General features: G+C 39.6%; 3 protein-coding genes across 5 annotated transcripts; 2 read left to right on the top strand and 1 right to left on the bottom strand.

Annotated features, from left to right (window-relative positions):
* The first annotated feature begins 24,449 nt into the window (after positions 1–24,449).
* On the top strand, positions 24,450–28,502 carry LOC111219720 (phosducin-like). Its single transcript, XM_022742499.1, has 4 exons — positions 24,450–24,552; positions 25,646–25,709; positions 26,519–26,667; positions 26,924–28,502. The coding sequence occupies exons 2-4, from the start codon at positions 25,664–25,666 to the stop codon at positions 27,437–27,439; spliced, it is 711 nt and encodes a 236-aa protein (XP_022598220.1). The 5' UTR covers positions 24,450–24,552; positions 25,646–25,663; the 3' UTR covers positions 27,440–28,502.
* Positions 28,503–33,545: 5,043 nt separating this feature from the next.
* On the top strand, positions 33,546–57,691 carry tpr (translocated promoter region, nuclear basket protein). Of its 2 annotated transcripts, none has more exons than XM_022741781.1 (51): positions 33,546–33,696; positions 34,901–35,005; positions 35,114–35,187; positions 35,416–35,512; positions 35,603–35,706; positions 35,855–36,019; positions 36,351–36,443; positions 36,590–36,670; positions 36,950–37,037; positions 37,220–37,360; positions 37,538–37,641; positions 37,982–38,179; positions 38,277–38,384; positions 38,501–38,727; positions 39,096–39,259; positions 39,433–39,575; positions 40,415–40,563; positions 40,715–40,877; positions 41,031–41,165; positions 42,209–42,349; positions 42,633–42,801; positions 43,615–43,781; positions 44,059–44,211; positions 44,418–44,534; positions 45,134–45,337; positions 45,564–45,751; positions 45,871–46,018; positions 46,386–46,523; positions 46,660–46,791; positions 46,987–47,117; positions 47,262–47,472; positions 47,639–47,785; positions 48,036–48,234; positions 48,339–48,532; positions 48,754–48,827; positions 49,031–49,227; positions 49,482–49,772; positions 49,862–50,016; positions 50,125–50,205; positions 50,800–50,991; positions 51,103–51,258; positions 53,125–53,218; positions 54,098–54,252; positions 54,756–54,824; positions 54,953–55,038; positions 55,323–55,432; positions 55,552–55,650; positions 55,848–56,004; positions 56,273–56,394; positions 56,511–56,606; positions 57,605–57,691. In XM_022741781.1, the coding sequence occupies exons 1-51, from the start codon at positions 33,546–33,548 to the stop codon at positions 57,652–57,654; spliced, it is 7,113 nt and encodes a 2,370-aa protein (XP_022597502.1). In that variant the 3' UTR covers positions 57,655–57,691. The 2 variants fall into 2 exon arrangements, with proteins under 2 accessions (XP_022597502.1, XP_022597422.1); XM_022741701.1 differs by having other exon boundaries at positions 54,950–55,038.
* A 44-nt stretch (positions 57,692–57,735) lies between these two features.
* LOC111219234 (proteoglycan 4-like) lies at positions 57,736–65,514 on the bottom strand. Of its 2 annotated transcripts, XM_022741887.1 has the most exons (15): positions 65,287–65,514; positions 65,096–65,180; positions 64,646–64,762; positions 64,258–64,380; positions 63,746–63,838; positions 63,577–63,624; positions 62,909–62,968; positions 62,511–62,804; positions 61,151–61,831; positions 60,617–60,703; positions 59,904–60,040; positions 59,532–59,688; positions 59,339–59,446; positions 58,803–58,928; positions 57,736–58,064 (listed from the first exon to the last, which is right to left on the bottom strand). In XM_022741887.1, exons 1-15 carry the CDS (start codon positions 65,488–65,490, stop codon positions 57,955–57,957), a joined length of 2,430 nt encoding a protein of 809 aa, XP_022597608.1. In that variant the 5' UTR covers positions 65,491–65,514; the 3' UTR covers positions 57,736–57,954. The 2 variants fall into 2 exon arrangements, with proteins under 2 accessions (XP_022597608.1, XP_022597683.1); XM_022741962.1 differs by lacking the exon at positions 63,746–63,838.
* Positions 65,515–71,689: the final 6,175 nt, after the last annotated feature.

The following is a 71,689-nucleotide window of genomic DNA, read 5'->3' as shown; positions in this document are numbered from 1 at the left end:
TCGTGGTTCTATAGATATTGTTTTATTTGATTTATCAGAGCCTTGCCAGATTGACACTAATAAATACTACCAGGAAATAATGCACATTTCTCAGAAATCCACTGGCGTTGTTGTCATTTTCAATGTGACTCTTATTATGCTCTTATACAAACTTATTGATGCCTCAAGAGGACTAAAACTTTTCCTTCCAACAGACACAATGTAATCCACATACTGGATAAGTTTAGAAGTTCAGATGTTATCAATGGACGAATGAATGCAAAAGATTATTCTTTTTTCTTTTGTTTTGTAAGAATTAATTTAAAACACAAAGGCAGACTGTTAGAGTATAGTCTGTTGTTACTCTGACAGTCAATAACACACTATGGTTAAGAACTCAGTTTTCTAAATGTGACACATCCCACAGATGTTTTAATGGAGGTGTGATATCATACTGCTATGGAAATCAATTTCAACTCTATGTATTGCTTGGTTATCAACCTATAAGGCTAAGGTAACTGCATTTCACAGAAGACCATGAAATTAGGTAAAAAGCTCTGGAAAAAGAGTGGATGAGTTAAGAGTATTTTGCCCACGTCTCTTCCCAAAGTCAAGAATGAACGTTCACACTCAAACTTTATAGCTGTAGTTGTGTACACTTACTATAAACATATTCTAGAACTCAAAAAGGTGATGGGGTGTTTCTGTAAACACACTATTGGTTTGATTATGCTGGGTCAAATATTTCATACTCATTACTACAGTTATGTCTCAACAGCAAGTGACAAATGTGTAATCAACAGGTGGGGACAAATATATAGTTGAATATTTACAAAATGCGGAGACCAATCACTCATTCCCTCACATTTTGTGCCTTGGGAATGAACTGTTGAGGTGCCAGGCTTTTACTATTATTTCAGGCCACGCGATTGAAACAGAATGTTTGCTGCGGGCTGTTGATGTTTGTTTCAAGGTTTTCCTCATGTTTGACATCGACCACACCTGGAAGTTTCTTCAGGATGCGGTGAATCATATTGATCGGCATGAGTCCTCATCTATGACAGTTTTGAGGACGTTTGTTCAGCCCACACTTAGGGAGTGTGAAAATGTTTTTTATATTATTATTATTATTATTATTATTATTATTATTATTATTCTACAGGGCAGTGAGACAGGAAATAACCCAATGTATGGGTATTATTTAACCAAGAGTTAATTTCACTCACTCCGTTGGATCAAATGAACAATCCAGCATCCTGGGGTAAATGGTAAAACCCAGCACTTGGCGCAAATCAACCCAGTGCGTGTCCTGTCCCATAGTTGCTCAGCAGTGGGGTTAAAGTTGTTGTTTTTTTATCTACAGGTGTGAAAAGTGCAAGTGAACGACAAACAACATTGCACAGAAATGAACAGCAGATCAATTATCTTAATGATAAGATGAATGTGATTAACGTAATAAATTACAAGTGACCTTCAACTTCTACGTAACTCCTCAAAGAGGGCTCGAAGGGTTGTTGTTTCATCTCAAACCACATTCCCTCAACACACACTCTACACCACTTTGTGCAGCTGAAGAGCTTTCACTTTTCAGCACATCAGATGAAACATGTAGACACTTGTCAGGCTCAAGGAGATTAAAGGAAAGAAATTTATTAGTCCATATTCCTGAGGCAAAGTAAGAGCGTTCTTGAGTAATAATACAGTATATTCCAAGCAACAGTTTCTGTGTATTGTTCTGTTTTGATATTACTGTACTTTGTGTACACACGCTACATGAATGGAAATGGGGAAATGGCTGCATACAGACGTTGGTATTATGCACATTCCTAAAACTAAAATTCCATTAGTGGATGTATGATTTGCCAGGAAAAGACGCAGAGGAATAAAATGGCTGTTTTACTGTATATGAGGTGTGAGGATAAGCGCCCAGTCCAGAGGCGTACAGGAAACCTTGCCTCAGCAGTATAGGCTGGCAGTTCAACAGAAGAATTGTGTTATTTTTCTAGGGTACTCATTCCAAAACAAACATGGTGGAAGGAATGTTGACGTGACTGGCGGCACAAAGTGGTGAGTCAGGTCGCCAGGCATCATCCAATCTAAACACAGACAATGACAAGCTAAATTTTCCCATCCATTCACACATTTCTCACAACTGATACAGAGAGAACATTTACTGTCTCTCCTCACACTGGATGATTAGAGTTTTAAACACAAAACCGAAACCACACACACACAACAAGCGAGGAAATTACATTAATTAAGTCATGTGCATCAGTTGTCATCTCAACTGAACCTGATGGACAGTTCCTCCTCCATCTCATAATCTTTGTCCTGCACTTCAAAGACCAGGCATGGGATTCCCCGTCAGAGGGACTTGGCCCATCACAGCATGAAAATGACCTAATTGTGTGTGCACATTATTTGTGTTCCCCACTGTCATTCACCCAAGGGTGAGTATTATTATGCCATTGTGCATCAGTGTGTGGCATGCTCAGGTCCTGATCTATGAGACTGAGCAGGGGAACACATCTTGCTTTGTGTGGGTGTAATGAGCATGAGCAGGCCGTGGGCCCTGGTGTGGGAGAAGATCAGGAGACTTCAGTGTGTGTTTTCCCTCTGACCGCCTCTGAACCTCTTTGGTAGCAGACTCTGTGTGGGGGCCGTGATCCAAGATCAGAATTACGTGACATTGTGCAGGTGGCAGGACCTGGGGTCAACTGAGAGCTGGCGCCCACCACCGCTGCACGTGAAGCACTGGCGCTGACCCACTAGATGCCATTGGCGCTTACATAGGTTCAAATGACATAATCAACAGTGTAGATTATGTAAGATCACACAGTTTTGCTCAGTTGCTTTGGCACAGTCATTGAAAAAAAATCATGATTCTGGAAACCGTGTTTTAAAGTGGATATAATAATAAATATGATATGAAAAGATATGCAAGCAATTCAACATAGTCATTCAATGTAGTGATTAACCTGCAGAGAATTATTACCCAAATCTGCAGCTCCCTTTTTTTCTGAGCTTTACATTGTTTAGCTTTACTGGTTCATCCTCACTGGTTTCATAGAGTGTTCAGCTGGCTGGCACACTACCTGCTCAGCAGCAAACAGCAGACACACACAGCTACTGAATACCTGGTGCACATGGTGGAGAATTTAGCATCTGAAGAGCCAGATATTTTCTTCAGTAGGTAGTTGGTGGAGACCAAAAACAGAGCTAAAAGCAGAGAGAATATTGGACTTAAATTTGGGTCTAGTCTGTATTTTCATTGTAGATCAATTTGCCAATGTGCTCTATGAAATGTCAGTTTACGATGATAAAAACAGAAATTCACATGATCCATACATTGGAAAATCTGGATCTAGTGAATGTTTGTTGCTTTAATTTGAAAAACTTATCGTCAAAATAGTTACCAATTAATTTTCCGTTGATCAACTAACAACTAAGTAATCATTTCAGCTCTGTATGAGTTAAATGTTTTGAGTGAGTTCTGCCTTCTGCAGGACAAATGAAATATTGTGCTGCGCTGTATTAAGTGACGTGGTGATTATGTGCTGAGAATTGCAACAGCGTTTCAGGAAATACACTTAAGCACTTGAAACAAACTGATAATTATCGCCTTTGCAACGGTGGCTGCAAGTCTGCCCAGACTGTATCCACCCATATGCTGTTGGCAGCTATTGTTATACCCTGACATCTAATGGAGGGACTCTGTTGTGATGATGTGAAGTGTTCTGCTGTTAGGGAAACTTAATTACAACGGGGAAGACCTGCATTTTTCATTGTCAATGATAATGCCCTCTAAATGATAGTTTCACTTCAGTCTTGACACACTCACACTAAATTTTTGTCATCCTTCACGATCACACAATGGATTAGGTAGTAGTGACTGTTGTGAGGAAGCGCCTGGAGCATATCAAATGCCTGCCAGGTATGATTCCAATAAAAAAACCTAGTTAGAAAAAAAGGAAGGAAGGGCAAGGAAGTTAAAGGTGCACTATGCCTTCCTGCATGACATCACTTCTGCTGACGTTCAAAGTAAATACCAAACAAAACAGAGCAAGCTCGCCCCCCCCCCCCATGTTTGCATCGGACTGGAAGCCCTTCTGCTGGCGTAGTTTTCACCACCTTTGAATCGATTCCCCAATATAAATGCGGGTCTTCGTTCGTTCCTTCTCCATCCTCCATCCCCCCCCCCAACTATCTTGTCTCAATGTTTTCCATTGAAAGAAATATTACTGTGAAGCTTTTGGTTAAAGGGAGTTCAGATTAATCATTACAATGCGGGGGAGCATTGATTTTTTATTTTAAACTGCTCATCTATCAATATTAGATAAGGAAGTCACTGATCAGTGTGTCACCTAAATAAGTAAATACAGGAGATGAGCACAGAAGAATGGAAGGAGGAAAAAATGGAAGGAAAAAAAAGCAGAAGGACTTAAAGAAATAGAAATTAGAGTATATCTAGTATAGTCCAAAGAAAGAGTGAAGGACAAAGATAGAATGAAAGGGAGAGCAAATCTGGCTCTGTCACTCTTGCCAAGGTCTGACCCTCATGCTCTGTACGTATCTGTGACTTTCAGCGAGGAGCAATACTTTGGCATCTGTTTGTTTCCATTTCCGTCCGACCCGCACTTTTTGTATGACGTGTACATTACAGGAGTGTCGCTTGGACAGAAACTACCTACAGTATCTGTAACAGAGCCTTTTAAGGTCATACGGTGGGTTGAGGAACTTTCTGCATCATCGGCACTATGTGAGAGGATGACAAAACAACAAAATAAAAACACAGAACAGCTGTTCAACTTTCAGGGATCACACAAGCATACAGTCATATCATATCATATGAACGTACTCCTGGCACCCACTTAGTCATCTATCAGACATACACACATCACCGTTATACATCGTACAAGACCATTTGAGGGCTTAAAGAAGCAGACGCAGAGCATGACATCACATACCAGAGATGTAAGAGATGGCCTCTGTTTATTCAACTTCATTCTCACGCCTGCGCTTAACCTGATAAGACTGAAATCTCTGAAACCTGAAACACTGGAGTTTCAAGTATTTTTCGCAATGCACCTCAAGCTGTAAGTTTAGAAACCTCCCCCCAACACACCTTTACGACATCAGATTGGGTGTTACGGCCGAGTGCAACACTAAGAATGTCTTCCAGGAAGAGATTGTCTGAACATGCATGATACTGTATCTCCCCCCTCTCTATAGCTTTTCCCCCCACCTTCCAGTGTGGCCATTTGGAACAACTGTAAAAACTATTGATTTCCAGTGTGATCGCACAACGCATCATATGAACAAGTTTGGTTCAAGTAAAGCACCAGCCTTAGTATATTTACTTTTACAACAGTAGAGATTCACTTATAGATAAAAATTCTACATGTTTGTTTTTCACCTGATCAGTACAAGTCTGAAAGTATAAGCCTACTGTCCTTGAACAGACTCACAACCTTTAACAATATCACTGAACATTCATAACTAGATGAAGTTGTTTTTGTGTGTTACAGTGTGTGTTTTAGGACATGTCAAACTACACTTTGACAGTCTAGTGATATCATGTTCTAGCTTTTTGTGGAAATTTGGTTGTTACAGTATTTTATATATATTTATGGTTACTCTCCATAGTTACAGTGCTTAGTTTCCCATGGCACCACATACTGACATTTTTAAATTTCTCTTCAACCTCATTGTTGTTTGTAGTGAGCTTTAGAGGTGCTGGGGGCATATTTTTTTTAACATTCACTGAAGAGTGATGGAACAAAAAATTTGGTCTGAAAACATGGTCAGGACTTGCTCTTGCGCTTTGTGAGATGAAGTAACACCGCGCACACAAGCAGATGCACGCACACACTTGCTCATGCACTCATTGCATGATACAACCCTTGTGATTTGCAGATGAGTGAAAACAAAACAGGAAATCAATCAGTACAACTATTCTTGAATGTGGAGATCTCTTTTGCTTAATAAAATAAATCCTTGTGTAAACTTAGTGTAGCTAGCACTTTGAAGAGGTTCATAGCGATCCAAATCAAAGCTAAAGAATCTCTTCCACATATACACAGACATCCAAGCACTCATCTAATTCATGCCACCAGGTGTCATTCATACTAACAGGGACAATTAACTGTGTCACACACAGACTGGTATCGATGTTGCTCAGGCCCTTTCTCACACATCTCTCTAGTGAGTAACAGCATGTTACAGTTGACCTTTTAAACACCAGTTATTTGAACTGGTGGCTCAAATGCTTTCCCATGTTAGTAATAGGGTGTCTCAAGCTCTCGCACTGACACACCTTGCAGGTTTGTCATGTGTTTGCCAGCCCCTTTCACTAGTTCTTCTCCACATTCCACATACCATATGTTGCTTTGGAAACATTTTTTGAATAACAGTTTACAGAAGTGGAAGGCACAAGTGGAGAGGCTAATAATTATAAAACCAGTAACACTGTAAATGATATAAAAATAAAGGCAAAGAATAAAGGTAAACAACATTGCCACAACAAAGCCATTTGTTATAGGATTTGTTACAAATCATTCTATATTCCTAGCTCCAAACATCTCTCAGTACTTTTCCCTTTCAAAGAATTAAACATGTGTTTCTCATTTAACATGTCCCTGGTCGACTAATGAAATGACGCATTTGTGTTTGTTGGAAAGCTCAATAAATTAGACTCCACAGGGTATTCAGGATTTGGCAGGACAGTAACGGGACACACAGAGACTTGGACTGGAAGCACATTCAGCAAAGCGATGCTTAATTGCAGTGCCCAGAATCAGCACGTAACTTTGATGTCTGCTTGTGTGTGTGTGTGTGTGTGTGTGTGTGTGTGTGTGTGTGTGTGTGTGTGTGTGTGTGTGTGTGTGTGTGTGTGTGTGTGTGTGTGTGTGTGGACATTAGCCCTTTACTTTTTTCATATACAGATTTAAATAACTAACTCTTCACCCATCTCAGACAAGTTCTTAAAAAGAAGCAACCTCATTAAACAAAGGCTGACAAAGTCCAATGGGAAGAAATATGTTAATGTGTTTTCTAAAACACATTCTGTAGGTGTGTGTGTATACACACGTTCACATCCTTTGCCACCTCACTAAGTAACACGTCTATTGTGTTACAGCATGATTCGGTAGATTTCAGTTATTGTCATTTATGTTATTCATTGAATTACGCAATGAAACTACTTAGAATTGTTATTTGCATGAAGAACCTCTCATAGTAGAACTAGTCATCAAAGTTCTTTGCTTCGTCATTAATGGAATTTAATTTACCATTTAAAGATGTTTTTGTGTGTGTGATTGTTGGTGAAGCTTATCTTGGTTCATCAGTTGCTGAGAAACTAGAAAAAAAAGGGTGTGCGGCACAGACGAAAGCATTCAACTACATGTGACCTAAGTTTCACAGAATTATGATGCTCTGTTTAGGCATGTTTGTGTTGTTATTTCATTCATTTCATGATGCAAATTATGAAGCAATCAAGAGTATGACAATAGCACTAGTAGTAATAGTGGTAGGCTAGTAGTAATTTATTTTGGTTCTTATTAAAAATTTTCCAAATGAATCCACAAAGAGAGGAATAAACAATAACAAGGCATTTATGATCAATTATCACACCCAGAAATGTATCTTCATACACTCTTTCTATTTCAACATCACTGATCAGACTTTTTTAACCAAATATTACATTGTTCTACTAAAATTTAATTATAACTTGTTAATATTAAACCATTCCTATAACCCCACAAGTAACCTTCAATAAATCTGATTCAACATCATTTGTTTGCACATATTTACATCTATCATCAAGGTAACTTCTTAGCCATGAGTATGCTGTCCCTCTAATATCATATCTCTCCAGTTTCCTCATCAATAAGCTATGATTATTAGTATTGAATACTTTTTTTTAAATCCATAAACGCCCCCACAGTGTATTGCTTGCTATTCAATGCAGTAGATAACTCCTCCACCAGTTCCCACACTGCCATTGAACTTAGAATACTTCTGCAAATTGGCACAAAAATGAGTATTGTTCTCGAGTGTGGCAATACATAACCAAGACTTCCCAAGAGGAACAACAGTAAGTACCCCAAAATGACGTATGTTTACATTCAAGTGCCAAAGCCCAACAGAAGCCATAGTAATTATGATGGGAGCAAGTTGTTTTTGTGCTTAAAGTTAACCAAACCATAACTATGGGCCGGTAATGTCATAAAACATGTATATGATTTGTAACTTGTCGTCTAATTTGGAGGACAAGTTGACTTTACTAGAAGAATGTATGGTAACACTTTATTTGAACAGTCCACATACGGAGAGTTTCAACAATTCAACTGTTTCACCAGCCCTACCCCTAACCATTAAATGGTTTACCTTGATTTGAACAGAAAGGAAAAACTGTTAATGTCATAATTAAAAAGTGGAACAGACTTAAAAGGCTTGGTAATTATGTTACATAAATATAAATATAAATATGTTAATTAAACAAATATGAAACTTCAAGGTGGAAAATTAAGTCTGACATCTCCAGATGGAATCACTTACCTTTTCTCAGTCTAACTTCAAGGATTGAATCAGTCAAAATGGTGATTTTGCCCCGCCTGTTGTATCTTTTCCTATCGCTACCAATTGAAATAAGTGATTGACAGTTCATTGAATGGCAGAAATTAATTTCTTGATATATCTGGATGGGTAAAAAACCAAGGGTAAAATTTAAAGTAATGCAACTATCAAAAGACAAGGGAGGAATGGCGCTGCCTAATTTAAAAGATTACTACTGTGCGGTTCAGATAAGAGGGTATCTCTGTGACTCACAGTTCAGGGCCAGGTGGAAGGAAATAGAAGAGGGAGGCTCTGTAGGTCCACCCTTACAGGCAGTAATGTCAGACAGAAAACTTATAGACAGTCTTGCAAATAAGAATAACCCCTGGATAAATGTAACACTAAAAACCTGGCACAAGGTAGTTAGGAAATACAACTTAAAGGGTGCAGAAAACATATTACGTTGGTGTGCTTATGACATGGATTTTATTCCAAATAGGACAGACAATAGATTTAAACTGTGGACAGAGAGGGGCCTTACGGCTTACTGTTGCTTTATACACAATGGGTCTGTGAGGGGTTTTGGCGATCTCAAAAGGGAATATGATTTAGAGAGGCAGGATTTTTTCAGATATCTCCAAGTAAGGAATCGATTACATACAATTTTGACAGAGGACCAGAGTAGTGATATCCTGAAGGTTTTCGTTTCAATTTATAAATCTGGGAGTGGAAAGAAATTAATATCTAGATTATACAAAGGTCTCCAAGACTCCCCGAATTCGAACAGCCTGCATATTAAATGTAAATGGGAAGGGGAGGGAGATTTGGTCATATCTGGGGATGAATGGGAAAACGTTTGTAAATTACAATGGAAAACCACAACTTCACACCAAATGGCGAGAGTTTGGATGGAAAAACATTGTGAGATTTTTTATAACACCTGCCCAGAAGAGACACCAAGGTAATGGAACAAGTTGTTGGAGGGTGTGTGGTGCAGATGTGGCCAACCATTATCATCTATTTTGGGATTGTCCAAAACTTTCATCTTTCTGGCATGACATTCTTGATTGTCTGGAATATATGTTTCAAATGACTATACAATTTGATGTCTGCTCAATGTGTTTTTGTGCCACAGTAATACATATGCAATCAATAGCAGACAAATATCTAATGAAGATATTATTGATTTGAGCAAAGAAAGCTATAACAAGGAAATGGCTACAACCCAACACACCGACACTGGAAGACTGGCGAGGGACTGTTCACGAAATCTACATCATGGAGAGACTGACATTTGCTCTAAAATTGAAATCGGAGAAGTTTAAGATTTGGTGGTCACAAAGGATCAGATATATAAGGTCACGGAGACCTGAACTGCTTTAAGTATCTCTATTACATGGCTTGAAGTACCAGTTTGCTAATCTTGATGGAAAAATGAGTAAATGTGACTTTCTTTGTTCAATTGTTCCTGTTTTATACATGGTGAAATGAAAGGGAGAGTAATAGCTTGGAGAATATGTTAGCACAATTGTCCAAACACATGTTTTTGTTTAGCTCTGTATGTGTGTAATGGTGCTGAAATGACTTTCTATGTTTCTCCCTGATAAAAAGTAAAATTAAAAAAAAAAAAAAAAAAGAAACTTCAAGGTTGTGTCATAAAAAAAGTCTAGACATGCCAGATTATTTTCATTCACACCCTAATTACTTGTTGTCACACAAGTTGACCGAGTTGATTAGTAAGAGATTTTTTACCTACTTTAAATGATAAATCAATCATCACGCCACATAAGTATAAACTTATTCAGTGCTCCATTCCTGGAAATTTCAATGATATGCTTTTCATTATATGTGACTTTTCTTCTGAAAACATTGTGAAATTTAATTGGTAACAATGGGATATTGTTCACAGCCATGTGGTATGTAAGTCATGTTTGTCACTGTTCAGCGTCTTACTCCAGAGATGTGGGTATTGGCTGTCACAAATACAGAGACTATATGTGACGTGGTGAAAACAGAAGCTGCTGCAAAAGTTTCCATGATGTGTAATCTTTGTACTGTGTTGTCACAACACAGGTAACAGGTAAAGTAGAACTCTGTGCTCGATGCATGTCATCCGTGCAAAAATACACTTTCTTGTGTCATTAGATTATAGAAAATAATAGCACAACAATGTCACATTGTATCATACCTGTAACAGAGCACAATGTTGTAAACAACAACAAATTGAAGAAGAAGATATTTTGGGAAAATATAATTCAAAGTTCAAATTTTGCAATGTAACCCATATCAAAAATTGTATATGTAATATTTAGCATTTTGTTTTTATATTTGCTGAAAAGTATATGATTAACATGATACTTTACATGATCATGTTGCAAAGTTTTATTATAGAGGTGGCTAAATCAGAAAGTTTAAATGCTAAGGCTGGCAATATTCTGTATTGTTGTTTTTGTCAACAAATCTCATGAAAAGACCAAAACCTAAAGTGTGTTTGTCAGTCTCAAAGGAATCTCTGACTTCACGACCCTGTCGGTGGCACTCAGCTTCAGCCCATTCCTTCCTAGTGAAGACATAAATCTTAAAAAAAAAAAAAAGAGTCACATGACCTCATGACTGGCTTAAGTATACTTTCATATTTTAAAAAAAAAGTTAAATAATGTCAGTGGCTAAACATAACCATAAAAAAGTGTGATAATTCTGCAGACATTACAAGTGGGTATTGTGCTGCAAGATCAGATATTTGAGTGGACAACAATTACGTTGTCTGCGAACATTTCACTGATATGTTCAGTATCAATGTGTTTGCAACTTATCAAATATGTAAATTAACAAGAGTTCTGATTTCAAAAGGAATTCCTTATGACAATGACATGATGCTTAAGAAAAACCTTTAGGAGAGCCCTCGTCAGTTGTTTGCATATTTACAGTGATGAATCATTGTAGGCTAAAGACAGCACGTGAGCACATTTGGCCTGAAGTGGAAGGCGGTTGGCAGGGTAAGGGAAGGCAGCGTGAGACAAGCGGAAGGGGAGTGATGGGAATGAAGCGTAAGGCTATGTGAGAAAGGGCAACTAGTTTCTGTCTGGGGTACAACATTAAGAACAATGAATCTGTGTGTTAAACACACTTGTATGCAAGTGCGTTTGGAAGAAATTCTACATTTCCATTTTTTTTTCAAGTTTCGACCAAGCTGAAAGCACTATCCACTTCCCAACAAAACGAACAATAAAACTCTGAAGTAGCTTGATTTGTTTCTCAGATATTTTTAATGTAATAAAGAGTAAAGCCAAATATTCTCAGAATCATCAAAAAACATGACACCAGCACTTAAAGAGTTACCAGTTTTTGTGTTGGATCTGGTGTTGGGGCTACCAGACTCTCAAAATTTCACTTCAGTGACGTGTGGTCCACTGTCACAGCCTTCAGGGGATCCATGAAAACCACATGACTGACAGAGATCCTGTCACTGAACCTGCAGCTGCTTTGAGCTGGTCTAAGCCAGTCTGATATGCTTCTTGTAGTCACACAGAAACTGGATGTAACCGGTAGGTTATGTCCTCCCCGCCACTTGGGGTTGCTGTGTAGCCACTGCAGCATCCCAGTTCCTTCCAGTCCCACACCTGCAGCAAGTTCCCCAATTAGCAGCACATAAACACAGGTGGTAGCACACTAGCCAGAGATCCTCTTGCTGCTGTTCCCTGTTTGGTGCCATTACACTTTGAGGAACCAACAAATGCTGTCTGTGTTCCCCCATGTCCGCCACATCATAAGCATTGATTGGGTATTATACAGCCAAGGTAATTGTATTAATCAATTGTAAGTTTCAGTAAATGTACAGAAGATAAGATTAACCTGTGTTCTGTCTTTGCAGCTGTGATTGCCACTGCTGCTTTGTAACCTTTTGAAACTCACTTGAATTTTTAATTTCTTTTATTGAGTTTTAAGTACTAGGTTTTCTTCAGTGATTTTAGTGTATTTATGTTTTTAGTATATCTGTAATTTGTTTTACATTTTGGTGTAGTGGTGAGGTTTATTTTATATAACGTGATTGTTTTAAAGTCATTTGATTCATACAGAGGTGATTTAGCGCTAACATTTAAAAGGTGGCCTTGTGACTTACTTATTTATTTATTTCTTGTGTGCTCTTTTTTATATTTTACGGTGATTTGTTTGTTCTATTTTAATGCCGGCCTAGAAATGTGACACCTTTTGTATGTTTCTGATTTAGTCCAGCTCTCCACCTCCCTATTGATTTTCTTATAGTTCTCTTCTTAGTTTAGTTTTTAATTATTGTAAGATCACTGAAGCCTAGATCCTGACCAATCTTCAGTTTGATGTTATTTTATTGCTACTGTATTGTATTAAGCGTTGCATCACTGAAGGAGATTAAATGGAAAAAGAAAATTCTTTTTATCTTGAAACCACGTCTCTGTTAAATCTTTGTGAAACTTACTTGTGCAGTCAATTTAGTATTCAATCATACTGTGTATTCCCTGGGGGGAATTCCCAGGGTGGTGTTGTCGGGTTTGTTTTTAATTTAACTTGAGTTTTAGCCAAGACCTGATCAGGTTACATGTAGGTTGTAGCTAGGGAAACTGTTGTCATTTGTAAACACTGTAATAACTTTATTTCCAAAGCACAGATGCAATGAGTTATGAAACCATATTTTGTATTTATTTATTTATTTATTTATTTATTTATTGTAATTCAAACTACTGTGATGCTTTTATATTTCATTATTTGATTCAGTGCACAGTACATTTTTATATTTGTAAATAGTGTATGTACCTTTTATTCAATTTTAATGTTTCATATTGTATGAACAATTAGCTCAACCCATCCATAAACATTAAAAAAAAAAAAAAAGGAAAATTGAAATCGAAATTGAAATGAAAATTGGTTGATCTGCAAAGCATTGATTGACATCTCTTTGGACAACTGACTACTTGTTTCATTAATTTTTAAAGCAAAAATACATTTATTAAGATGCTCTATGGTTCCACAAAATGAGCAAAATAAGCAGTTTCAAGATGATGCCTCAAACTCATAGTTTTTTTTCCCACAATTTTTTTTTTTTAAACTAATTTAGTAAGTTTTTCATAATAAAGATTTTTTTTTTTTGTGTAAGGCTTGGAGATTCAGTAACATCTTTTAAATCACTTCTTGAAATAAACAAAAAGAAAAAATCATTAATTTAAATGCTTGTTTCGACACTTTTTGTTATATTGTGTGTATATATACCGACAAGCCCGAAATTATTCATACCCCTGGCAAATTTTGACTTAAAGTTACTTTTATTCAACCAGCAAGGTTTTTTTTTTTTTTTTTTTTTTTTTTTTTAACCGGAAATGACACAGGCTTCTCCCAGAAGATAAGATGATGTACAAGAGGCATCGTTGTGTAAAAAAATATTTCTCAGCTTTTATTTACATTTGAACAAAAAGTGGCATGTCCAAAATTATTCCCTCGTCATGTTCTCATCACTGACACATAAGATAATATTTATGATTTTATTATATCACACATTTTTCTTTTAAAGGCCAAAAATTCCATCTAGCGACTACTGAAAATCCTCCCATCATCATCCTCTCATAGATCTGTCGCATTTTGCTCACTGACTGACTGTGCCTGCAGCATTTCCTCTGGTTTTCTCTGTTCTCCTGCAGCTCCTCCTAGTGGCTGGTCAGATAAACACAGTGTAATTGTGCGTCACTTTTTTTCCTCTGAACTTGAAAAAGTGAATGAGTGGCCCTCCGTTGACAACAGATACACCAACGTAACTGTGTGATGACTAATATTTATGAATGGGCCCTGATAGTAGGCAGGATTTGGGGGAGGGGGGCGCCTCGTCACTCCCTCCCTCCACCCTCTCTTACGCACAACCTGCTGGACAAGCTCTGGTGTTGCACAACAGACCTAAACAGGCACGCGCGCGCGCGCACACACACACACTCCTGCATATTGAGTGAATCTGGGGTCTTTTTGGGATTATTTAACAATTGAACCACATATTTTTTTTAACAGTGAAATCCTCTGTCCCCTGAATTTCCCTTATTTCTTAATGTCACGAATGATGGTGATGATGAAGATGAATTTGAAGATGATTGCATGGGAAACTTCAGAACCTGTGTGGTGGGTGTTGCCATGAAATGTCTGGAGTACATGTCACTCATATGGGTTTAATTACATAGTTTCAAGGTTCAGATTGGAGCAAAGTTATCCATGTTTTTATCTGATTTATTTTCTGTTGATTTACCAATCAATTGATCAATTAATCGTTTTAGCTGTATATCTAGTAAAAGTTTGTGACGAGGAATTTTTCCTAAATGTAGTGCTGTCACAACTTGAGACGACTCTTCTGTTGCACTTTTTGAATTTGTCTGTGCCTGATGCTTCAAGTATCTTCTAAGAATATTTACTCTTGCAAAGACAAACGGTTTATGAATATATAAAAAATATAAAAAATGTAAAATATAAATAACAATAAAAAAGACTTCAAAGACCAATAAGATCAAACCCTAGCTCCATCCCTCAGTGCAGGAATAGTTGTAGATAACCTGGGATCTCGCAAATCATCTTGTGCAAATTCAATGTCAGTGATACATTAACTGGAAATGTAGTGCATAAATGATAGTGTGCGATGACATGATTAAAATTTAGAAGAAAATGGATAGTATTAATGGGGAAAAAGGGGAAGATTTTGCTTCACAAAACCAACACAGTCATTCCTTCTGAAAGGGCATTTGTGTTGTTTTGATCTTTTGTCATTTTGCCTTGACTTTGAACCCAGGTCATTCGTGCAATTTCACACGCAGGGAGAGCATTTTGGAAAGAAAAACTTGTGCCCACAATGAATCACTGAAGAGACAAAAGGTTATTTTCAAATTGTCTCTGTAAGATCAAACAAGTGCCCGTGCATTTCCAGAGCTCACATGCAGACGCTGAGGCAGACACACACGCATGTAGACATAGCGTTAGAAAAAAAAACATAATTTTCTGTGTGTGAAATTATATGGGTCTGTTATGCTGTTTATTCACCCTTGTCTCCATTACCTGCGTCAGTTTATCCCTTTTAGACTGTTTTCAATCCATCTGTTTCCTTCAAAGAGTTAACATGCACTCGATGCTTTAGGCAGTGGAGAGTGAGGTATGGAAGTGTTGAGTTCATCAAGTTCATCAGAGTTTTAAAGGACTGATTCACTCATATGTTCTCCTTAACTTCGAGTTGTATCAAGCAATGCAGATAGTCTTGGTTTACTGTTTTTGGGATGTCCTGTCTGAAATTTTTTCCACCACCCCAATACAATGGAGGGGAATGGAATTTTATTAGTGCTGCTATAAATATTGGAAAATAACACTTAGAAGATTACATATAGATTTTTGATCCTTTCTTGTTTTTCTGTTCTGTTTTTTCTTCTAAAATTCATTTGTTTTTCTAATTTCACTTCTAAAACTTTACAAGCTGTGCCTCAACGTGCAAAACAACATAAATACCTTAGTTATGACCAACAGCACTGTTTACCACAGATTCTCCAAAATGTCTCCCTCTAAGTCATGAAGAAAATTACCTGGGGTATAAGTGATACACTCACTATGTGGAGTCAGTTAGTTGAAATGGACCCCTAAGAAAGCTCGACTCCCAACTCCCTAAATGTACATTTTACATTTTCTATAGCAGAGAAATGAGCGTACCAAAGAACAGCTGTGAGGAATGTGGAGAAAACAATTTGTGGCGCCGAGGAGCTCGGAGCTCAGAGCTCTGCCAGATTTTGCTCTTGTGTAAAAGTGCACGTGGTTGCACATTTTTTGTAAAATTTGGTCAAAGTGGATCCAATGTCTAAGCTTGTAAAAGAAACATAATTCATACTCTGAAATGTATTGGCCTTTATTCTGTGGTTGTGATGGTGTTTTTCAGCTTCAACTAAGGCAAAAATAAGGGGCCCCTGTAGCAGACAGGAGTTAGTAGGATTCACCTTATAGTCACGTCTTACGCCATTTCAGCGTCATATACACTTGTTTGCTCATTATGAATTCACAAAATCATTACTCAGCCAGTTGACGACGGGACGTCTTCCTCAGATTATGATTTCTGCCTCATGAACTGGAAGCGAAAACTCCTGAGTCAGAGGAGCAGAAATGCATTGGCAGTGGGCCTCAAATAAAGCAAGGCTGGACTTTCAGACAGCCTCTCATAGCACTGTAACAGCCTACAGCTGTCATAACATTGGAAGACTCTGAGTTCCTGTTCACAAGGGTGATTAAAATGTCAGGAGGAAAACCACTTCTAAGTCAGAGCCTGGCTAGAGGAAAATTACAGAACTGTAAATGCTTTCCCTTTTACAGACCAAAACACATCAGGCATGTTTGTCATTAACTGTGGAAAGGTGTAGTGTGTGTGAGTATTAGAGAGGGGGGCAAGCAAAATGGCAACTATGAGCACTGAAGAGTCTCTAGAGATATATGCTGAATGCATTTTTCAGGAGTAAACGCTCAAATAAACACGCTGCTTAAGAAGTTTGTTGCAATAAGCAACAGCAGTGGTTTCTTCTTTTAGTGTCAACATTTTTCACTCTGACAGATGCCATCAAACCATAACACATATAACATTGGAAGGAAACCTATCCGTCAAGAGCAAAATGACATTGTTCCTGAAATAGCAGGTGTCTGATAAGATCGAGGTGGACAACAGGCCACTTTACCTGGGATTTCCGTTTGTTACCATCATTGAGTCAGTGATTAATATCCTTGAGAACAAGCCATTGCCTACCAGCTTATCTAAGGAATGCACACATGGCTGACTCATCTGAAGGATATGAAGCAGAAGGAAAGACTCACCTACAGTACAGCACTTAGGAGATACACTGAGTATCTCTCATGTGTATAACACATCATTCCACATATGCACCACAGTATTACAGGAGGCTTACATTCCACGTCTGATTGTTGATGTTTATCTGTGTGATTCATCTGAGCTTCATGAAGAGAAGAGAGAACCATTCAGAAACCTCAACATGAATGTATGGAAAGCCGTGGGTAGTTGTAATTGCAAGTTCTCCGAAATGACGTAATTCGATACTTTAAGTTCCACATATTAGTACGTCATGGAGTGTACAGTTCATAACAGAAAAAGACGGAAGATAATGCACGAGGGCACGCACCCACAGATACACACACACACACACACACACACACACACACACTCATCTGCAACCACCTAATTTACTGTAAGTTTCTCATGGTGCTTGGTTTTCTAACTCTCCTAACAGCCAATGAGTTCTTAAGGTATAAATACTTTGTGCTATTTAGATTGGATTGGATTAAGTTGTTTACCACATTTTTTGAGATTATGGTCACTCTCTGTGCTCACCAGCCCCGTGTGAAGGGGACATACTGGTAGACGTAAATGCATATTTATAAACCAAACAGAGACATGCTGGTGTTGGGGGTCTAGAAGTTCAACAGTTCTTTTCTTTCATTTTAGAGATCACTATGAATGATACCTTTTCCTACCAAGAAAACTAAGAAAACAGACTTTGATTCAAAATAAAAAACAAACAGTAGGTTGTATATTTAGGTATATGACAACACGTGTACACATGTGGTGATGCAAGAAAAGAATAAAACCCTTGTTGTTTCAAGAAGTGGAGTAAATCAACTTAATAAAATATGCATTAAATAAGATTAATATATAGAAGAAAATATAGTTAAAAGGATGTGTAATATACAAGTAGCTACAGTACATAGACCCTAGGTCAGGTGTAGGCAAATAATTGGCCCACATATAAAAGCTGAAGTTTTACTTTTATAGTTCGCATCTTTAAATAATTTCTCATAAATCTACTGTATTGACAAGACTTAGGTAAATCCCAATCAATATGATCTAACATCTAATAATAGCCAGTAATTTGCTTTTTAAATTCAAATATGTGTCAGTCTGACAGAAAAAGTTGGCGGATACATTTTTTTTCTTAGGCAACAACAGCATCAAAAACAACACTTTCAGTCAACTATGAATGAAGTGAGCCAGTGTTATTTTTGAGTCGTTATTCGCAAGTATTAAATAAGCTCTTGTGTTATGTGTCCTCTGTTAGTCCTCACTTATTAATGGAAAAATGACACCTGCATTCAAATACAATCCTAAAAGTAGAAGGGCACTCAGAGAGCATGGATTTCCATCGAGGCCAGTGTCAAGCAACATAAACCAGACTTCTGAGGAAAAAATTCAAATATATGGTAAATGATCCCGAAATATAATGGGTACTTGTTCTTCCCTGGCCCCTGCCCCGTCCCTCCACCGAGTTCGGTGGAAATTTTTCTAGTACTTTTTGCATAATCCCACTGACAAATAAACAGACAGGGTGAAAACACAGAGGTTACAGATCTAAATGAAATGAATAAATATAAATAAAACACCCACAGCACACAGTAGATAGCTGTCAAATTTGTATTCATTCTCTGCCTGCCTTTGCCATTTTCACTAACTGTCTTGTCATTTCAGACCCTACCACTCCCATCTGCCCTGCAGTAACCTCAGCCCTTCCCGCTTTTCCAGTCACCTGATTCCCTCACACACACTGCTCACCTGTTGCCCATTCCCTTGTTAGTTCCCCAGTAAATATACCACTCCACCAATTCAGTTGTACCATCCCAGTCATAGCTTCCCAGCCTTTTCTGTACCCATTTGTTTTAGCTGCAATTTTTTTCCTGCCCCTTTTTCCACCTCCTTTTTTTTTTTGGATTTCATCTCTTGCTTGTTCCCTTTTGCCTTTTTGCCTTTCTGCCTGCCTGTTACCGACCACTGACTGTCTAGTGACTTCGCCCCTCAATAAACCCTTACCTGCCCTTGCCTGCATTACCTTTTACTAAAGGTGGTGAAAGGTGAACCTTTTATCAGTGTCTCTGAGTCGTGCATTTGAGCTCTGTGCGGTCTGAGCCATGACAGCACAATCTGGCCAGTATGGACTTGACGGACATCTCCTATGTGCCTTGACACACTGCACAATGTCAGTAAACCAACATGAGACCATTGACTTTCACTGACTCACCTCATTTTCTCCTTACCCTTGGCTGTGTAGGTGTAGCCGGCCTGGCCTGACACTCCATCTTGCCACACACTCCGTGTTGGTTTATAATAAAGGCTGAAGTGAGGATTTATTCTCCCAGGGTTCTGTGTGTAACATAAATAATATCAGTACAGCAACCTCTCATGACCAGGTTTCTACATGCACACCTTTCCTCAATGAAGCCTGATGGCGAATGAGTGTAACTCTACCAATTACATTTACCACTCTCTATCTTACATCAATAAACAAAATACTTCACATTTTGATCGTATAGTTACAATTATAGTATCCCCATAAAGGTTATCCTGTCACCCACTAGCAGCAATTTTATGAAATACTATGAAAATATGAACATACATGTAAAAAAATACACATATACATTTATAAAGACAACTAAATGATCAGTACAAAACAAATTAACAGCGGGAGCTCATGTATCTGGGTGTACCATAGTAATAGCAGTACAGCCACTCCTCATGGTCTAACCTCTCCTCAGCAGAGCATGACAGCAAATGAGGAGAACAGCACGAATCTACAGGAAGTGACACAGCCAAGATGTCAAAGTTCTAACAACAAGAATACAATGAATTAAATAAAAGCTCCCCAAAAGAATTACACATTAAAAGAAATATATACAAGGAAAATAATAAATTCTGCACAGAAACAGATTTTTGGTGAAATAAAAAATTATTACATAAATATATGTGCTATATGTGCCACATGTGCTCTTCTGGGATGGAGCCAATGTTGTCATGCTGTCTGTTCTGAAGTCTACATTGTCACACTCGAACTCAGAAAACTTCAGACTGTCCTGACCTAACATCCCCTCAGAGTACCTGGATTTTAAAGAGCTTTTCATCAAGGCCCAGACTACCTCTTTGGGGTATGTGGTTTCTCCTGAGCTTACCCCTGGGTCCCACCAGCAGCCCCAGCATTTCCTAGGGTTTGCCAGCTTTTAAAGGGCTACAGCACCATCGTGGACCACAACCAACCAACCCCCATTCAAGTTCAACACCCATCCTCACCATCCCTATCCCCAGTCACCTGTCCATGGACAAGGTCCACGCCTCTGATGTGGGGTGCGGGCTTTTCTTTCTCAGCACTCTGAGGTGGACCAGAAACTTTGGTCAACAATGGTTACTGCAAACTACTAGCTGTCAAAGAGGCCTCTGAGGAGTGGAAATACTGAGAGGAAATCCACACTGCCAAGTGTCTGAACTCCCGTCAGGTTAGATCGGCCCTGCTCTTCAACCGGTCTAACTTTACTCTCTCCTCTTGTCTGGGTTCAAAAAATGTCAAGTCTAACACCCTCTCCTGGCAGTTCCAGTCTGAAGAGATCCCTGGAGAACCAGACAGAATAATCCCTTTGTCCTGCAGTAAGGACAGTCACCTGGGTAAAATCTTCTCACGCCACTTCCCCTGTTCCCTCTTTGTTCCTGCTAATATTTACTCTCAGGTTCCCCTGTCAGGATTGCTCCCTGTCCCACATATGTTTGTGCTTGTGGTGGTCCACCGAGGGGTTAAGGTCAGGGAGTTTGTGGTTGCCTGCCCTGTCTGTTTCTAACACAAGGTCACCCACCAAGCTCCTGCTGGGCTCCATGGGGCCACTGCCCGTCCCGCATCATCGTAGTCTAACATCTCCCTTGACTTTGTCACCGGTTTGTCACCATCTGACGTCATCCTTATAGGTTGATTCTCCATGTTAGCACACTTCCTGTCATTACTGAATTACCATCTGCTAAAGAAATTGCTGAATTCATGTTGCAACATGTTTTCCGCCCACATGGCCACCCGAGAGACATAGTCTCTGGCTCTGTGTCCTGGAAGGAGTTTTGCAGCCCTGAGGGATCTTCTTCTGTTAGCTTGTCCTTCAGCCTTCACTCCCCGACCAACAGCAAATCTGAGTGGTTGAACCAGGAGTTGGAGACAGCGCTGTGCTGCTTTTCCTCCCAGAACTCATGGTCCAAACAACTTCTGTGGATGGAGTACCACCGGCCTGTCCCTCATCCAGTGTGCTTGGCTGCCAACCTTCTCTCTTCCTCAACCAGGAGAGAGAGGTCAGTGCCATATTTTCAGAAATTAGATGTTATATAAATTAGGCTATGAATCATATGAAAACAAACTCTTTAGTAAAAATCATCAGAATACAGATAGGGATGAAACTGAAAAGTTTGGTGTATGAAAGTTCTACTGGAATGGAGATTTCTGGCGTGAGAAAAAACAAATTTTAAGAAAACAGCTTTTATTGGAAACCATTAGTTACAAACACAGTATTAAAGGAATTGACCATGTATGGATCTCATATCTTTGTTCAGGAGAGAGAGGGAGAGCTTTACAACAATACCTGTGATGACATGGTGCAGACACCGATTATGATGCTGCATGTTGCGTTAGAACGCTAACCTTTGGTGAATTTAAGAGAAATCTGCAGACCCAAAGAGACAAAGTGTAGTAAAATAAACTTCTAAATGACATTTTCTTTCCACTAGTCTGAAAGTAGACATGTCATGGAAGCGAAATAGCCCGAAATCTCAAAATTAACCAGTGCATGAAAATGTTTTTGCCTGCCGTGTCTTGCTTTAAGTTACAATACATGTGAAAACCAAATAATGAAGGCAGAAGGCTGACCTCTAGTGTTTAAAAAAGGTGTGAGAGAGCTGACCTGGTGTCACCCTATTATCCAGCCAAGGGAGGTGAGCCAATGAGCCATAATCATGTGACAGGGCAACTCTGAATGAAGCACAGGGGAACAATCCTGTGCACCCATAAATACTCTGAAATGCCCCTCCCATGCAAATATTCACATATTTCCCTTATGCTTTAAAGTTTTTAAGAAATTTTCCCTCTGGGTCATAAAACATTGTTTTTTGGCCCAAAAAATGCTAGAAATACATCAGTTCTTTTTGTTATTTCAGACTTCTTATGGATAGATAAATAGATGCTTAGATGGATAGCAAGGCTAATATTGGACTCTAAGCTGTTGCTGACCGACGATTTTAGAACAGAAGGTGCTAAATAATCTGCCGAATCCCATTTTAAGTAACCTATGCTTATTGAGAGACTGAGAATAATGAAACCCCACCTGACATGTATACTCTGTGTGCCTGAATAAAAAAGTCCACTAATCCTTTAAGCCAATAAATGCAGGACGCAGACACAGAGACGAAGGACAGAAGTCAAACGCAGTTGCATGAGCTGTCCCAGAAAATATTGTGTGGGTGTGGAATGCATTAACCCTTCCTATTTGCTCTGTAGTGATTCAGCACACAGCTAAAGGACAGCTTACAATAAGGCATGCCAGGAAAGACAAAGAATTAGGAGTGACTGAGGTGTTTCTTTTCACACTGCAGCTTAAGGAAACACACCAACTTCAATTTATTGGCTGAATACATGTTCTAAGGTGAAGCTTTAGACATTTCTGTAATTAATACCCACTGTCACAGCAGAATATGAAGCTGTGCTGCCACTCAGTGCATTCTTCCAGTTGTCTGCCTTATAGACAGTCCTGCATCTGCATAATGAATCACCCTACTTTTGCAGAGATGTTCAAATTTACTACTGTTTTTATTTCCATATTCTGATACTAGATACTTCTAATCCACAACAATTCAACAGGAAAATGCTGTCCTTAATAGTCCACTGCATTTATTTCACAGTTACATTTACTTTTGAGATCAAGATTCTTATTAAATTTTATTAAACTAATCAACAGCTCCACCTTGACATCATTAAAATGCTGCTTAAACAATACCGCAATATATTTATGACAAATATGACACTCTGTAGAGAGACACTCTGTCACTCTATAACACTGATACTACATTTTGCTATGATAAGTAAGATTTTGGATGCAGAACTTTTACTTGCAGTTGGGTATTTGCACATTGTGGCATTGGTACTTTTACTTAAGTAAATCTCAGACATCTAATTACAAACTATAACAAGAATTACAACTTTTCTATATCCGTTCAACCTTTTGACCCTTAATTCCTCCATAACTTGATTCATTTAAGTGCCAAACCACAGAGAACCTTTATTATTATATGTGTGTGTTCTTACAACAACATAGTAAAAACTCATTAAACCTTGACAGGATATACAGATGCTCCTACGTTCTACTTTTTATCTGTATTAGTTGAAATGCATTCCTTTAGACTCACAAAACTTTTTCTGTCTTTGTGACTATAAAAATGTTTTAACTTAACTTTAAAGCTATTTGTGAAAGAGAAAATCATACTTTAAGAAGTGAGAAGATTCTACAGTGTGATTTTTGTATCAAAAATAATAAAGAGGCACATGATAAAGAATCACTAGATATTCCCCACCCGTAGCTAGCGGTGTTTTGTGTTTTGAAAGATTCCCATCATGTGTTCATTTTCGTGTGAAGCTCTATGCCTGGAAGAACTTTGAATTCCAGACAAGATCATTTTATTTGAAAGTTCATCTCGCGGGGATTTAGTGCCCTTGCTTAAGTTAACTCTTAACATGCTGTTTATGATAGTGAAATGCAACACAATAGCTCTTGTGTACTACTTTTGAATACACAAGGCTCTTATCGACTGCCCAATCAAGTGATGTATTACATCTCTGGTAAAAAAAAAAAGAGAAACTTTTCAAAGTTTTGAAAAAAAAGAAATATTCTGTTCTCTCTCTCTCTCTTTCTCTTTTTATCTTTCTCTATTGCTCTTCATTGTGTGTTGTCAGGCCTTTATCAAGTAGAGGCTTCTAATTCCTGAAGTGAAATCCTCTTAGGATCTCTGCTCTATTTCTGTTTGGTCTATAGGGTCTTTTTTGAAATCTCCATTAGACCAAGCTCATTGGCTGGAAAAGACACACGCATGCACACAAAAACACACACCATCCAGCAACAGATAGCACAGTGAAGTGATCGAGTTTGGACCAGAGCAAGGTTAACTACTGACACAAAGGGAGGACTTTACTGTGACTGTGTGAGGTAAGAAAAACTACATTGACTTCTCTTATTTTCTGAAAACAATGGAGAGAAATCAGCTAAAACTTGTTTATAAATGTACAGAAAAATAGGAATCAGTTTTGAGTGGCTGTAATAAGAGTTGTAAGGAGATAGATGAGAGATCTAAGAAGATAAGACATATATTTGAGATCGATTTTGGGGGCCATCTTGATTTTTCATGCGTGTATTTTCATTTACACAATGTTACAGCATTAAGTATTAAATAAAGGTTTTACGAATTTTGTGCTATGTCTTTCTTATCTTGAAGCAAAGGCTTCTGCAAAGAATAAGAACAAAGAATTCTTTCTTTTGGTGCTGATATTAGTCATGGGTCTGTGTCTAATTGAAAGTCAGCTGTTTACAACAGTTTATTGTCTGTCTCTCACTCACACACAGACACATAAAGAACTAAAACGTATATGCGACTACATTTGCTCATAGTACAACTAATCATGGCAAAACGCCACTTGTGGATTAGGGGGTTAGAGGTGGCCACAAAGATCATCAGACCAGATCAGCAGCGTGTACGCAGGAAGGAAGACTACACTAACTGAGACACTGGGATGTGCCATTTAATCCAATGAGCTATTGGCTCTGTATGTGTCACACATTACAAAGCAGTGTGAGACCAAAATATTCTACCTCTAAAGCAAATACAGTGTACATTTTCTATATATAAATATATGCAGGAACATTTACAATTTAGTAGATGAAATCGCCCTTCATAATATGGTTTTCATAGTTTAGTTGCCACTTTTTCCATCTTAAAACGGTAACCCTGAGTGGTCACAGCAAGACAGACCTGTTGCTGTGCAGTAATCCTCTTAGACCATTAATTTAATTAAATGTCATGGAGTCACTCGGTATCCAGGATCTCTGTCACAGTGCAAAGATTTTAAATCTGTTGCTGTACACTTGTCTAATTGAGAACATTGAAAACATACACGTGTTGCAGGTCATTAACACTTGAGTGTTCACGTTCAAATTAATTATTCATTCTGATATCAGCAGCGCCCACTGTGCACATTCGTATGAATGACCTCTTTCAACTCATTCTCAATTTTGTGTCCCACAGGTAGCTAACCAGAAGAAAATGTCTGCCAAAGTGATCGATTTGGAAGAGACCGTAACCCACACAGGTGAGTAGAAGCGGTGCTTTCAAATATGACACAGTAACATGTTTATCTGTTTAATTAATTTCTTTACAAAATGGTATTTTTATGAGGGCAAAAGCATCGTTCACAGAGCAGTTGGCTGTGAACAGATAGCAGTAAGACCAAGGCAGAGTGGAGGACAGATCTGTAGAGCTTTGGCAGTTTAACTGATGCTTTAATCTTCTTTTTCTTAGACAGCACTGGTGCAATTACAGAACTTCCTAGAAGGTTGAGATGAAGCTTTGATCCCCACATTAAAACAGGATACAGTATCCACCAATGACTCATAGTGGCACACTGTCATTTAACAAAGTAGTAAACCAGTCTTGAAATCTCACATATCATTGGTTATTTGAGAGTAAAGTTTGAGGATGCTGCTTCATGAAGCCACAACTAAGTAACTTCTGCTGGAGTAGGATTGAATAGTGTCTGCTTCCAGAAATGTTTTATTGTTTTCCTTTTTTCTTGCCTGTATCAGCCTTTACACTGTCTTACTAAATAATTCAAGATATGAACTGTAATGATAATAATAATGTCTTAAGTTATTAAAATTGAATAAACCACATACAAAATGCAAAAATAAGTAAATTACAAGAAGGATCTAAAAAGTAAAGAGCATATGAAAATAAAACCAAAACAGGATAGAAAAATAGTTACAATTTAAGAAAAGGTTCTCCAATAAAAGTAAATGTTAAGAAGGGATGTTAAAGAGGCGACAGAGTTGGCTAGCTGGAGATACACTAGTCACTATCCTTCAGTTACTGAATACAGAATGCTATGTTTCTTCTACATAGGTCCAAAAGGAGTCATCAATGACTGGAGGAGGTTTAAGCTGGAAAGTATGGACCAGGAAAACCTGCCACTTGCAAAAAAGGAACTTCTCAGACAGATGTCATCCCCTAACAAACCAAAAGATGACTCCAGAGCAAACCTTAACCGCAAGGTAGAACCCAAAGCTTACAGCAAAGATGGCAGACTTTTACTTTCTTTTACTTTGATGGGCAGCAAACATCATTATGAAACACCTATGTTTGTGTTTATGAGAAATGGATCTCCAGTGTAAGTTAAAACAGATTCAGTCACAAAAAGTGTCTTGTTGGCAATCAGAGCTTCTTCATTATCCTTAGAAATAACAAGTATTGTAATTCCATCACCAGTCAGGATGGTAATTGTTGGTCTAACATCTTTTTATTTTTCAGATGAGTGTCCAAGAGTACGAACTGCTGAAGGAGGAGGACGAGGGATGTCTGAAGAAGTACAGACGGAGGTGCATGCAGGAGATGCATGATAAGCTCAGCTTTGGGCCCAGGTTTGAAGGTGTGCATGACCTGGACAGTGGAGAGGCCTTCCTTGAAGTCATTGAGAAGGAGCATCACAGCACGGTGGTGGTTGTCCACATCTACAAGGTTGGGGTCAAAGGTTGTGAGGAGCTCAACAACTGCCTTGACTGCCTGGCCACTGAGTACCCCACCGTAAAGTTCTGCAGGATTGATGCAGTTTCATCCGGAGCTGCCGAGCGGTTCTCAGATGAAGTTTTGCCTACGCTGCTGGTATACAAGGCTGGAGAACTACTTGGGAATTTCCTGGCCTGCACACAGCACCTAAACGAGGAGTTCTTCGCCACTGATGTGGAGGCTTTCCTCAACAGCTACGGCCTGTTGCCCGAGAAAGAGCTGCCTGGCTTGGAAGACGAAGAGGAAAACGATGTAGAGTAAACAAAGAGTTTGGCTGCTGTGGAAAAAAGGAAGCTGTTTCGGAGAGCTGGATAGAGAACCTATGAAAGACAATCTACAACATCAGACAAGATATTTGTTTGGTCTTCTACAAATACAAAAACCATAACATCTCCACTAGTTCACTAGTGTTTGAGGGTGGTGCATTAAAGGAGAAATTTTACATCCTGGTTGGTAAACAAATCTCAGTGTCCCAGGTCTAGGTGCTCTCACATATGGGTGTGGGTTACAGTAAGGTGAAGAGATACAGCATTTATGTCTAAAAATATAAAACAAATCCCCTCACTGCCACCCAAACAAAAGCCAAACCAGCTAACTGCTTGGACCCATGCCCCATAACTAACTATAATTACAGTGTTTTATTTTGTAAAGTTAGGAAATATTACATGCTGTATGTACTTGTAAAAAATTTTAATTCATAGACTTTTTGTTGTATTTGATTGGATAGATCTGTACACGTTATTAATAAATGCAGGGTTCATACAAAGTGACATCCCTCAGTGTGAATATTTAAATACATGTATACTTAAAGTTTTTTTTGCCAAAAAAAAAAAAAAAAAACCTTTAAAGAGTTATATAGAACAGGGACTCTTAAAACTTAAGAGGCCACAGCACTCTGAATGTGGAAAGGTTTCGTGTAAACACATCTTCCAGCTGTCTGGTCTGACATTATCTACCCTTGCTTCCTAAGCGAGTGTGCTCGGAGGTTCATGTTGTGTCTGGAAAAAACATTCATGAGCCTCTGGTATTTTAACATCATCAGTAAAGCGTCACCAGAGAAGAGTTCATCCATTTATGCGTATTTTATATTGTGAAAGTGTGAGAAAGTCATGGAAATAAACAAAAAGGAAACCGTGGGTGGTTGGTTTTCTCAGTGTGATGTGACTTAGCCAACACATCCTTGACTCAGCACAGTGGTCAACATCATCATCATCATCATCATTGTCGTCGTTTTGAGTTTGTTATGGATGGTTACTATTTAAACTGTGTACAGAATATGATGAGAACTACTCTAATATACATGTTGTCCAGAATAACAATGAATAATAAAATAACATAAAATATTACAGTTTTTGCATTGCATTTTATTAATTTACAAGACTAGAAGGTCTGCTGGTTGCTCCTATAAAACCTTCATTTTTGTACGAATTAAACAAACAAGATATGGCATGTTAGTTAGTGAGCTTTAAATCTGCTGGTAGGTGGATTTTTTTTATTCTGTGGACAGAGCCAGACCAGCTGTTTCCCCGTTTCCAGTCTTTGTGCTAAGCTAATTAGATACTGGCTGTAGCTTCATATTTAGCGTACAGACATGAGAGTGGCATAAATCTTCTCATGTAACTCTGCAATAAAACTAATGAGCATATTTCTCTGAACACTGAATCGATGCTTTAAGTATCTTTGCTCAACCTGTGATTCTTTCTTTCAGACGGAGTGTTGCAAAACTCACCTCCTCCTCACTCACCACTACTCTATCACCACCATTATCTGGAGATTGTCTCAGAAGATTCAGCCAAGAAGGAGGCTCCACCATCTAAATGCTCTCCTTTCACCATCACCACCAGTGTCTAGACAACAGAAATGGGGTTCTTACATAATATATCTGTTTGTATTGGCCTGCATTGAGTGTGTTTATGCATTTAAATGATACAAAAACTTTGTGTGAATCTCAAGGTTAGAACTTCACCCTAACCTTCTGTAGGGATATAAGGACCATACATTTAAAAATATTTAAATTGTTCATTGCATGAACTTTCTTCTCACCTCAGTGGGTTCAAAACAGAGACACCAAGGGAAGAAACTGCAAAATGCAGACATGCAGGGATGCATACCATTGCAGGAGGCTTCCCTTTCCTCTCCTGCTGAAGCAGGTTGTCACATGTTAAGTAACCTCTTAGTCTTGTAGCATAGACTTGACTCCCCCGTGACCCCAGTGAGCTGCAGGCATGCCAAAACCACAACATAAAAACTGCTTCAGATTGCAGTACTAACCGACAATTTGATATGTCGTGAATTAAATTAAGTTGCCTCATATCTGTAGAAACGGCCAAACACATTACCACACAAACACATCAACTGCTACAGGAAACAGGTTTGTTACAAAGACAGATCATTGGCTCTTACAAATAGCTGTAGAAGGGATGCGTACATCTCTATATTATCATTAAGGGCCACTTCAATTTTGTATTTATAAAACTCATTGAGTTATATCTCTTGATTTAAAAACTGTGTATAACATAGTCATAATATCAGACAGCAGCATGTAATGCTTCATCAAAGAGTGGCATTTGAAGATGCATAGTGCAGAGATCTATGATGAAGTCATCGGGCTAATCCTCTTACAGGATTAAAGTTGTAGTTTTAGTAGTACTGGTAGACAGACTGCTTTTACACATGTTTACATCCATAGACAAAAAAAGGCTTATAGTCATCTTGATCTGAACGTTAAGCTGAATAATATGGGGTCATACACAGTATACCTGTACCTGCTAATGCACCTCCGAACACGTTTCAAAGTGGCTACTTTCATTTGTTTTCCTGTAAATAAATTCTAATAATCTCTGACATGTTGCCTGCAAAGGGACTCTTGACTTCTAATAAATGTAAATTCAAGAGTTAGTGAACTGTGACACGCTAACACATATTTCTCTGAGGATATACATGTGTTTGTGATTCCACACTACCGCATCTGGCATGGTTTGCTTAGCCTCTAGCAGGCAACACAAAGCAACACGCTACTTTCACATAGTAGCGTGTCTAAGGTTTATCAAAACCTTTTCTGAGACCTCCCACAAGAGCAGTGAGAGGTTCTCTTGAGGTGCCCAAACATGTCAGCCAGACTGGTTGCAAAAGTGTCAGCCAACTAGCCAAAACATCCCATTTTCACTCTTCAGACAGTGTATGCGTATCACCGCTGGCCCACAAAGTTCACAACAACTAAAGAAGCTTCTACGAATATGCCTCTGAGCTTCAGCCACACATCCCAGCCACGCAGTATACAATATGTGGCATTATTCCAATAGAGACAAGAGTTCACTGAGTGCAACAGAAGCTTTTGAGAGTCCAAGCAACAGTTGAAGATTCACCTCAATACAAGATGACTCATGCAAGCTCAGAATCAAAGATAAACCATTAGCAAGTACGAAAGTGTATATTGTGTAGAGCATAATCAAAGCATGGGCCTTTTCCAAGAAACAGGTTTACAAAGTTAACTAAATAACTTTGCTGAGTAAAACCCTGCACAGCTTATGCACATACTCCTCCAGATTTGGGGGAGTTTCAGCTTTTGCTCAGCAATCTTACCCAGATAATGCAGAGAATTTCACTGTCGGAACAGACCCCACAGCTTGATTTGACTCATTACTCCCCTCAAACAAATGTTTACCTCAATGTTTACTCTGTGCGATGACCACCTGATCCCACCCCCATTTCTGACGTTTTGATTCTGCCTTGGTTTATACTGCTTCGCTAATTGGAGGACTTTTTGTGTTTTTTGTGTTTGGACTCTTGGAAAGCCCAGCTGCCACGCTCTAGTTCTCCCACATAAAAAGCAATTTCTCTGGTGATGTCATGACATGGCAGTAGAGACCTGGTTCGAAGCTTGTTTGCCCCTGTGACCAAATATGGACAGCGGGTGTAGGAGAGATGACACAACTACGAACTGTGATCACTAGCTGTCATTATTAAATTAGTAACTCATTTTAGTCACATTGTTTAGGTATCTGTAAGTCCCTGATGACTCACTGTTTTCAATTAAGTAATGCAAATGTTACTGTTTGACTCATTTACTCCTGATGAGATTAAACTTGCACGCATTTTGAAAAAACAAACCACAACTGAATGGAAAGAGTGGATACAATGCAACCGCAACATAAACACAGGAGACTATTGTGTTATTGCTAAAACCGTGTCTGAGAAAACTGCTAAAAAATAACAGGTGAAGGAGGAAAGGAAAGATATGAATCAGTTGTATAAGAACGTGTATCAATGTGTATCAATGCTGCAGAAAAAATAGATTACACTGCACATTCACCACAATATATCAATCCACCCTTGGGTTGATCCCACTGGTGTTTTGCACACTAGATGACTTTACTATGCATCTGAATGAATGGACAAATGTGGAGATGGATGAATCCTTACACATTCAAAGTGACATATAAGAGACAGATCATTGTTTTATTCGGTGCTATAGAGAACCTGGAAATTGGAAATCACTTGTCAGGATGAATCACACCTCTTTCTCCTCACTGACTGCAGTGTCTAAGTGTCCATGTGTCTGGGTTTCACTCCTATGACAAGTGCTGACAACAATCAACATGGCTGACTCAGGTTTACACAGTAATGTTGCTATAGGTTACTGTAAGTATTGGTATCCAGGCGTGACAGCTGAGTGTAAGAAAAATAGCTCTGCTGCCTGGAGTGAACCTTTGCCTTAGCACCTCTCGTGTTCGTGCCGCCTTTTGTCTCCCAGAAGTATCACCTTGGTTATGAACCAATAAACCACTGAGGTATTTGTCAAAACTGGCCCAGACAGGGTCTGAAATACCTTTTAGGCATATGTCACCAGGGACACAGTTAATAAATGACTTAAATTGAAACAGAAGAACAATTCAAAAGCCTACATGTGGAATAGCTGAAACTTAAATTTAAAGTTACTGTACACTTGAAAAGAAAGCATGCTGTCTGATGAACTTTAGACATTCACTCTTCAAGATACTCTTGGGAATTTCAAGAAGCATTCTTGGATATACAGGGGGACATGGTCTGCTGCTACAAGCACTAAATAAAAAAAAATTAAAAACGCACTTTATGTAATGGGACAAACTATTTAGTGGCATATACGATTGTTTAATTTATTGTATGAAACTTTGAAGGTGATGAAAAAAAGGTCAATCATTATTAGTAATTCAAAGATCACAAAAACTCACAGTTTATCTATTAATGTAATTTTTTCTGTAAAATTTCTCCTCCTACATTATGGTGTAAATGTTGTTGCAAAGCTTTGTTTGCACTTCTAGTGTGTATTATGCTATTATATATGTATATTTCATTTTAGCCTCAAAACAGTCAAATTTAAGGACGTTTAGCCAAAAAAATAGTCTTTAAGTGTAGGTGTAATTGTAAAATTTAAACTCCTCACTATGTTGTTAAACACCCACAAAGTCCCAGAAGGATTACGGAGGACACTACATGAGTCAGACACTTTGAAGCTCATTGTGGCAACAGAGGGACACATACTAGTAAAAATGTCCATATTTCCTCTTCAACCCTGTCTTTGCTTAACAAGGGTATCTACATATCCTACCGGTTTTAACAATGCAATAATGTGACATTTTTCTTATGAAGTCTTAAGCTGTTATTTCCTCATGAGAATGGACTGAATCATATCCAATATCAGTCTTGCAGTTACTTATATGGTTTGCTCTGTGTTGCTTTGTATTGTATTGCTGCACTTTGTTGTAGTGTAACTGGAATCTGTGTTAGTTTGGTCATCTCTGGACTTCCCAGGAGTGCACAACCTAAGTTTCCATCACAAACACACACACACACGCACATGCGCACGCACGCACGCACGTACACACACGTACACACACGTACACACACACACACACATACACTGATACTGTATAAAGTATCTGCACAGCAGCATGTAGGTGTCTTTTAGTATGTTGGCGCCATCTGCTGACCATCTTTGAATGGGAATGGGGGACAAGTAATATTAATAAATCAATTGTTCCAATTGAAATGCAGTTTAACCCTTTAGTAAGAAACAAAAAGTGAAACAATGATTCAGATCCTTTACTTAAGCAAAAGTACCAATACCACTCTATGAAAATACTCTAATCCAAGTAAAAGTCCTGCATTCAAAATTGTGTTTGGGTAAATAGGCTATTATCAAGAAAATGTATTTAAATCAAAATTTAAAAAATAATAATACTCAATGCAGACAAATGGTCCCTGTGACTGTTAGTTTCAGATATTACCTGAAGTCTATATGACAGAAATACATTTCCCACAATGCTCCAGTAGCACTGACAAACTGAAATCGCAAACTGCGCCTGCTCGTAGCATTGTTGTGGGAAAAATGGCGGCACTGTTGCTGCAGGAGTTTGAAGGTTCCGATCTATCTAAACTACCTAAAACAATTCAAAACAAACTCGAGAAGATTTTTTCCGATCAGCAGTATGAAATCGATTCTTTGAAAGCACAGCAAGAACAATTTCGGGTTGACAGCGGTAAGTTATTATTTGTTATTTTGCTAGTTAGCGATGCTAAAGCGTTTGGCTTTGCTCACCATGCACGAACGTTGGTGAACGGAGCAAAGTTAAAGTAAATATTTAGACTTGAACATACTAACATATTAACCTCGACATTGTTAATTATTTTATATGTCTATTAATTGCTTTGACGAATGTCTATTAAAGGCTTTGGGTGGGTAAAACTGCAGGTTATCCTTTACCACATTGTCACGCTTACTAATGCTAACGTTAGCTAGTTAACCCACTGAGCTACTGTAAACTTAAATACAATTTGGTTTGATTTGGTTTATTTTCTCACAATAAAAACCATAACTAAACTCCTAATAAAAACCTAATATTCAAAAACGGAAGAAAGTGAGGTGAAAGAAATATGTATTCAATTCAATTCAACATGAAATATATATACACGTGAGACAACACAGAAAACAGACATGCATACAAGCAGTATACAAAGAAGAATGACAAAGAATAAAAACAATTAAAGTTCAGATTACCTATTTCCATAGTGATTCTGGCCCGCCCCGAGTCGCAAAAACAAAGTTTGCTATGCCTCCCCTACACTGCTGGTTGAGACTTGTAACATTGTAAAGATTAAATAGTAAATACATTCCACCAAATCTATTCTTTCCATGTCTTTATATCAAAGTTTTTCTATCTTTGACTATGCTTAGTATTTTGTACTCAAACACCTGTTAGTAGTGAGGTGTATACAATGCCATATGGATATTTATAAACGATTGACTTGCTGTTAAATATTGATCCACATTTTCAATGTTTAACCATTTTAATGATTTAAAATATTCTGCTCTTAAATGTTTTATTTATGGTAATCAAAGATTCAACAAATGTAATTATTTATTATTTTGTACAGTCTTCAAGCAGACCTGTCGTTTTTTTTTTAACGAGATCATTGCATGCTATGCTAATTCATGATTATATCAAAGCCATACTTAGATATTATAAGTACTAGGGATTTAATAACCCTGGCCCCTTTTTTGTTTGTTTGGTTTGTTTGTTTGTTTTTTTGGGACTGGTACTCATTAAGTTACCAGAAGAAATTTGATCACGTAATCCACCTAAGTAGCTTACTATGGTTTGGTCCCGTGGCCTAAAGTGACATAATGCTACTGTTAAAATGTAACATGTCATGTTTGTGTTTTTGTTGACCTTCTTCATACAGAGCAACATTTCTTTGAAAAAGTGAAACAACTTGCCCAATGTCAGGAAGAGTTTTTGTCCCAGACTCAAGAACATCTTAAGCTCAAAGATGAGTTTACCAAGCTTGGTAAGAGGGAACTTATTGCAATATTATATATTGACTTAGCTTGACTGGACTCGATTTGGATTGTATTAACATACTTCATGACATCTGCCCCCTTTTTTTTTTTTTTAGAGGAAGAACTTAAAATTGTGCGTGAGAAGAACAGGCAAAATGAGTCTGCCCAAGAGAAACTGTCATCAGAACAGGTAAGTAAAACAAAATCCGCCATGCTAATAATAAATGTTTCAGTCATATTACTTATTTATTTATTTTCTGTGTCACTGTGTGCTGCTACATATTAGGGAATTTGTCTGGGCTGTCCCAGACGCAGTGCTTTGAACTAATGCATCAACTCTGGAGGGACTCTCATGCTTTACCTACTCACGCCATGCCGAGCAATCACTATCGTTTAATTAATGCTTTTTTTCTTTTAGACTCTACTGTCAAAAGCCAAAGAGGAACTGGAGGCAGAAAAGCGAGATCTTGTACGAACACTGGAAAGGCGATCCTTGGAAGTGGAGCATTTAAATGGTACAGACAGTTGAACTTGTATGGACACAATTGTTTAATTTTTTTTTTTTTATCTTTGATTACTAACCGTTACTTTCTGTTTCTCCACAGATGACTTGAGGCAACTCAATGATAAGTTAGTGGAAGTCAGCACCTCTAAGATGGCCCTGCAGATGAAGTTAGATGAGCTTGAAGCAGCTGAAGTCAATATTAAAGTGAGCTACATTGTTATCTTCACATTGAATATCTGAACACCGGCTTTGTCAGCAGATAAAGTGACTTTGTAAACCCTCCACTTTACATGTTGCCTTTATAAAAAATAAAAAAAATACTGAATGAAGTTGTGGTGGTTTGCCATTACAGTACAAGGAGAAGCGTATGGAACAAGAGAAGGAGCTTCTACATGGCCAGACATCTTGGCTGAATGAGGAGTTGAAGGCCAAGAGTGAGGAGCTGCTGTCTCTCTCCCGACAGAAGGGTAACGAGATCCTGGAGTTGAAATGCACCCTGGAGAATAAAGAAGATGAGGCAAGCCTATTTTCTTTATTTACATATACTTGTTTATCTGATCAGTAGTAACAAGCACTGTTATAATGATTCCAATATTAGAGTTTGTGACATGACATCACATTATGGAGCTGGCTGTGATGCACAGGTCAGTACACCAGTAACATCACACCTAAACAGAGATGCTGTCTGTCAGTAATTTGCAGTTTGTTCTGCTCAGAGCTTAGTGTGTCTTGGCTGTTGGCATTTTCTGTGTGTTCTGTTAGTGTAAGGATCTTCTTTAGTTTTAGATGATTGCTAACATTTCATGGTCATCTCATGAAGGTTCTTCTTTTTTATCTCTGATTTCCAGTTGAACCGACTCCAAGACCAAGTGGCCAGTTTGAAGACTTCAAATGACAACCTTCAGAAACAGAATGAGGACATGATCAGCAAACTCAAAGAAGTATGTGTGGTATTTCTAAACACCAACCTTAACTTTTCATCTTGGCTTATTTTACACAAAAACAATTACATTTTTGAAATGATCAATACTGTTGCAGTTTAATGATTGTTGGTGTAACTCGATGACTGGATCTTTACTCACTCTAGGCCAAGGAACAACAAGCCACCATGGAAGAAAAGTTCAGAAATGAGTTGAATGCCAACATTAAGCTCTCCAATTTATATAAGGTATGTTCATGTGTGAAAGTGAGCCTGGATGGTTCCAGTAAAGTGTACAGACAGAACATTTACTCCCAGTTTGCAGTAATTTAAATCCATAGTGTCACCATTTCAGTTTAACAATACACAAACACACTTGGCTTATTTGATTGAATATTTTTTGTTTGCAAAGATATGATGTGATAGGTGTATGATATTTACATCAAAAAATATTTCAGTCATGCAGGACAGGTTCTTTTTTTTTTCTATCAAGCTTTATATTCACAATGACTGTTGTGGTGGTGGCAGGGTGCAGCAGCAGATTCTGAGGCGAAAAGTGAAGAGCTGAGTCGGGCTGTGGAGGAGCTACATAAACTGCTGAAGGATGCTGGAGAAGGTGCGAGGCTACCACAGAATAACCACAACAACCATGACCATTTAGTACTTGACTTCTTCTTAGAAGAAGAGAGTGTGAATAAGCTTAATTGTGTTTGTTTAACTTTCTGGTCTTACTACTAATTTAATTTCCAGTAGCTGGCATTCCCACCAACATTGCTTTATTTCCTCCCTCTACCATAGCCAACAAGGGCCTTGAGGAGAAGGTGCAGGAGATGAATGGTGCCACAGACAAGACTGTTGCTGAACTAAAGGAGAGGATCCAGGGTCTAGAGAAAGAGCTGGACAACGCCAATGAGTTGCTGTCAAGTTCTAAACTCAGAGGTCAGTCGGTTTAATTATAGTCCTGTTCTTGTCTCGTAACATTGGTTTACAGTGTGGACATTTTAAAGTAAATTCGAATAAGTCAGTCAGAAATCTAAACTTCAGTTTAAAATAAGTCAGCCCCGAGCCTTATAAAGATAAATGTCCAATCATCTGTCCCCTCCTTTTTCTATCAAGGTCCTGTTGGTACAACATCTGTACTGACAGAGGAGCAAATGACAACAATGTCTCCAACAGCAGCTGCTGTATCCAAGATCAAGCCTGGTATGAAGCTGACTGAGGTACGTGCAGCTGAATTTCAACACCCTAAAATGTAGACTTTATTATAAACCTTAGTATAACTTGGAAATGGATTGGAGGGAATGGCGTGTAAGAATCAAGTTTGCCATTGATGAGGTCTAGTAGACTGCCACAAACAAATTTCCAGTATCTGACCAGTATAGACCATGTTAAGGGTAAACATATGGTTGTTGTGATTTTGGAAATACGTCATTGTTGAACAACTACATTTACAGTGTACTACTAAGGGGTTGTAGTATGCATTTTCACAGTGGATACTGTCCTGCTTGTAATTGCTCGATAAACAGTATTGAACATTGAGACATTGCCATATATTTTCAGTTGTATACTGCCTATGTGGAGAGCCAGGAGCAGCTGCAGTTGGAGCGCTTGGAGAACAAGCGAGTCAACAAGTACCTGGATGACATAGTGCAGGAAGTGGAAGCAAAAGCTCCCATCCTCAAACGGCAAAGGGATGAGCATGAGCGTATGCAGAAGTCAGTGGCTAGTCTTTCTGCCAAACTGGAGCAGGCTGTAAAGGTGCATAATGCATGAATAATACATTCTGTATTACATCAAACCTTCTACTTTTAAAGTCGCTAATCAATTTTTGAATCTTCTTGTATGTTTACTTCAGGAGGTGCATCGTCTGCAGAGGGAGTCTGATGAGGCCAACAAGCGCTCCTCTGTCTTAGAAAGGGACAATCAGAGGTGTGAACTGCAGCTGGCAGACATGGCTCAGCAGGTGGGTTCACTTTCCTCTTCCTTCTTAATTCAGATTATTTTCAGAAATGGAAAACATACTTTATCAGATATCTCCAGATTCTTAATTTCAGAGTCATACTTATTCCTTCCTGCCAGGTGCGTGTGCTGCTGATCGAGCTGGAAGAGGCTCGTGGAAACCATGTGGTTCATGAGGAGGAGGTGAGCTCAGCCGACGTCAGCAGCACATCAGAGGTGATCAGCCAACATTTGGTGACCTTCCGCAGTGTGGAAGAGCTTCAGAAGCAGAACCAACGTCTTCTGGTGGCCCTCAGGGAGCTCAGTGATGCCCAAGAGAAAGAGGAGTTTGAAGCCACCGGCAACAAGTATGTTTGTTTCTTGTTTTTTGCTAACCAAATAAATCAAGCTTTCCTAGACTGAAACCATCAAACAAACAACATATTCCTTCTAACTCAGGATATAAAACACACTTTGTAAATGTTTTTCATTTTGTGTGTTCTTGTTTTTCTTCCTGTAGAATCATGTTATTGATTCAGTTCTTTTTAATATATTGTGCTGAATTATTTGGAGATTTTGAAATGATTATTATTCAACTGGTCAGTTCCAGTCTAATCTCTGTCATACCTAATTTTTGCATGGTGAGTCTTTTTTGAAATTATTTAAAGAAGCATTTCGTTTTCTTGTGTGTGATTTGAAGATTTGTCAGCTGGCTAATCAAGTTGAACTGTTACAGGCATGGTGAGCTGGTGCAGAGTTTAGAGAAAGCACAGGCTGAGCTGGAGTCCCTGAAGGAGCAGCGCGGCCAACAAGTAAAAATGACTGAGTCCATCGTGAGGCAGAGGGACATGTACCGTGTGCTGCTGGCTCAGGCAACTGGAGTTAACTTCCCTCAGCAAGGTAACACAGACAAAACAAACCAAGTGATATCTAATTGACACACGACCGGACATCCTGCACATGAACATTTAACTTCTTGGGTTACGGCACCATTAATCAATTTTAAGGCAGTTCAGTTTCAGTCAGAAACAGCACTACTGCTTACACAGTGTCCGTGATGATTTTTCCTTAAGGTACATCACCTGATGAGTTCTCCTTGACGACCACCCCTCGACGTTCACCTGCAGCCACTCCCACCACAGGAACCCCCACTGCTCTCGTCTCCATGGCAACTGAGTCTGCTGAAGCACTGGAGGCCAAGGCAGCTTTGCGACAGGTGAGTACCACATTTGCTAGACAAATTGTGATATCTTCACAGTTGTTGCTGCTTTAATTGCCAAAAGCCCACAGCCAAGACAACAAACGTAGATTAAAGGCATCTTTAAGTGTACTAATCTCAGCAGCACAACAGTTACTTACATATAGTCTTCATACCACATGGTGCATGTCAAGCTGTGCCCAACATGTGTTCCATCAAAACAAATGTTATATTTATTTTCAGGCCTGGTTTTGCTTGATGTTAGTTCACAGTGAAGCACTCGGATGGCTTCAGAGATCCAGATTTCTGCTTGTCAGTGAATAACAGCAAATCTATCTGCGGATTAGTATTTATGAACAACCATCCACTGCACTACTTAGCTTGGCTTGTTTGTTTCCCATGTCCCGACCACTAGATGGCAATGTGTCTATATCGAGAGCTCTGCATTTGCTTAAATTATGTGCCCCTTAGAAGGTTCTTACACTCTTTTTGTTAATGATCCAAGAGAATGAATTAGAGCGAGGTCAAAGTGGATGCAAACATTTATACAATCCCCAGTTAGCGTGTAAAAGTGGAAAAGAAACTCAACTGAAAATGAAAGTTTATTTGCTTCTTATTGAAATCAGTGCATCAGATTATGTACTGAAGTGTTCAGCAGTCATGTGTATGGAACTACAGTTACAGATCCAGGTTTCAGTGAATGCCGGCCAAGGATTAACCTGTGAAAGCAGTCTCATATGAATGGCTCAGAGGCTGGTTTAACATGTGTTTGGTTTCTTTTATGAAAATGGTATTTTCAGACACGAACAGCTGTCACTGTGTTGATAGAAAATAAGAATATCTGGTTGCATCTGCAGTTGCAGGAGGTGTTCTCTACCTACAAAAAAGAGCGTGTGGAGAGTGACAAGGCGCTGATGGAGCAGAATGAGAAGCTTCAGGAGCAGCTCTCTGACCTTCGTTCCCAGAATGCCAAAATATCCACCCAGCTGGAGTTTGCCTCCAAGAGGTAAGCACGAGCAGGAACAAAACTATGCTGGCTGTGAATTGTTTTTGAGAAGTAAATACTATTTAAATGTACCTTTTTAAGTAAAACAACATTTGGCCATCGCCAGGAGAGCATAGGCCACTAAAACTGACTTCCATCTCCACAATGTCAGGTATGAGATGCTGCAGGACAACGTTGAGGGATACAGGAAAGAGATTGCCTCCCTAAGAGAGAAAGAACAGAAGATGACGGCTTCCACGCAGAAGCATGAGCAGACTGTCCACACTTTGAATGAGGACCTGAGAGCTGCCAAAGAGAAACTCACCATGGCTGAGGTTTGTATCCTTTTGCCTTTTTTCATGGTGTCGTTTGCGCCTGAGTTTGTTTTTCTCAGCATTTTACCATTACTGTGGGGAATTGCAGCAGTCAATTTATGACTGCTTAAAGAATCACAGAGCCATCTAGACTTATCTCCTCCTGCCTCTCAGGGCTGCGCTGAGAGTCTGCGTAAGGAGAGAAACATGCTGAAGCTGGTGGAGTCCAGGCTGACTCAGGAGAAAGAAACAGTCCAGAGCCAGCAACAGAGCCAGAAGCTGCTGTTGACCAACCTCCAGAGTATTCAGGTAATCTAATAGAGCGTTATCTCTCACTCACTGGAACTCATGCAAGAACAATTTGTTATTCTTGTCCTAAAATTCTCACTTTTTTGGAGGCCTGTTTGTACTAGTGTTCGGATTCATCAAACTCTCTGAACTGTACAAAGTTGTCGTAAATCGCTTCTTTCACAATGATGAATACCACCTGCTCATGAGGAGGTGTGCATTTGTGAGATTTAATCAATATCATGATCAACGCCCCTGAAATTGCCATATAAGGGTGCCTGTTTTGCCTCGTTTATGGGAAAAGTCCATTTACAGAAATGTTGTACAAGGGTAAAAATAATTTCACACTGAGAGCTTCAAGTCTGCTGCCGGAAATCGGCAAACAAAAGCATAACTAATTTAGTGTCAGTTGTCTTATTAAAGGAATAGAAATAGTACATCTCTCAGTTATGCGTCATCGGAGCAGTGCAGTCCAGTGACAGAAATAAAAAGGGAATTGTATAGGTTACATGAAGGTAGATGCTAAAAACATCTTTTTAAAGCAAGGGTGCGTGGTTTATATGAGAGGCAGTCAGGGGGACAACAATCATTGAGATATTAGACTAGAAGAAGTTACAGCTGACAGGAGATTACACACTGTCGAGTGCAACAGAGGATGATATTGGAGAGCGAGCTGCATAAAGACCCTGAGGTAACTACTGAAATATATATAAGCTGCTGTGATGAAATACACTCTTAGTAAATTGGCAAGCAATTATGGTGACGACATAGTGAATAGAATGTAAATTTTGCATTAAGTTTGTTACAGATATCTATTAATTAAATCAATTTTGATATCATATTTAACTTCCAAATTCATTTAGATTAAGTCTTAAATCAATTTAGTGTGTTTTCCCCTGGTGGAGAAAGTCAGTATATCTCTTAATAACTTATACAAGAAGTCTGGACTACTTCGGAATTCTGAGTGAGAAAATTGGTTAATGACACAAATTCTCTTAATTTGTTTATGCATGCAACTTAAGAATAAATCTGTTTGTCTCATGAGCCTCTCTGTGTTCTTCTAGGCCACTCTGGAGCGTTCAGAGACTGACACACGCCAGCGTCTCAACAGCCAGTTGGAGAAGCAGGAGCGGGAGATCTCCCAGCTGCAGAAGAAGCTGGAGAACGAGGTGGAACAGCGCCACCTGCTCAGCAGAAACCAAGAAGTAAGCTAAACTAAGTTTAACTGGTTTCCCATACTGATTAAAGGTAAAGGAGTCTGAAGATTTGGTACAGCCATAAGAACTGTATGTGCCCCATGCCATCCAAAGAACCAATTCACTTTGGCCTGTTTTTCAGAAAGCTTAATTTGTCAGTGATGGGAGTCACTTCACCCGATGTCATCACTCTCTTTTGCCTTAAGCTAATAACAATGGAGATCAAAAGGACTAGAGGATTCATTAGTTTGCTCAGAGTATTTCTCAATGTCACTGATTTCTCATTCTCCAGATCCAGCTGATGGAGGCAAAGAGGCAACTAGAGATACAGGTGGCTTTACACCAGAAGACCAAAGAGCTGCTGAATGCTGCTGAGTTGGAGCTCAACACACACAGGCTGCATCAAGGCAGCAGCGAAGCACGTCATATCCTGAGTTCCCCCACCACGCCCAACATCAGAGGTTGGCACAAACACACACAGATACGGGGAGAAGTACATAACACAACCACAAAATACATCAATTCAATGAACTTTATTTGTCCCCAGGGGGGCAATTTAAAAGGCACATAGAGTAGAAATTAAATAAACACAGAAATACACTACAAAGAAAACACAAGTGCGAGACAACTGTACACATTAAGAAAAAGAAAGGAAGTGGTGCAAAAGAAATACTATACTATATATAACTATAATAAGGACAGTAACAAGACAACATGGGAAAATACATAAATACATATATAAATCAATACAGGTACAGACCTAAATGCATTGTATATTTGCTGATTGTCGTCAAATCTCATAACCTCAGATTTAGGCAGAGCAATTCATGGAGTAACATCTTTGGAAGTCGAATCCTTTAGGGTTTCTTGTAAAGGCATTGACTGCGTAATTATAGTTCACTAAAATGAACATTTACGTGCTAGTTTGCGTTTCTGGGAAGTTAATAAGATGCAAGTAAATCAGATTTTACAGGTTCTGTCTTTTTATTGTAGTCGTATGACCCACTTTTTAATTTTTTTTAAAATATATGCTACCATGATATGTTCTTATTAACTCGTGTTGTTCTAACGGTTTATATAAGACGGGATTCAGTAAAAAAGCTCAGAGACATGTCTAAGTCACATTCTTTCTGTGGGTTTTAAGTGCAGACTCTTAACTATGTAATGGTATTTTCATTAGTCTACAATCCATCCTTGCCTCTTACAACACATACTAATTGCACTGTTGTCAAAATGCATCACTCACTACTTCCACTGATTGTTCCTTATTTCAGGCCTGCAGGGTTCGGATCAAGACAGAGAGGACCTACTGGGTCGTCTGAGGTTGGCTGAAACCCAGGCTGAGGAGCTGGCAGAAAGCCTCAGGGCAGCCACCTCCACCATGGAGCAGTACAGAGCCATGGCTCAGAGCCTGGAGGAATCTCTGGATAAAGAGAAGCAGGTGCAAAACAAACACAAACTACCTGTCATTGTTCCACCTCTCATAAATCAATTGACCCCAACCACCAAAAAAAATGACTATTTGTATGAGCATTGTGGAAGGCAGATAAATGTGTTACTATCATACACCCCAGGTATTGGTCTGACAGTTATGAGTTCCCGCACACTGATTTTAGCTTTGAAAAACCTTGGGAATAATATTACATAATAGGAAATTTTGGTGAAGATTATTGGTAAAATTAAATAAAGTTAATATTTTGCTAATGCCTAATGACCAGGTAACGGAGCAGGCACGCGCCTCCATCGAAGCCCATATGAAGGAGGCTGAGGAGCAGCACCGCAGGCTGGAAGAGAAGCTTCTGGAAGCAGAGAAAGAAAAACAAGGCTTAGAGGAGCAAAAGAAGAGCGCCCTAGCCTCACTGGAGGAGCAGGTATTTTGAAATATCACATTATTAAGCAAGTCCAAACATTGCCGAACACCTTACTAAAAAAATAAATAGATACCAATTCATACCACTTTTTTCCATCACCACATTTGGCTTATCGGCACTGTTTTGTTGGTAGGTTTCATTTATAAAAGTAAGGACAATGTTGATAAGTATCTTTTTGTTTGTCTTGTCTTTTGTGTGTCTGTTAGATGAACACTCTACAGAGAAGTTTAAGCAATGCCCAGGCAGATCACCAGGCGGCGCTACAGCAAGTGGCAGTGGCTGAAGCCCAGCAACAGCAGGCTCTACAAGACAGCCAGGAGCAGGTGAGCAACTATTATAAATATGTTTTAGAAAGGAAATGATTATAATCCAAATATAATCTTCTATTACCAATGTTCCAGTGAGGCCTGAGACTGGTCATTGGTTAATCCCATTAAATCTGCTGATCTGATACTGAGCACCATTTCTTTCCTGTTCTCAAATATCTTAAAGAAAATGCAGATGTTGTGAAAAAGCCACCCTATGTCCTCATGTCCATGTCTAACTCGTAATAATTTACGACATAGCATTTTAAAGGTAATAGACCATTTTATTTTGAAGCAAGGCTTCATTACATCTTGTCATAGTCCGTTAAACACTCATTACAGGTTTCCCTGCATACCTCTCTGAGTGAACGCAAAGCAGGTTGAAACATCATGTCATATGATTTAACAGCCAAAGAATGAGCGTATTTCTATCTGCACCTTATTGGTTATTTAGTATCTCATACTGCATGATGAACCAAAATGACTGCAGTTGGTGGACATTTTTATATTTAGAATTATGGATTTTTAATTTAATTTAATGAGTCATTGAGGAAAATTAGGGCATGATATTAGTCCAACATGTAAAGATTACATGACATTCTTTTCCCATTTGCAAGGCTAAGCTGGCAGCAGAAGCGCAAGATAAGTATGAGCGAGAGATGATGTTGCATGCAGCAGACGTGGAGGCGCTGCAGGCTGCTAAGACTCAGGCCCTGCAGGCCGTGGAGCTGAGACACCAGCTGGAGGAGAAAGTCCAGAGGGTCAGCACTGAGCTACTGGAGGCCCGGGTCTCCTGGGAGGAGCAGGAAAAGATACTCAAGGTTGGTATAGGTGTTGACCACATGCTATAAGATATATTAACATTGAGTTTAAAAGTAGTCTTGCACGCATGAAAATTACACATTGTAAGCCTAACAAAATTATTTGTTTTGGGGCCATTTTAGTCCATCATATTTTTAGGTGTAATGCTTGTTTGTCAAAGCCATTTATTTGTTTTGATAGAAATGCTTTAAGGTTTCAATCTTAATTTCGTTCCTCATCTTCTAGGAGGAGATGTCAAAGATGGAGAATCGCCATGAGGAGTTGCAGAGGCAGAACGCCCTCCTGCATGAGCAGATCCAGACGATGAGCAGCAAGATGGCTGACAATTTGCAGCGTGCTGCTAGTGAGAGTACCATGAACATCCCTCTGATTGAAGAGGGCAAATCTCAAGACCAAGTCCTTGAGATCCTCAGGTAACGCATCTTCAGTCATACATGGAAACAAATCTCTCTCAGTGAACTGGGAAACCTGTGGTTACCGTCCTACTATTTTCTTTTCTTTTGTTGACACCTGGATTTGTTCTACCTCACAGATTTGTGCGTCGGGAGAAGGAGATTGCAGAATCTCGCTTTGAGGTTGCCCAAGGTGAGAGTTTGCGTTATCGTCTGAGGGTGGAGCACCTGGAACAAGAGCTGAAAGAGGTGCAGGACAGTTTGAGTGCCGCAAGGGAGAGAATGCAGGTGTGTTTTTATACTTTTTTTATACCCTCTGATCCTATATTTACCAATAATGTTGTGTACACCACCATTGTGTGTACCACTTGTATTCAACAAGGTCAAATTGCTGCATTGCAGATGAATGAACATGCAGACTGTCAGTTTGGCATTCAGGTGACTTCTGTCCACTAAAACCAAACTCTGCTGATTTTCTTCACTGGTCACTCAAGTTGACTTTATTAGGAATCTCTTTTCTCAAAAGTTTTTATTTATCTGTGTAGAGAAATGGTCTTCTCGCTCACACCACCGAAGAGGTCGAGGGCATTTTACTTCCAGAAAGACTCTGATATACAAATAAGTCTAACTGTGCCACTATGCTAATTTGACTCAGGTGACAGCAAAGACCCTTGCTCAGCATGATGAGCTGATGAAGAAGACGGAAACTATGAGTATCCTGATGGAGACCAACAAGATGCTGAGAGAGGAGAAGGACAAGATGGAGCAGGAACTGCAGCAAACCCAAGCTAAGGTATCAGTTCCCTTTTTATAGAGAAATGTAGTTGTCTTGAATTTTATGTGCACTTCTATAGCATGCTATTCTCCAGTAATCTACTCGCTGAACTCCTAGTTCCACTTGGTTTCAGCTCATCTTCTGTGTGTTTCAGGTGCAAAAGCTGGAGTCAGACATCATGCCACTGCAGCAAGCTAACTCTGAGCTGAGTGAGAAGAGTGGCATGCTGCAGGCGGAGAAGAAGATCCTGGAGGAGGAGATCAAGCGCTGGAAGGCTCGGACACAGGTCAGTGAAAAGACTAAACTGATGATGCTGCCTGTATGAAGGGCAGTATTTACCTGTTATCATTAGAAAAGTAGATTGTTCTGCTTTATTTAAGCTTGTGTTAAGAGAAGTTATAAGACAATTTTATTTCCAATGTTTCATCTATTCTCACCACTAACTCACTTAACTAAGTGTTCTTTCTTCATGCTCTTCCAGCATTTGGTGAGTCAACAGAAAGATTCAGATCCAGAGGAGTACAAGCGTCTGCACTCTGAGAAGGAGGCACATCTAAAACGCATCCAGCAGCTCACTGAGGAGAGTACCAGACTCAAAGCAGAAGTGGCCAGGTGGGGAGTAATGAATAGCATAACTTCTGAATAGTTTTTTGAGCAGTATATTTGTTTACTTTCCCCTTTTCCTATTTAATTCTGCTGATTCTCTGCCTCACACCTTACCATTAATCTTCCCAATCCCTTCATTTCTCTCTATAGGACCAATAACCTAACTACATCCCTGCAAAGCCAGATACAAAACCTGCGTGACAGTATGAATAAGATAACTGATGAGAGAAATACGCTGAAGAAGGACTTGGATACCAAGAACCAGGATCTCCAGGAGAAGGTGCGAACTATCACCCAGGTCAAGAAGATTGGACGCCGCTACAAAACTCAGTATGATGAACTCAAGGTGGAACATGACAAGGTGAGAGCTCAGTCGCTGTTACCCTCACAGCCTTGGTCTTTAATCCAAAGTATGCAAAAAGTGAATGGTTCTATTGAATGTTTAAATCCATTATGAACAGTTAACTACCGCCATCTTTGCTGTGCTGGTGTAAGCATAATGAACCTTTCATATGTGTTTCCTTCAGATGGTAGCTGACGCTGCAGCAGGTCCTTCCCAAGAAGAGGAGGCTCGTCAGGCTTCAGTTCAGGAACTCCAGAGCCTCAGAGATTCTCTGAGCCAGGCCGAAGCCAAGACCAAAGAGCTGGAAGGACAGCTGGAGAACATAAACAAGGTTAAACATCACAGATTCTGTTCTTCTGTTCTTGGCCTCCCATCAGGGCGGCCAAAGTCGTCTTGCACTGTGATCAGCTTTTAAGATCACATAGGTTGTATTGTCTAAGGCTAAGCCATTGCAAAATATATTCTTAAACAAGACAGGATGTGGACAGTGTTCATTCATTTATTTCATTCCACTGTATAAACACACCTGCCTTTTTTTACAAACATATTTATCTGTCTCTTGTTTTCGTGGACTGCCACAGGTGGTCACAGAGCGTGAGACTGAGGTGCGTAATGCTCAGGAACAGTGCTCCAGGGTGCAGACAGAGCTGACCAGGCTCAGGCAGGAGTTGCAGGATAAGACTTCCCAGGAGGATACACTGAGGCAGCAGATGGCTGACAAGGAGGAGAAGACCAGAAAAGCCATTGTTTATGCCAAACAGAAGATCAGCCAGCTCATGGGTAAGAGAGTGTTTTATAACCATAGGGACTCTTCTCCTCTATCCAAATTGTAGTGTTGCGTGTTTGTTTTATTTGGATCTCAGACCAGGCAAATTTATGTCCAGGCACCAAAGACCAGCTGAAGAAGGAAAATGACGAGCTAAAGCAGCAGCGTGAGGAGCTGGAGGTTCGAGTGAGCGCTCTCAAGTCTCAATATGAGGGCCGCCTGAGTCGGCAGGAGAGAGAACTGAGAGACCTGCGAGGTCAACAGGAGAGACAAGAGCAAAGAGATGAGCCACCTGAGGCCGGGCCAAGCAAGGTGCGAGCCTGCTTTGTAGTTTTCACAAGGAAGATGATTTGTTGGTAACCTGCCTGTCATGGTTTGGGAAAATTTGCATTGGCAATGCTTTGAATAGATGACTGACAAATTCAGTAGATCACATTGGAGATGTGCAGCACTGTTGCAAGCGTGGTGAAACTACAGTATTATGACTCTCAGTATCTTGTTGGTGTCCATCATGTCTCCGTCCTAATTTTCAGACACAGGAGCAGCAGAGGAGCACAGAACAGAGACAGATCAGCCTGAAGACAACTCCAGCTGCAGACAGGGGCAGGTATGATACACAAACAATGAAACTACTAATCATTTATAAGTTTACACTGCAATGACACATAGATATGTAGAAATGAGCATCCCACAATTCCTAGAGTTCTGCGAGGCTCGTTAGTACACTTGCTTTGACTTGTTCAAAATTTTCTTTTATTAAATGTACATTAGTAGAATGATTATTCATGTCCTGATCTGTGCCTCTGTCAGTGCCAGCACCTCTGAACCTCCAACTGCCAACATTAAGCCAACGCCTGTAGCCCCTACAGCCAGTAAGCAGCCTGTTAACCCAGGGAACAAACCCACTCCAAGAGCAAGCATCAGGCCCATGATCACCCCGGCTACTGTTCCCACACCAACGCCCACAGCTACAGTCATGCCCACCACACAGGTGGAGACCCAGGAAGGTAAGTCTAACAGCAACACTTCAGATATGAGCTTTACCAGCCAAAATATTATTGTCCCCTTTGTCTCAAGTGAGACATGGCCATTTAGTTATTAATCCCACTCAAGCATTTACAGATGATATGGCCTTAAACATATCTTAATGCTATGTAATGCAGCTAATGGCTCAGTGAAGGTTTGGTACAATTTCCTGCATTTCTAACTTTGGTTCAACTTTATGTGAATCTCTTTTCCACTAACTTGAACTCCTCTACAGCCATGCAGTCTACTGAAGGTCCACCAGTGGAGCATGTGACTGTGTACGGCAGCGCCAGCGGTTCAGTGCGCTCCGCCAGCCCCAATGTCCAGACCACTTTAGCTAGCCCCATGTTGACTGTTCAGCAGACCCAGACACAGGCCACGGCATTTGTTCAGCCAACGCAGCAACAGAGCATGACCCATACAGAGCCAGCCAACCAGGAGCCACCACCTGTGGTCATAGAAGCAACACCTAGCTCACAGGTGGAATGGCCTTCGACTTCCTCCACCTCGTCTGTGTTTGGCACTGGTGAGAATCTGATCTTTTTAAAGTTTAAAATGGTAATTTTACCATGAGTATGAGGGACAAGAAGAACAACAGCCATGCATTATCTCCAGTTTCAGCAACACCAGGAACCTCCTCGATGTCCAAGAGGCCTCGAGAGGAGGAGGAAAGCACCACCATGGTCACTGACACAGAAGCCACCCAGGACGACAACTCCAGAGCTCCTATACCCAAGAAGCTGCGCATCATCCAGAGAGTGGGTCCAGAGGTGAGGAAGGGGATTAAACATAAATCTATGGAAAAAATAGGCATTTTCATTATTTTTGATAATCGGTAAAGTGTCTGTGCAGCTCTGATGGTCATGTTTTCTCCTCAGGAGGAAGTGCTGGCTGAGGACAGCGCTGAGGCTGAAGGTGTTGTGCCCTCAGACAGTCAAGATGGTGCAGAACCAAGCCAGGTTGGCCACAGAGATGATAAGATATTTCCCAAATGTTAAATGTGTTTTATTCTCATACATCATCTCAAAATCTAATCACTCTAATTATAATATTTGATGTGATGAAAGCAAACAAATAAGGCCAATGTTGTCAACCAGGATCATTACAGTAATAACACTGGAAATATTTCTCAATATTATCTTCACATTTTTCTGTTAATGTTTCCAGATGGAAAATTATTTGTCAGTCACAGCAGTCTTCGGTTTTTACTATGTCAGAGAGGATAAATATGGTGCACGTTTTCCCATCTTCTCCCTTATTGTGCCACCTGCCATTCCAAAAACAAACCATATGTTTTGTTTAAACTGGAAGAAAAACCATAAAGCAATGTCCTAGCTATAGATTTAGCACAAAATTGTATCTCATGAGAAATACTGGTAGTTACATTGTAACAGGCAGGAGAAGTTAATGATAGTAAAGTTGCAGAATTACTATGATAATTAATGGTTACTACATGCAGGACACCTTTTATATAAGTTGTTAGTCCTTCAACAGCTACAAACAAAAAAGGTTTTAATAAACGTTGTCTACGGTGTCTGTTGTTTGCCCTGCAGACAGAGGAGTTTCCAGCACTGGAGGAAGGAGAAGACAGTGCAGCCTCCCAGTCCATGACATTGGACCAAGAGGTGACCCTGACCCAAAGTGACACCCATGACCAGCTGTCACAGGAAGTAATCGTCATAATAACAGACACAGAGAGTGACGAGGATCAGGAAGAGGAGGAGGAGGAGGAGGAAGAAGAGCAGGTAGAAAGCATTTTAAAAGGAAATGCATAGAGTGGCATAAGACACCAGACAGAGAATTTGTCTTTCAAAAATGTTTCCTGGCACTAATGATTTGTCCACTGCTCAATGTAGGACTATGATGAGGAGGAAGAAGAGGAAGATGAAGAGGAGGAGGAGGAAGAAGAAGAGGATGAGGAGGAAGACGAGGGAGGGATGGGGGAGGAAGGAGAGGAAAGTAACGAGGGGAGCGGAGACGGCAATGAGGCTTACGAAGAAGACGACACAGAGGTTCGATTACCTGTGACACATAATGTACTCACAGTTACAACTTTGACCTTTTTAAACGTCGTCACCCTCACACGCTTTCACTTCCAGTATGCCACGTTAACCCTTCCCACGCTTTCAGTCAGATCTACATGCCCTTTCCAGCTCGCACTCTCACTTTTTCCACACACTCTCATTTCACTGTCACTCACATTTTACCCCTGTGTCGTAACTTTCTGTCTGTGTGTAAGCTGTGTGTGTTGACTTTAGTTGTTTACCTTTTCTCTCTAGTCATGGCTGCACATGTTCTGTGGGATGAGACAGTGTCTACAAACGTACAGTTAACGGTCTTTCACTTGAAGTCTGCATGTGTGAAATTTGTTTGAAGTTGGGAAGCCACAAACCACCGTTGTCCAGTGTTATTTTAATGTGTGTGTTTGGACCCTAAATAAGAAATTAACTACTTTTGGAGGCAGTTGTTAGAAGAAAAAGGCACATACCAGCTGCAACAATAACAGAAGTTCAATACCAAGCAATTGAATGTAAATAGTAGGTGTGTCGTCCCGGCAGATAACAAGTTTTTGAAACATTTTCCCAAATCTGTGAATTTTAATTCTCCTAAACCTGAGTGAAAAGAGAATAGAAATCAGTGAAGATGATCATTAAATAATGAAATAAGACTACTTGAAAAAAGCATATATTGGTTATTAAATTACGTCGACATAAAACTGAACTTATTGAGTTAGTCTTGTTAATAGTTAATTGCTATTTAAAGAACATTTTTCAAGACAAGTCCTCAAACCTGGAAAAAAAAACAAAAACATTTGTCCGTACCCTCCCATACAACCCATAGCAGTGTCTCCTGAATTATCGCCCCGAGCAGCAGCAGGTGATATGCCAGAGGAAAACAGTGATGATGATCTGACTGTGCTGGTAAAGGTGGTGGGGGCATTGGTGGCTTCATGATGAAATGTTTTCCCCTGATCTCTCCCCTCAATTTGAAGATTGTATTTCCAATTTTGTGAAAGTAATTGTAAAGTATAGTACTGTAAGGTTCTAAATCTTATCACAAGGCTGAAGAGTGCTTGAGTGACCCATAGACAGATGAAGCAGGGCTCAGTTGTTGCAATGCAGAGCAATTTATATGATCTTCGCACTTCTCTGTAGATGAATGCGTGATTTAAGTTCTGCATAAACAACAAAAATATTAACGTCCACAGGTATAAACCAAACTTTTTTCTGAAGTGTTTAGAAAATTAACTGAAATCAGATATTGCAAAATCTCACTCATGGGATAAACACAAATGGCTGGAGTCAAAGAAACACCAAAAAGAGGGAGGCAACATAGATGGCCTCTTGTTAAGTGTCTTGTGAATAGATTGAGTAGATGTTTCCTTTTCCAAGCAGGAGTGCTTGTTTAGTTGTTTTCTCTGCCAGAGGTGTGGTGAGGCGACCCTTCTGGTGGAGACATCAGACGATCATTTTAAATACACTTGGAGGAGAAACTATTTCCTCATTAAATTGTGCAGGATTCTGTACATTTCCTCTAATTTCAAATCGGCACATATGGAAAGATGATTTTTAACTGGAATTCTCTGAACGGCATCTTTGTTACATATAGGGAGAAAATGAATCATAATCATAGTCTGGTGTTCTGCCACTATATCCTGGCATCTATACTGTGTGGGAACCATCCCATAACCTGCTTCCTGTAATTTTACTCAACTCCTGTTTTTTTTTGTTTTTTTGGCTGCTCATCTCCACTTTTCCTTTTTTTCTGGCTTTGTTTTTATTTGACCCCATTTAACTTTTTACAATTCTACTCATGGTTTTCTGTTTCTTTAACCACCTCTTCCCTTTATTATTTCCTTTTGTTCTTTCCTTTCTCAGGGAGCTGATGCAACAGACCCGGGCACGGAGACAGAGGAGAGTTTGGGGGCGTCTGACTCCACCCAGAGGCCAGCAGATTCCCAGACACCCAGCTGTAAGATCCAGGAAACTCTGTCAAACGCACATACGTACATCCATGTACTCACAAACTGTCCCGCCATCCAATTAGTTATCTGACATTTGATACGATGACTGAGAAACATGTAATATGTTGTTGTCTGTCTGAAAGGAAGAGCGACGCAACTATTTGCCAAAATAAAGGTCATTTTCATGAAGGCTGCATTACTTTGAAAATGAAACTAGGTGTAGCCCTATATAGCGAGTGATCTTAACTGTAAAACCCAAATTGAGTACGTTTGGCAGTTAGGTGGCCCAAGAACATACAATATTGGTTCCATTAGGAAACCAACCACAGTTTCAAATGCAATTTGAAGTTTTCTGAAAATTTAAATTTATTTCAGTCAGTGAATAATCACACAAATAATCTGGAATAAAATAATAGAAAAAACAGCCAACAAATAATTACACCCAGCAAAATTTTACAGTAGAAAAAATTGCATTTATAGCACCTACTCTGTATATTATACACTACATATTTGTCAACCAAAACAACATCAGACAAACAGTGTACACTGCTCCTTCCATGATAATGACAACATGCCATACTGATCATTCATACAGATATTCAAAACCTACAAAACATTCTGCACATTTTGTTCCTCTTTAAAAAAAGTCCATTATGAATAAATGCAATGAATTTGGTTGAATTAGTCCTGATGGTTTGATTCAGCACCCTTAAAAAGTTAATTAATTGACCTCATATGTGATTTGTGCAGTGTTAAAATCTACCAAGACTAGTGTCATTGTTTTATCTTAAATTGTTTTGCTGACAGGTTTTATATCTCTGATCCAATGTATTTACTTCAAGTTAAATGGACCTTTGTTTATTTGAACCCTTTTTATCCTGTTTTAGTTGAGGGCAGCACGATGGAAGCTTTCTCCACAGAACAACCTATCACAAGCTCTGGTACACGCATGCCCCAGTCGCCACGGAGACCAACGCATCAGCTGCCCCCACGCCTGAACATCCACCCTGCTCCAACATCAGAACTAGGACCACCTGCTCAGGTTCAGATATGAAGGAGGAGTAATGTGTTTTCATTAAGGAGGAGCCCCTAATTATAATGAAGGACATCATACTGTCTTATTATTTTTTGATTGTTATTTTTTATGGATCAATAGATACAATTTTATTGTATTTTTCCTTTGCTCTTCACAATATTGATTACACTTGATTATAAGTCACACAACAGAAAATTAATCAGCATAATGAACCATTTTGGTAATCAAAGAATAATGTTGGTCAATTTTCAAAGCAAAAATGCAAACATTTGCTGTTTCTAGCAAGAATTAAATTATTGATGCAACAGTAAACTGAATATCTGGATTTTAAACTGTTGGTCAGACAAAGCAAGACAATTAAAGACATCGCCTTGGGCTGTGAGAAATTATAACCGCCAGTTTTCTACTTTTTTGGGGGGGGTATTTCATGAAGAGATTGATCGATAATGTCATCTCTATGTGTAAACAACAAGCACTGATAAAAAGATTTTTACTATCTACTTTCACAGCGTATCCCTGTTCGTCGGCAGTCAGTAGGGAGAGTCCCTCAGCTCACACCCGGGGTGCCGGTCAGCGCTGTGAGTCACTTCTACAATCAGAGAATTTACAGTCACTATGTTATTTATGTCAGTGTGACACTTTGACTGCTGTGTTTCTGTGTGAATTTGTATCCAACACTTTTCTGTCGTCTGTTCCTCTGCAGCAGCACTTCTTCGATGATGATGACCGGATGGTTCCCAGCACTCCCACTCTGGTAGTACCACACCGCGATGGTTTTGACCAGGCCATCCAGTAAGCCTCACACACCAGGAAGTCAGAACACCCAGTAAACATTTGAGATGTAACAAAAACTTAAAATCAATGTATCTTTTAGATCAAATTTTCATACCGACCTCTATACTATGGTCTTTGGTGTTTACCTTTTGGATTCTATTTATTCGGCTGTTTGAGTGTATATTTTGAGATTTCTGAAATAAACAGAAAAAGTTGAGGAAAAGAAGCTGAAATTCCTCTAACCGTTATCAGTCCGCAGTTTTATGGCACTGGATTATTCTGTTTGTTTGTTTGTTTGTCAGTTCTCCTCAAGTGGCTGGTGTGCCTCGCTTCCGGTTTGGTCCTTCAGAGGACATGCCTCAGACCAGCTCCTCCTCGCACTCTGACCTGGGACAACTCGCATCACAAGGAGGTACGCCACTGCCATGTGTTGTACCGAGGTTCTCTAAAACAGCATAAAACACCCCACCAGCGTACTGCAACCCAATTTTTTTTTTTTTTTTTTTAATGGAAAACGATTCTTGTCTTCAGGTCTTGGAATGTATGAAAGCCCGTTGTTCTTAGCAACTCATGAAGAAGAGTCTGGAGGACGCAGCGTTCCCACCACACCACTACAAGTTTCAGCGCCAGGTATCTGTCTCTGTGTCTGTCAGTCCGATACGGAGGGAGCAGTTCTTTTTTATCAACATACTCAGCCCAGTTACAGATTACATTTTCTGAAAACAGTCAGTGAACTGGTTGCAAAACGTTCAGATTTGGAAGTACTATCAGGTGCTGAAATGAGAGTGAGTGAATCAGTATCGTGTTTTTATGTCCATCATTTCCAGTAACAGTGTTCTCCGAGGTGGCTCAGTCTGACACCACTGAGCACGCCTCCCAGTCAGTTCCCATGGTGAGCACGTCCACACCGGGCCTGGTGGTGCCAGGAGCAGCCGGTACAGGGGAGGAGAGAGACGATGTCTTCCTGGAGCCTGACACTGATAGGTGAGACTCACTCCGCTGCCAGCTGGTAAATTCAGACCCCTGGCCTGTAACTGCAGCATTCAGTGTTTGTTGCCATTTGACCTTCTTTCCACTGTTCATATCAGTACTTGAATCAACTATAAAACTTTATTTATAGTGAAAATTACAGTGTTTATAAAAGGTGTGTCTTAGGGTTTTTGTTTTTGTACATTTACAGGTGGTTTTGAGATGGCATGACTACATCATTTATCTGTATTTTCTGGTTTGTGTGTTGGTATGTTTGTCCCAGGCCCAGTGCTGAAGTGTCAGTGGATCCAGTGGTGTCTCAGGGAGATGTGGAAGAGCCAGGTCAGCCCTCTGACAAGGGCAGCCTCCCATCCACCAGCCAGGAGCCCTCTTCCAGCTCTGCAGGTACAGTATAGCTTCATGACTGTGCAGCGTTTCCATCAGTGAATGTCTGTCATGTAACTTCTCTTGTTGTGTATTTTTAGTGTTCAGTTCTAACTGCACATCTTGTGTTTTTCTAGATACAAGCAGTGCTCCGCCTAAACCCTCGAGACCTGGACCCAGCAGGCAGCTGCAGCGCTGGCCAGAGAGCCGCGGGGGCCGTATGAAGAGAGGAGGTAACATTTAAAAGCATACACAGCTGATTGGGTATTTATAGAGCTTATACTTATCACTACAATAAACAGGTCTAGGTCCATAATGCCCATGTGTATATTAAGTCCATGGCTCATTTTCAGCTTAATAAACAAAGGTGTTAGCCTTGGGAAAAATGTTTTAAAAATGTATAAAATACATTAAAATCTCTTCAGTATTAATAGCAAAACCTAACTGGCTAATTTTGTGTCTCCAACGAAAGAATCACAAATGTATTATAAAGATTTGCTCATGATAATGATATTGTGAATGAAAGCAGGAGTAGTTAAACAAAATGACGTCCAGAGTGAGTGGCACATTTGTGTGTTTGGCGTTGATCAGCTTGTCTTGCAATGCCAATTATGTCTGTTTGAAACAGCCAACATGCTGAAAGTTTATGGTGTTTCACACACTGTTTGTATTTTCACATTATCAAAATCAGTTGCAGGTGGGGCGTCCTATTGGCTCAGGGTTTTATCACACTTGTCTGATTCTAATAAAGAGGAGGCTTCCACACAGACTTTTATAACACTGCCATCTTTATTATAACTCAGATATAAGGTCATCTTGTTCTAGACTTGTACAAAAAAACAATATAATAAAATATGATATTTTTGCAAGTTGTTGCATGCCTGAAAAGTGGTACTAAAAGTAGTACTAGAGCAGCTCAAACTTATTTCTATGTCCCTTATTCACTGACTTGTAATGCAACATGTTTGGTAGCTATACACGTATATGTGCACAGATGACTTGTGCTGACCAACAGTCAATGTTCACACAAATCCTGGCAAAGTATTTGTTTCATTTTAATTACAAGTCATAGCATTCAATACATGTTGGTGTATTATTACTTCACACAGTAACAGAGGAAATGCTCAGATTCTCTCCGTATGTTTGTTTAACATATTTTATACAACCACTCTTCAGAATTTTTACATCATTATAGCCTGCTTCATTTAAAAAATCTTCTATATATCAACAGGTCAAGCATTTCCTTCTCGGGGTATACACGGAAGACGCTTTGCACGATGAAGCACTAATGAGAAAAGTTGACGACAATGACTGGACAACTCGTCATTCCCTTCAAAAAACACATTACATATTTTCCAATCAGAGAGTCCAGATTCTTTATTCAGTCTTGATAGTTGTTCCCTTGTTCTGAAGCCTGTAGTTTATTTGTTTGGCTTATGTTTTTAATGTACTTGTAAAGTACCTTTTGTAATCACGGTCCAAGCTGAAGCTGTGTGTTTTAATGAAGAGTGTAATAAAGTTTAAAAATGTAAGAGAAACGATGTGAAAGGCAAGTTTTTTTTTTAAACTATTGCTATTCAGTTAGACTTTCTTTGGGCACTTGAAGAGGTCGTTGGCCTGAGGTGAAGTGTTGGCTTTAGGAGCAGCAATGACAGGACGTTCAGTATCCATCCTCACGTTGTAGGATTTGGCTGCAAAAGGAGCAGAATGGGTATTAGTTTAGTTCATTAAGCATTTAAATTTATGAATGGCATTTCGGATGGTTTTTTTTTCATGCAAATGCCAGTTTCCATTTTAGTGAACATGAATTTGGCATGAAACCGACTCATACAGTTTTCAGGACATTAACTTTGACAACTTTTGGCTACAGAATTGAATTGCTGTAATTTTCTAGAATGATGTAAGTGACTAGACGATGAACCCCTGACATGACACATCCACTGTAGTGATTCATCCGCAATCAGGAATACTTATTCAAACTGGACCTTTTTTGTTTGTGGGTACTCCACCATAAACTTGAGCTATAGATGAATGGACTCCACCCTCAATGACCTTTACATCTGCCTAACCCCCACCCTAACACACCCAGACACACATGGGCCTCGTTAGGCCTTTCAGACATGATGTGAATGAGGTCAGCAAATGTCTTGCAGACAGACAAGTGAAGGGAAATTTGTTCTTTTGAAAATGGGCAATTAAATGTTATTGTTATAAACAGAGGAGTGAAGGGAAGAGCTATTTAACCAATAAACCACAACTGTACATCAGTTCTGTAAATTGGGAGACTTGCGTTGACAGCAGTGTTTTTTAAATCACGGTATAAGGCGTCAATGTCAAGATCACAGCTTGAAATCAAAATTTTCCACAGCAAGAGAACGATTCTGTTCAAATGAGAGATCTGACCCCCGTCCTGGTATGTATTGACTTACATCTAGAGAAGACGTAGTATTTGTATCCCTCTGGTTCTCTGTTGGGGACGGACACAGCAGCTGTGACGGTGGAGGGGAAACCTCTCCAGGACGTCCGGATGTTAATGGTTGGGCCCAGAAGAGACACTGGAAACAAAGCAGCGCGCAATGAGTGAATGCCTATTGAGAGAAAACCACTCTGGCTTGTTTTCTTCATTTTAAATGTTTAACAATCCATCTAATCTAATTTAAAAGATTATTTTGTTTTTGATGTTTTCTGACAAAACTCTTCAACAGTTATAACCCCATGAACTACACACAGGCTTATTTACGAGATGGACCTCGCTGCCCCTCTCGCCTCCACAAAGCATGACTCACTTTTTTAGAGAACTACATGTGTTGTAACAAAGTAAACATGTTTACTCGTCTTTAAGCAAATCAGCAAACACGCAGCAAAAGAGAAAAATAGAATGTAATTTATGCCACTGTTAAGATGAATGTACGTAACACAAGGACAACTATGACTTTCTCATTCTTATTTTGAATTGTTGTAGCACCTGCTTGTCGAACCATCCTGTGGCGGACTGTGTAAATGGTGTGCTGGGGTTTCCTGCCACATGTTGGACCGGTGCCAAACTGGTATGAATATTTCTGGACCAATCCCCCTGAATGAACCAAAGAAATGAAACACTGTAAAACTAGTCTTTTTAGTTTAATTAGGATAAAACACTCAACAGCAACAGTCATCACCTCTCTTGAAGAAGTAGACGGACTCTCTCCTCGTCTGGTACTGAGGCACAGACAGAGCAGCTGTGATGTGGCCCCGAAGCCCATCAAAGCCCATTTCAATCACTTTAGGATAGCCAGGGTCCAAAACAGCATTTTCAAATCTCCAGTACTGGGTTCCCTGCAAAATCAAATGAACACAAACCAAAACATTCAACCTCGGGCAACTAAGATGCACCTGTACAGCACTTTACAGAAGTGGATATCTGGCCAAGAGAGCTTAAGGGTAAAGATGTAAGATCAAAGGAGAGCCAGGATTACGTTTGTAACAGCAAAAATCCACCTTGATATTAGTCCAAACAGTCACATCTGTTAAATCCCTTAAATCCAGTTTACCCTGAAAATGTATGTTTTTCCCTGGCAGTTGCAGCGAGTGAACACTGTGTCGATGGGTGAAGGGACGCCCCACACTTGTGTGATGCCTTGAGCTGGACCTGGCATCCTATTTCTGTCCAGGACCCAGAAGTAGTGCCCTGTAAAATAAAATAAAAATAACATAGAGTTGGTCCTCCTTTATATAAAGCAGGGATCAGCAGTTGGGTTTAACTGTGAGCCAGAGACAAAAACGCATTTTACTTTTATAGATATTAAGGTGGAGCGAGGTGGGTACAGGTAGGTATTTTAGCCCAGTGGTTTCCAATTAAGTTAATGTCCTTTAAGACAGAAGAAAAAGCAAAGTTCTGCTGCACAAATTTGTTTTCATTGTTTTGCCTTTTTGTCAAATATTGTATAATTTTACCTTTTCAAATTTTTCTAATGTTTAAATGAAATTCAGTGGGACTGATACAACTAACTGATAATGTATTCCTCATTTTTAAAAGTAACTAGTAGCTATAGCTCTCAAATAAATCTCTTGTTGTAAAACGTAAGCTCCAGTATGTCCCTCTGAAATGTATATAATGTATAAGTACAACTATAAAGTAGAATAAAACGACAACAAAAAACAGGTAGTGCTTGGAAAACTTAGGTACTTCCCACCACTGCTCTCTTGTATTTTAATTAAGTGGTATTTGACCTAACCGATGATAATTCTCCTTCTTGGCACTAACCTCTGAAAACCACAATTGTCCCGTTCCTGAGTGTGGTGACTGCGCTGACTGGCCGTCCACTGCACAGGTTTGTATCGTTACTGTCATCTGGAAAAAAAAGGACATAAAAAAGCAATAAGACTGAGTTTCTGGGTGTGAAGTGTAATTTATTTTTCCTGGGGCTTTCCTGCTTTCCCTGCTTTGAGCTTTTTATTTCCATTCTTTAAATTATCTGAACCTAAATTCGAATTTCAAAGGACTGAGTGATTTACTAACAGTGTGGAAAAACAGCCACTTCTGTCACTTAATATAATGTAGCTACACTTTGAAGAAAGCTTTGTTCACCCAGAGGCAAAATGAAAAAAACAACTGAGCCCATAAACCTAGAGGCCTAGAGAGAATCTAGAGGCCTCTGTCTTTGCACTAGTGTTAGACTCATGTAAAACAGATTACATCTTAGCAGAGACTACAGGAAATAAATGTCTAAATCTTTGAGATGGTTTGTTCTCTACAGGTTTTGTGTTGAGAATCTGGACCAATAAGAACATTTCTTACCTGCTTGGTAGTCCCTTGGATTGTCAATGTTCAGAGTCTGTGCAGTGTCCAGAGGCTTAGTCTCGGGTTTGGAGATCGGTTTAACCAGAGTTGGTTTAGTCGGCGGTGGCTTGTACTGGTCAGGTTTGTCCTGGGGTTTTGAAGTGGGTTCAGATGGTTGGTGTTTGCTCGGGTCTGAGGTGACTTCCATTGGATTGGCAGTCGTCGCTTGTGGTGTAGCATCATCTGTAGCGTCAGCCAGAACAGAGAGAGGGCCTGCTGTGGGATCCTCTGAGTTGCTCACAGTACCATCTGGTCCAGAGTTTGAGGCGGTTGCGTCTGGGATGGGTGTCAGGTCCAGCATTGATGAGGCAGTGGTTGTGGTGTCCTGAGACATTGCCAGGACTGTGTAGTCCTGTGTGAGTCCTGTAGATTCATCTGTGTTGGAGGGTAGGGTCGTAACTTCTGGATTATCAGAGGAGGCGTCGGTTGGGTCTGTGTTCTGTGTCTCGGGAAATATGTCATCCTTGTGTTGTTCTGTTGCCTGCCCTTCTTTCTCCAGCTCTGGGGTGCTGGCTGCAGGAGAAAGCCCTGTTTGGGGTGCTGAGGTCGGGGCAGTCGGGCTGGAGTCATCGTCAGCTGCTGTTGTGGGCTGAGGGAGAGTTGTTCCTTCGTTAGTTGAGTCGACAGAATCACTGGCATCTGGAGGGGAACAAAAATGATTATCGAATCTTAAATTTGAATCAATTGTGGTAAGTTAATAAATGATCAAATTAATGACGGTGTGTACAGATGGGTGACAAAGTAAAACCTGCATAAATTAAGAGAGATGTAACAAATGCAGATGCTTTCATACACTGAATGGATTGATAATGAACATCCTCTCTGGAAAAATACTTCTTTTCCACACAAACATGGAGAATAACTTAAAATTAAACAATTTAAACCTACTGTATGACACCACTGTATAGTGGTAACTTATATATAAGTCACATAAAAGGCATTGACTAAGACTGATAAACTGATGAAATTGAATTAAATAACTGACATTCTTAAATGTACTTTGGTGGAGGTTTGCTCTTCTTTTCTTCATTACTACAGTATTTAATTTGTCATTATTTTTATTTTTTTGGTTTAGTGTTAAGATTAGAATAATGAGGGGAAGAAAAGAGAATTTTTGGGTTGAACAACTAAGTGAGATTGTGGATTATAACGGTGGCACCGTCATCAAAAAACCATATCAAAGAATATCTTTTGAAAGAATGGTGTTCATCCCCCAGTAGGGTCCAGAGACTTGGGGAACCTATGCCAGAGAGCATTGAACTTTATGCTGGTTTCTTTTCTGCTTGTTTGTGCCAGGTTATCTGCGGATATCACATACCTGTGCTCTCAGTGGGGGCTACTCCACTAGTCATGTAAAGGGTGGAGGGGCTGTCATCAGCCTGCGTGGGTTCATTGTCTGAGGGAGTCGCCTCTGTCTGAGAAAAGACTGTAACTGTGTCTGTACTGAGCTCCAGAGTGTCTGGCTCCTGGGTGGGTTCAGAAGAACCTTGAACCAGCAGGTCAACTGTAGGTGATCCATAACCACTGGTGCCCTCAGGGATTGGACTTGCCCCCGGATCCTCTAGTCCGTTGTTGGACAGGTCATCAACTGGAACAATCTGGCTGTTCGTATCTACAATAACATGAGAAGTGAGAAGAGGTTTGCACTCACACTCATGAAAACTTACTGGAGAAAGAGCTTTGCTTGATTTATTATCCACAGGCATCATTGCTCACCATCAATGGGATCATCAGGTGGATATGATGTTGGGTTGTCCAGTGGGCTTAAATGGTCATCTGTGGACAAATGAGCCAAATTCACATCTGTAAATGTTAAAGTTTAACACAAATATCTTTTTAAATGCTATCATTATTTCCCCTATATTTGTTTACTTGGGCATGCACATCACTCAGACAGTGACTTTCCAGACGGAAATGTCACAACATGTCTTCCTCCTGAGAGAGAAGCGACAAGGATGCGAGACTATCTCCACCCACAAAACTGTTGCAGGCCAACTCCTGAATTACAACCAGTAAGAAAATGTTTGTCGTTTCTTGGCTTCGTTTTGTGCTTTCCTCTCTTGTGACTGAGCTTGTGCCCGTAACCCTCCTACACACTCATGACAACACTGCTTCCTTGTGTTTCTTCTGGCCTGAGAGGCTAACGCTCTTGGCCTGTTCTGGTGAGACTTGGCCCTCAAAGCAAACCACAGCGACAGAGCCACAGTGTGGTGGTCAACCATAAACAGCTTCCAGCCTTCTTGCTGTCAAACGTATTGTTAAATTCATCGGCTTCAGCTCATAAGAATCATTTAAGTAATCTAAACTGCATCAGTTTATATAGAGAATAGTTCAAAGTGTGTTGATTACTGACATGGGAATCAAAATTTCAGAAGCATAGTCACCTGCATTGTTTCCCTCGCTGAACGTCTCCTCCACATTCAGTGGCGACTCTGGGAATATTTATGAATAAAGGTTAGAGAGCTAACCCTGTAAAAACGGATTTCCCTTACATCCTAAACGACTGGAAATAATAATGTGGTGAGAATCAAACCTCTTGCCAAGAAAATATACCTTTGGGTTTGTTATCTTTTACATTATCACATGAACTAGTCTTCACTGGTGCTGTTGCACTGGCTGCTCCACTCATTTCTTCTGTAGTAATTACTGAGACAGAAAATATTGTCAAAATTTAAACCAATGCGTCGGTGCAGGTTACTGCATGCATTGCATGCTACTCCACATGCCGGTGGACATGCAAGGTTGCCATGTCACATCATTCCTGGCTTCTTTGCACTTCACCAGTCATGCACATGTCCTAATCTCAACTTGCTATTATTATAATTGCATGATGGTGCAACTGAAAAAGGTGAGGGCTGATTTTAACATGCAGCCATGCTTTCACACGACCGTCACTATGTTCATATGAAATGACCAACAAATGTTAGAAGACAACACCACAGATGTATGACCACTTATTATGGTGATACCGCTGAGTACGAAACTGTGAAGGGAACCTGTAGAGGTTAACATGCAGAAAATAACACACACAGACAATCATGCTGAATGTGTTGGGCAAGGCTTACCCTCTGCATCGCAGTGGCTTGTGTAATCCTGACAACACTGCTTGTACTTTATGCAATCAGAGTCGCAGCTGCACAGCTGGCCTCTCTTGAAGGATTCTCCACATCGACCTTTACAGGAGTTTTCTGTTGCACACAAACATAGCAGGGTTCATCTCAACAGACCTGCACCATAAAACTACACCGATTGTTTTCATAAGTCATGTTAAGGCAGTATATGATGCGTTGCTCACTTCAGGGATGGGGATTAATATAAAAAATTTAAAAAATCATTGCAAACTTGAAAAAAAAAATTTAAATCAGCAACACATGTTTGGATATTGATGTCAGTAGGGTGAGTAACAATTACTGGCAGCAGTAGTGATAGTATGTCAGGAGAGAAAAGTCTCACTTGTGGTGCACTGAGATTCATAGTCTTTGCAGCATTCTCCATAAGACAGGCAGGTATAATCACACTGGCACATGTAACCCCTGTAGTACTCAGCACCACATCGTCCTTTGCAGCTTGCTGTAAATTACACAGAGTACATGGAAACCCATTTAAAAATGCAGGGCAGAAAATCAGATGGCAGCCTTTAAACTTTGTCGACTTGAGGGATCGGTCTGTAAATAATACTCTGCCAGATACTGATGTAGTGAAAAAATACACTGACATACAGTAGGTTGACCCTCTGGTAAATAATTATCAACAGAGTAAACATGAATGAGTACAAGCACAGCAAACACATGACACCAGGAAAGCCCTTCTTTAAAAAAAAATATCTTGTTTGATGTTTCGGGCTCTCGGCATACAAAAGAAAAGTCATTTTGCTTAAGTGTTTTTCACGCAAATTATACTCACTCTGAGCAGCACTAAAGGACAAGGCACAAGCCAGCAAAATAACAGCACAAAGTACAGGAGAAGACATCCTCATGTATATCTGAAACTGAGAGACAAAAAGAATAATTAAATCTGATTTCCTTCGTGTCAGTAGTGGATTTATGTTCATGGCTGAAATCCAGAGAGATAAGAGAGGAAAGAGAGTAACGTACCTTGTTTGAGCTCCTGTCTGTCTGCTGCTGAGGTTTAGACGCTGGCTGGCTTTTAAAAGGCTGAGGGAGCACGGCTGACTTCCCTTTAATTGGCAGATCCGGTCTAATTAAAAGTGTGATGATCTCACAGGCTGCAGGGAGGATCCTCCAGTCCAGACCATAGGTCCAGACATCATGAGTCCCCACAAACAGCTGGAAGCACATCAACACACATCTGTGCCAGACAGACAGCTGACCTCACACACTTCTGAGCAAATGGGTGAGCTGGACACCTCAATGTCATCACAGACTTGGTTTGTCAAATCAATTCCATATGGACATGCTCATAAGGTAGCTGAAGACAAGTAATTTGTTTTACTTCGGTGGTCAGTGGAGCATTTTATTGTTCAGCCTTTAAAAGAGAAAAAGGAGCAAAAAAAAAAAGATTTGTTTGTTTTAAGTCATGGTTTGTTGTCAAGTAGTCTACTGTTTCTATGGTTATCTGCCATTAAAACCATAGTAGCCTCATTTTGCCCAGCTGATGTTTACCATGATGTATATGTGGTACATGGTAATACATGACAGCAACCAGTGGTGGGAGAAGTTTTTAGATTGTTTTCTTATGTTTAATTGGCAATAACACACTTTATAAACACTCAGTTTCAAGTATTGCAATCAAAATTTTACCCCAGTAAAAGTACATATTATCACCAAAATGTATTTAAAGTATCAAAAGTGTATTTGATTAGTAGTATCTGAAGATATTTTATCAACTTTGAAATCATAGGTTTGTATATAAATTCCTCATCTCAAATGTATAACTCTGAATTAAATGAGTAAATAACCCCCCCTGAAATGTATTGGAGTAGAAGTTCAAAGTATTGTGAAATAGAAATACGCAAGTAAAGTACAAGTACCTTAAAATTGTACTTAATTACAGTCCTTGAGTAAATGCACTTAGTTTTTTCCACCGCTGTGAAGAACATTGTAAATAGCGAGGGACAAACATGGGCTGTCTTCCATGAACAAATATTTTCTGTTATGGTATATAGTCATTGAGTTTACTTGCACTTGAGTAACCTGGGTAGTGTTGTCTTTCTGCAGTATCTCCTCAGGACAGTGACATTATATGGCGACCCGTTTGACGACCCTATTTGTCCCTGAACCACTGCAGCAATTAGTTATTATTGTGTAAATTTTAGTAGTTTACGCTTGCGTTTTTCTGTCTTTATCGAAATATAACAAATATAGCAGTATTACTTTTCCTGTAGGTCACTATAATTTGACACTCAAAACAAGTACGGATCTTGTGACCCTGTTTCAATTTCCATTTATTTTTTCATCTCTTGTCTTATTTGAATACTTTTCGAACATATGAAATAAAGAGATAAACCCTCAAAGACTAAAAAAGAGATGACATTTTCATGAAAAAGGTTTTTTTTTACCATCTCATGAACCCTTAACGCTTAAATTTATTGACGCCCTGGGTGTGTCCTGACCTCTCCTGATCTATAGATTGACGACATTTGGTTGTGATTCGCTCTAAAGTCTACAGTATTACTGTAAGTTTCTTTCATTACAGAGGAGCGATGGGTAAGAACCCTGTTACTCTGCCAGACTGATTACTGTGGTCATGTATTTTTATAAGTCAGGGCTGGTCTGCACTGTGGGTATCTTGTGGTTGGAAGTGTTGATGGACCATATCATGCCCATGGTATTTTCCCATCATGTCATGGTCCAATTAGAGGAAGAGGGCTCATTAGTGCATTTGTGACAAGGCAATAACAATAACAGGATCTGGTTGAAATGACCAGGCAAACTAAAGAGTCAGGTAAACACAGAGACTGAGAGGAAAAGTCCACACACCAATTCATCCGGTACAGCAACATGAAAAGAGGAAGTATCGAGGTCCTGTCAGATTAATTTGAAAATCACTGACCCAGAGACACTGACACTGAGAAGTTGACTGGGTCAAGTAGGAGTTTAGAAAGTAAAGTCAGTGCGCCCCCTTGTGGCTGCAAGGTTGCCTGACTTTTCTTCTCTGCCCCGCAGGAGTTTGACATCTAACAACTCAAGAGAAAAGAGTTTCTGCTCATGAACTCATTGCAATACTTATAACTGTCAAGGTAATGGTCCTAATTAAAGTCTGACGATTAAAAGTTTTGCAATGTGGGAGTTGTCCTCTCTTACTAGACCGTTGCCTCTTTGGCCTCCTTCACCTATTCAGCTCTCCGGTGTGTGCAGGAACTGCTCTGTAGTTCAGAGAGTTTATAATGTAAATCTGATGTGATGTACCTCAGAGGATGACACAGCAGCTTTAATATTGGAGGAACACACCTTCACTCCCTAATAACGACGGGCCAGATTTGCTCCAGTGGTGCAACTCCCAGGTAAAATGTGTGTAACTGTGTGTAAAGCTGACTTTCACTGTCAGTTTGGAGTAAGTCAAAATCAACTATAATCATAGACCTTTTTCTCTTATTTTATCCAGTCTGTGGTCTTACTGCGCAGGTGACTCAGCTCTCTCAATATGTCTCACTTGAGCATGAAGACCATAGACTATATATTACTTATACTATACTAAATTACTATATAATATTACTTATTTTAGTAACCTCTTCAAACTTTATTCTCAAATTAATTTTCATAATCCTAGACAGCCTGACCATCTTCATCTTCATTTTTGTAAAACCAGACATGATTTGAATTCTTTGAGATAAAAGATTCATTGATCCACAGAAAATGAATTGACAATTATCATGGAAACCAATTAAAAATGTCCCCATTTTTCCACCTTCTCAGTTGCAAGGGTTTGCAGATTTTCTCATGTAATTGAATATCTTTGGGTTTTAAACTGTTAATTAGACAAAACAGCAAATATCATGAAATTACCTTGAGCTTTACAAAACAGTTTTTTGCTATTTTCTATTCAATTTCTTTTGAATAAATTGTCATTACACTTATTACACATTTTTATTAAATTCCTTATTTTCATATTTAATTTTTGTATTATCCATCCATCCTGGAGGGTCACGGGGGAGCTGGATCCCAGCTGACAGAGGTGAAGAGGTGAAGTTCACCTACCACAGAGCTATTTTTGCATTATACTTGTAGTTATCAAAAAGTCAAGGACAAAAGATTAAAGACATTGTACAACATCACTCTCAGGCAGTGTTTTCACTTTCATTTGAATGCTAAACAAACTATACAATAATTAATTACTGATATGTACTGTATATATTACTACTATTATTGACAAAATTAACTTCTAAACAATTTCCTCTCCATCATTTTGACCTGATTCATCACAGACATGAGCAGCAGTGTCCCTGATTGCCTCCCCTGCAGGCCAACAAGCCTGCAGAGCGGCAGACCCTTGGCACAGGGGTACAGCCAGCAAAAGGCAGTAACATCGCTGAGGCGAGGCACAACTCACTTAATACCACAGATGGATGTCGAACACATAGGATCTCCTGGGGGGATGGGAGGACTGCTGAGGGGAAAGTCAGCTTGTTTTTCTGGATCCAAAACTAACTGTGTCTGTGCTTTGTGAGCAGTGGGTTCCATCTTCTGTCTTGGCAGCTTTAATCAGCCAGCCTGTTCAAGCAGGAGTTAAGCTGATCTGAAGGAGCTCAATGAGAGGCAGAAGCATGGAGGCATACAGCAGAAGAGGTGATGCAGAGCATGTGGGTGTACACATTGGGCCACATTCAGCAGAGAAATTTTGTTCTGGCCATCTTCTGAGTTAAAGGAAATCTACTATTAGAAGCTCAGTAACTTCCTGGCTGTGTGCAAAGTGTGTCTGCAAACGTTAACATACTAGAGTTCAGTTCAAAACAGGAAATAAGAATGTAAGTCTGTTATCATCAGAGTAAAAGCACATCGCTTTGAGGACCACAAAAGGAAAGTAGAGAGGAAGCTGCAGCACAGAGAGGTATGGAAGGGGATGAGGAACATCACTGGCTATAAAGAGAAGAATAGCCAGGCAACATCATATCTATCTATCTATCTATCTATCTATCTATCTATCTATCTATCTATCTATCTATCTATCTATCTATCTATCTATCTATCTATCTATCTATCTATCTATCTATCCTTGCGTCTTCTCAGTTTGAGTCTTGTTTTCATTTATACCTAACAAGCTTAATTAGGCTGAAGAAAACTGAGAGTCTGATCAGAAAGCTAATGAAACTGCCTGTCACAATGTGTCCGTTTACAGTGTATTGATGTGATGAATGAGATCATGATCAGAAAGGACCTTTAGAGGGAGACAAATGAAAGCGTTTCGGCTGGTGTCTGAAGCAACCACTCATGCAGGATAAGAATAGGTACACCAACAGGTGGCAGGGACTGATGATACGTAATTAAATTCGACAGCTAATTTCCTTTTATTTGGGAGATTTTTCTGTGGATTAAAGGCTCAAAAGATTATCCTCCATATCATTTGTGTATGCAGATGGAAGCGAAGGGACACTGCCTATCAGACAGTTTACAAAAGGACAGGGTTTGTGTATAACCACACCACTTTTCTGTCACACTCTTGTATGTCATCTTACACCGAACATATGGATAAGTAATACATTGCATGATCTAAATCGTGTTTGATTTATGTCTTGTGTTAATTCTAACCTTCACAGGTATCTTACCCGTTCTCTGCCTGGCTGTAGCTCAATCTAAGTCTGAAGGTGGATGTGATGATTATTTAATCTAATGATCTCAGTTGCAACACAGGAAATGTACACTAACTATAACCCTGTGCTGAGCTACTTCGCTGCCTTTGACATTATGTTCTGCTGCACCCTGTATTGATTTCAATATTGCATCACCAAGCATCACATCAAGCATCAACACCTCCAGCGCAGGACTCCCACAGCTGATGTCTTTGATGTGTTAAAACACCTTAAAGGACATATGAAGGTGAGTCACAACAGCTGTGCATGTGGCAGGGTGCTCAGTGTCAACCAAAACACCAGTTGCATTTATTTTTTGATAGAAAACAGACACATCTATACATTTCAAATATCATTAAAACAGCAGCTAGCTGCAACCTCAGTGTTAAAGGATTTAATTTGTGGGTTTTGTCATTTAACACCAACTGCTTTGACTGAGTCCACTGTTGGTTGTAAGAAGCTAAGACAAGTTTAAGGTGATATAAAACATATTACAACACAACTGAACAGTTTTGGAGGCATGAAGATATGATCCAGAACCCTTATCAACTTGTCTTTATCCAATTCTATCAATGCTGAAATCAATGCTTCAGCTGTGTATTAAAACTTTTAAGAGTCAGATGCATTTCTTAGTTTTCAAAATGGTTCATTGTGTACCCTGAAGCTATGTGTGTTTGTTGACTGAAGGACAAGTCTTTCCCATAGACAAATAACAGTTCAACAAAGAGTTTGTTGTTGTTTTGGCTCTAAATTACACCTGTTTTGACTGTATGCAAAATGCAGTACAGGTTTACAGCCTTCTGTGTTGTTGATAAATAACAGGGATCTGACTGTATTATCTTATAGAAGTCAATATAACAGGCAAGCATTGATGGAGGAGGACAAAGATAAAACTCTGTTTCTTCAGTTTGTTTGCTCTTATCTTACAGTAACTGACCTCTCCTGACACTGACTTTTTAACCTCCAAAACCTCTTTAACCGCTGCCTGTCCACTCACTACCCAAACACCTTAAAATACTTGGCTAGTGGAGATCTTAAAGCTTCCAAAGATACCAAGTGGCAAGATTTTGGGAGACCTTCATCTATAATAGGCCTGTTTAAATTTGAATGCATTGTGCAACCATAAAAAAACATGGTAACTTTTAAATTTTACACATACAGTATATAGGCTACAGATCCTCATCAAATAGCAAACAGTAAGAAGCTGAAACAGAGTATATCTCTGGTGCTGAGTATGTTTACATGCACGGTATCCTGGTTTCTGATCATCTATGTGCAGCTGTGTCTTGATTTCTCACCAACTCAGCCACTATGTGTATTTATTTATTTTACCAACAAAGCCTGTTCAGAAACCTGGATAAGGTGTTTACATGCTACAGTATTCCGGTCTCTACGCCAGGTAGCATATCCAGGTTTTAAGAGACTTGGATAAGACCTTATCAAATGTGACATATGCTGAATTTTTCAACCCTTAAGTTAAGAAAAGCGTCAAAACTGTATATTAAGGGCTTGATCTCACAGTGTCCTATGGTCCTAATCTCTGAGGAGGAAGTGCTCTTTAAACAGGCTACAGTAAAGTGGGTTACTGAAGTTCGTAATTGAACGAACTATTCTTACCTTTCTTTTTATTTTGCTCCACAAATACAGAAGTCCGTTACACATTACATTTCTATAGCCTATAGTTTTGTGGGCGTTACCTGTGAAATTAATTCCTCTCAATTATCCAATTGGCTGCTTGTATACTCTCTTAG

Source organism: Seriola dumerili, unplaced genomic scaffold, assembly GCF_002260705.1.
Source record: "Seriola dumerili isolate Sdu_G_001 unplaced genomic scaffold, Sdu_1.0 BDQW01000002.1, whole genome shotgun sequence".
NCBI lineage: Eukaryota > Metazoa > Chordata > Actinopteri > Carangiformes > Carangidae > Seriola > Seriola dumerili.
This window is presented reverse-complemented; position numbering and strand designations above follow the sequence as displayed.

Coding starts and splice junctions, on each gene's coding strand:
- LOC111219720 (XM_022742499.1), top strand. CDS start 25,664: ATGTCTGCCAAAGTGATCGATTTGGAAGAGACCGTAACCCACACAG. Junction 25,710..26,518: donor AGAGACCGTAACCCACACAG/GTGAGTAGAAGC, acceptor TCTTCTACATAG/GTCCAAAAGGAGTCATCAAT. Junction 26,668..26,923: donor GAGCAAACCTTAACCGCAAG/GTAGAACCCAAA, acceptor TTTATTTTTCAG/ATGAGTGTCCAAGAGTACGA.
- tpr (XM_022741701.1), top strand. CDS start 33,546: ATGGCGGCACTGTTGCTGCAGGAGTTTGAAGGTTCCGATCTATCTAAA. Junction 37,038..37,219: donor GCTGAAGGATGCTGGAGAAG/GTGCGAGGCTAC, acceptor CCTCTACCATAG/CCAACAAGGGCCTTGAGGAG. Junction 47,118..47,261: donor CTCAAAGCAGAAGTGGCCAG/GTGGGGAGTAAT, acceptor TTCTCTCTATAG/GACCAATAACCTAACTACAT.
- LOC111219234 (XM_022741887.1), bottom strand. CDS start 65,490: ATGTGCTTCCAGCTGTTTGTGGGGACTCATGATGTCTGGACCTATGGT. Junction 62,969..63,576: donor CAGCGAGGGAAACAATGCAG/GTGACTATGCTT, acceptor ATTTGTCCACAG/ATGACCATTTAAGCCCACTG. Junction 60,041..60,616: donor GACAATTGTGGTTTTCAGAG/GTTAGTGCCAAG, acceptor TTTATTTTACAG/GGCACTACTTCTGGGTCCTG.